The following is a 72089-nucleotide window of genomic DNA, read 5'->3' on the forward strand; positions in this document are numbered from 1 at the left end:
CTCTCCTTGGTGTATTAATCTTTTGGCCCTACCATTACACTACTATAGCTTAGAATATTTTCACTAGTGTATTCCTCTACATTAGAAAATACTCTACGGTGACTTCTTAATTGTCATCTAAGTCCTCCAAAGTTGGTTGAGGATCCCATGCATACTCTTCTTTCTCTAGCACCTCATTATTAGATTAACTGGCGTTATGTGAGGTGGTACTAGTTGTGGATCCATGCATACTTTCCTTTCTACACTACTACATGTTAGCCTAATACCGGCGCTTATACCGACGTCATTCAACGGGGTCTAAAAAAGCCCCGTCATCGGTATAAATGCCGGTATACGCGCCGGAACCACGCCGTCGGTATAAGCACCGGGTAACAATACCGGCACTTATACCGGTTTCTATACCGACGCTCACTGGCGCTGATACCGATGGCTATTCCGTTGTCTATACCAGGGTGTATACCGGGAGGTATACTGGGGTGTATACCGGGTGCTATACCGACGTCAATACCGGCAAATATACCAATGAATATACCGGTGTACATACCGAGGAATATACCGACGCTGTACCAGAATTTTTTTTTTGGGCAGAATAGTGTTGCCTGGCTGCCTGCAATGAACAGGACCAACAACAGCAAACAGACAGCACCATTCTGTCTAAAATAGAGCACAAAAACAACCGTGGTCGTTTTTTTATTTTCCAGATCGATAAACAAGAAATTAAATTAAACATTAATACTCAAGAATGTTTTGATCATATACCATTAGTTTGAAGGTCATCTTACATCATGGTAATGCCTCCCAATTGACGGTCTCTCCTTCTTCTTCAAGCATCTCAAATAAGGCCACAAGGCCATGTTTGTGAGCGTACTTCTCCTCTCGCCTACTTGGTGAGCGATTCATGGCCAACTCCTACACAAACGATTAACAATTATAACTTTTGGAAATCAACATTTAGCCCACATACATACATTTACATAAATAAAATTGCTGCAAATACTTACGAATTCATGGCGCATGGTTTCGTAACCACCACTCCCAAGATGAGAAGCCCCTACTGTTTGGAGTCTTGCCCTTGCCGCCTCTCTTTGTTGTTGAAACCTCTCCGGTGTCTCTGTGAGCTCCTGAGCAATGGCTGCCCACTCCCTGTCATCTAGCCAAACAGGTTTCTCTTTCCCCTCTCTAAATGCGTCCCTCGCCTCTGACCTACGATGTCCCATCAAAATGCGAGCTGTATACTGTATCCACTCATTAGAGACGACATTCATAGGGTCAGATGGTTGAAACTCTTGCTTTATCTTTGTATTTATATAATTTTTCTTCCCCTTATCTTGCTGATCCCATTTAGTCATGACAGAGTCGTGAAACTGTATAGTGCACAATTGTCGAATGCGTGTCTTCATTGCCTTCCCTGCACTATTCATTATTGGTGCCCCATCCCTAATTGTGTATATCTTGCTGTTGTCATGGTCATGTGCACCCCAGGGAGTGGAAGGTGACCCTATGGGTGTGCTATCAACAGATGAGAGCGAAGGACGACGCTCACGTGGTGGTGGTGTCACAGCATCTGCTGTGGCACTACCACCACAACAACCTCCCCCTGAAGACCTACTACGTGAGCGCCATCTATGTGAAGAGGTGGTAGATCGAGCTGTAAGAGGAGTGGAAGGCTGTGTGGTATGAGGTGTGGGAGCTGCTGTCGTACCCACGGGTGCGGGAACTGGCGTCGGGAAGCCAGATGGTGAGGCAGATGTCCCTGCTCCAGAACCCCAATAACTCTGAGCTATGGCTCTCTGCTCTGGAGTCATGGACGAAAGAAAACCATATAACTGCTGGGGACTCATGCCCTGCGGTGTAGGATTAAATGAGAAATCAGGACTGTAGTCGTAGGGCGGTCACCCATGGCCTGTTGGACAAAAAACCATATGACAAACTTGTGCGAAATGAAAATTACACGGTAAACAATGAAAGAACCATATGACAAACATTAACAATGATAAACAACATTGGTAAAACTATATCAACTTGCTCCTACAGTAGTGATTATGATGGTAAACATTAACAATGGTAAACAATGAAAGGACCTTCAATGTCATAAAATCATTACAAATATGTCATAACTATTTGCATAATCATTAAGATACATCATTTTAAAAATCATTATCTATTCTATCATCCTCATTAAGATCGGTAGCCCCAAAGAGATCTATGTCTATGTACATTTCAGCATCCTCATCATTAAAAGTCCCTTGATGAAGGATGTCTTCATCATCTATGTCTTCTTCTTCAACATGTTTTTCAGCTTCCTTGGTTTGCACCTCTTCATTTGGATCTTGCTGTAGTTGCTCCTCTTCATTGTTGATATCGGCTTGTTCTTGCTGCTCTCCACCACCCTGTGCATCCACATCACCTTGTTGTAGCTCAAATTCTTCAAAAATTTGCTTACTGCGGGGGGCGACTTGAACCACAAATAGCCAGCGTGGATCTTTTGGATCCGCTTTAAAGACAATCTGCTCACAATGCTCTGGACGCACAAAAGTATCTTGCTGATCGGTCCATACCTTTGTGGAGTCCACTTGGATGAGGCCACTCTTGTCTCTACGTACAGTTGCATGTGGCCCATTCGTGATTACCTTGAACCACTTCACATCAAAGATAAACAACTCAAAACTTCTGAAGCCAACCTTTAATATATCTTGAATGGTTCCAAAGTAATCAAGCATTCCAGGAATTGTGTTATCATCACTTGCACTTGCACGACTTTCTTGAACAAACCGTGCTGTGACACCACAATCAAAGGTTGCTCTTCTTTGGTCTATTCGTTCTACTCGAAAATGACGTCCATGTGACCAAAACGCTCCATATTTGTGATACTACAAATAGCACATAAAGATTGTTGATGGAGAATCAAACACTGAGACATGTAGAGAAAAAAAAGAGAGACATGTAGAACTTAAACACTTACATGATGCCAATCGCATCCTTTTGTAAGCTCCTCCTCCTCCTCTGTTATAGTTAAACCAGCACGTTTGGCTTCTAAAATTGTAGCTTCTAGCCATCTACCTGTGGGAAAGTCCGGAAGAGCTTGCATACCTTCTGGATATGGGAGATTTCTTGTAGTGCGATTCCTTCTGAAACTTAAACGATCTTGTACTCGCTGTCACTTGAGAGCTTCATATGTCTCAATCCACTTCTCCATTACATGAGAGTTCAAGATGCAAAATTTGTTGATTTTTTCCCTCAAATTGTTATCCATCTTTCTCTTAATGCCTTGGCCTTGAGGTTCCTCACCAATGACTCGCCTGTTAGACTCTTGAGACCATAGTCGAGGTATCTCTGGATCTGAGGAACTTAAATATTCAGTGATGTAAACAAGGGACTCTTGTATCAGCCACCCTACTGACATACTACCCTCTGGGCGAGCCATTTGGCGAACAAATCCCTTTAATGTCTTCATAAACCTCTCCAAAAAGAACATCCATCTTGAATGGACTGTTCCAGCAACTACAACCTCATCTACAACATGAACTAGCAGATGCATCTGGATTGTTAATAAACTTGTAGGGAAAAACTTCTCTACCATGCAGACTACCTCTATGGAGTTTAAACGCGCTGTCTCCAAAGTGTCTCTCTTTATCTCTTTTGAAGAAATCCAGCGCACCAATGTGCCAATCTTATAGATAGTAGCTCTAATGTCTTCAGTGAGGCAATCTTTTATTGCTATGGGTAGCACAAATTGTAGAAACTTGTGCCAATCATGACTCTTGAGGCCACTAAGATCATCATCCTTTGTAAATGCACTTTTCAAGCAATGCATACAACCTGTAGGAGTCCTAAACTCTGAAATTGTCCTCTTGACTTGTTGTTCCTCCATCTTACTAAAAACCCATGGGGCTCTTGGAAGTAGCACCTTTCCATTGGGTCTAGTGCGAGCCCACAACTCTTGCATGCAACCAATCTCTTCCAAGTCATCCCTTTGGCCTTTAGTCTCCTTTTTTCCTGTCATGGTCTTCCACAGAATGTCAGCTACATTCTTGAAAATATGCATCGGGTCAAGCAAATGGTATATAAGGAGATCACCCCAATAGGGGAGTTGGTGAAAGATAGAGAGCCTCTTCATCCCAGGACATGCCAAGTTGCCACATTCCTCCCATTTGATCTTCCAATCGCTTGCCTTCACAATGCACTTGGAGGAGGTCTTCCTAGATTACCATCTCGCAATTCATGATTTTCTCTGGAAGATACCTAACATGTCCTTGGTAGACATTCTTTTGTAATGCTTTTGAGTATCTTGAATCAAGTCGAGGACCACATACAGGACATGCATTGTAACCCGATATAGACAAACCTGAGCATTCTCCATAGCTAGGCCAATCATGCATTGTCCACATGAGAATACCTTGCACAGTTGTAAGTCTTTGGCCACTCTGCTGCTTTGACATGTCCTTCACTTCAATTCCGTTCCACAAGGTGCGTAACTCATCAATAAGTGGTGCCAAATATACATCCATGTTCTTCACCTTGTACTTTCCTGGAACTATTAATGAGAGCAACAAATGACCTTTTTTTATTGCTAACCATGGCGGAAGATTATAATTCACAAGGCAAACAGGCCATGTGCTCCATGAAGAGCTCCTTAAACCAAAAGGGTTTACACCATCCATTGCTAGGCCAAGACGGAGGTTTCGAGGTTCTTCCTTAAAAGCTGGCCATTTCTCTTCAATGTGTCTCCATGCGGGTGAATCAGCAGGCACACGCATCACTTCATCTGTGGATCGAGTTGTGGCATGCCATGTCATCAAGCTTGCTATAGATTTGCACCTGAACATGCTTTTTATTCTTGGGATGAAGTGCCTGAGAACCTGTAAGGTTTCTCCCTTTAAAAATGGGAGAAACACTTAAGATAGTCCGCTAAGTCTTATCTTGGGAAAATTTTCCTATTCATTGACACCTTGACCCTGTAGAGATTCAAGGATACGATTCATAGGTATGACCTAGCTCTATCCCACAGGGGGAGCGTGATTTTCTAAACATCAAATCACCCATAGGGCAATTGATCAAAAATTAGGCAACTACTAGACTTGATTTCTAGAGACAATGCTTTTTTTCTCATCTTATGCAAGGCACAGCCGCTGACCTAGTCTTCTAGAATAGAGTTGCCCAAGAACCTAACTATCTAACGTAGGGCTTTCACTTAATCTGTTGGAAAGCTACCCGACTAATCGGGTCCACCCGTCCGTAGGATGGTGCCGTCAGGGCATTCCATCCTCCCACTTTCCACCCTACTCACGCATCAATTTGTTCTCTAATTAATACTACCACACTGTTTGACATACATAAACATATTCCTTAATTAGGGCCCTTCTTCACAAGGTTCGTTAAAACAGCCTTCTTACACAATATAATCATACCAAAGACAAGATGCAATTATATAAAAAGTTTATACATGAATCCATTTCCATACAAGCCAATCCGGCTCTCTTATTCTTATTCTGCCGATGATCTAGAATTCGGCCTTCCAGCCTCTACATGCTGGGCAAAACCCTACGGGACCATACACCTCATCGTCGGCCGCTGGCGAGGACTCAAGCCGGCCTGTCGCCCTCTCAGGCTCCATCGCTCGATCCTCCCGCCCCTCAGAGGGATGTCTACACACTAGGGTGGGCTTATTTACCGCACTAGCCTGGGCCCTCAGAACTAGGCAGCCTCATAATCTCTCGCCTCAATCGGCGATCCTTATTCTCCCAAAGGTATGAGGGATACCTTGGGCCATTCCTGGGCTTTGCTAATGACGCCGCCCGGCTACACAAGTACGGAACGGAGTTAGCGTTGAAGCCAAAAAAAATCTTGAATTCCAAAGATAACAACTTCAATGCAATTTTCTAAGTATAGCGTTCACAATTCATGAAGATAGCAATTTCAAGCAATTTATCGAATGCAACATCACATAATTCGTAATTTCATATAATTTTTATGTCCTCATTTTAAAAGAAAAAGACACCATTCATTAATACTAATTTAAGGAAAAATCTCTTCTTTTGAAAATTAACCAAGCTAACATGGCCACCGTTTCCTTGAGGGGCTTGAAAAGGGAGGACTGGGGCCGCATTGGGCGCATCTCCCTCCATCTCGTTGTTACGTGCCCCTCTTGAGGTAATATTTTGTCGTCTCTGGGATGAGGCCATCTTAGGCGTCGGCTTGTAGAGCTCGCTGCTGCGATCGAAACGCTTCAGTCGGATCTGAATTCCGAGCTCGTTTGCTCATCGTACGAGCAAAAGAATATGGCGCACGAACCCTTGCTTGAGTCAAAAATCCCTTACTAAAGTCTACGCAAATGGGGGGGGGGATTGTGAGATGTCCTTAAGGGCAAAGACAAAAACGTGGAGAGGGCTGGGAGGGGTGGCTGCAAGCCTCTCTGTAAGTCTATTCACACGGGGGGGGAGGGGGGGGGGGGGGAGAAGAGTTAAGGACACTGGCCTCTAGCAAGAGGGGAATGGAGGAAAATTGGCTTATCTGAAAAGAGCCAAATGAGGGGGTGTGAGAGGGGTGGCTGCAAGGGCGGCTGTACTTGCAGCAAGTACGCTACGGCGGTACGGACGGTGGCACAACAAGGCATACGCTACACAGAAATGCGTGCCGTCTGTGGAGCACCCCGGGGGTTTATATAGCAGAGGGGTGAGGGTACGGGCGTTGCGCAAAGCAAGGACGAAAGGACGGTGTACCTGCGAAGGCTGTGGATCAGTGGCCTGCATGGGTCTACGGGAAAGGTACGGTGTCGGTTGTCCGGGAAAGGAGTGGTACGCATGTACCTTATCTGGTCTGGGTGTCCGCCTAAGGGTACGCATGGACCATATAGTGGGCGGCCGTCCTTTGGTTCTTGGGCGGCCATTGTACGGGCACCCTAGTAAGTGTGTACGGACCAAATTTTGGGGCGGGGTACCCAATTTTGGGACGCCCGCCTCGATTTGCGTGTCGGACCACCCCGGGGGGCGAAATTTTTTTTTGTCCGGGAGGTTCTCCTGGTCGCAGGGGTTCAGACCGTTCGTCAATCGGATGTGCGGTCGTGCATTTATTAAGGTTTAAAGGTCGCCGTTTTTTAACTAAAATGATTAAAATTAGCGTATAGGCTTGATCCGGTGTCCGTTTTGGATGCTGCAAAATCCTATATTAGGGTAAAATTGCGCGCAGATTCCAAATTTGGACTCAGAATTTGAAGATTCCAAGTAGAAATGACTCAAATAATAAAATAATTGATATTTATACCATAAAAACTCATAATTACATGGACATTTCTTTATTAGTGAAGATGGGTACGTTACATCCTTCTCCCCTTAAAGAAATCGAGATGTCCTCATCTCGTCATGAATTGGGGATAATCCTTTAAGAGTGTAGCTTCATCTTCCCAAGTTGCATCCTCTTCAGGGTAATCTTTCCACTGAACTAGATGTTCTACAAGAGTTCTATTTCGGAGTTTCCTTTCCCTAGAATCTATGATGCTACTGGGCTGTAATTCAAGGACTCCTTGAGTAGGGATTACAACTTGTTTATCATCAAGAATATGATCGAGACTGGGGACATATGGTTTTAATAAACTCACATGAAATACATTATGGACTTTGATATGGGCTGGGAGTTGGAGTTTATAGGCACTTTTACCTAGACACTTGATAACTGTATAAGGACCACAATACCTAGGGCTGAGCTTCTTATATTTCCCAAGTGATAGAGAACTTCGTTTGGGTCGCACTCGTAGAAGAACTTTGTCTCCTTCCTTGAAGATCCTTTCAGACCTCTTGTTGTCAGCATAATGCTTTTGTCGATCTTGGGCAGCTTTAATATCCTTTTGGATAGCCTTGGTTTGTTCCTCCATTTCTTCGAGCATTTTCCTGGATGCCTCAACTCTTATGGTCGGATCAGAGAAATTTAGAGGAGACAAGCATTCTTGCCCATAGAGTGCCTTGAATGGTGACATTCCTATGCTTTGATGATAAGACGCATTGTAGGCGAATTCTACCAGAGGAAGGTATTGAATCCACCTTCTGGGTTCCCGTCCACAGTATGCTCTGAGAATGTCTTCAATTACTTGATTGATTCTCTCAGTCTGGCCATCGGTCTCTGGATGATAGGCTGTGCTAAAGCAAAGTTGAGTTCCCAGAGCTTGAAATAAAGACTGCCAGAATTTTGAGGTGAAGTCAGAATCCCGATCACTTACTATCCTTTTTGGGAGACCATGAAGTTTGAGGACTTCCTTGATGAATATTCGAGCAACATCAGAAGCTTTGAAGGTCTTCTTTGCTGGTATAAGGTGAGCTACTTTGGTAAGTAAGTCCACTACTACTAGAATGGAGTCATATCCTCCTTGAACAGTGGGGAGACTTGTGACAAAATCCATACTAATGCACTCCCACTTCATTTGGGGAATATCTAAGGGTTGAAGCTTTCCAGGCATCTTGACCCTTTCAGCCTTGATCCTTTGGCATGAGAGACATTGTTTCAAGTACCGAAGCACATCATTTTTCAAGCCTGCCCAATGAAAGCTCCTTCTTACCGCATTTAATGTTTTTGCATAACTTGGGTGTTCTACAGCAGGGCTATCATGAGCTTCATGGAGGATTAGTTTCTTTAAAGCAAGATCCTTAGGGATACATAGCCTGTGATTGAAGTAGAGGCTTCCTTCATGAGTGGAGTATCCCTTGATTAGATTCTTCTCTTTCTCTGAATGTCCCCCTTCTTCTACTAACTTTATCATCCTTTGATAATCTGGGTCATGAGATGAGACTTCTTCCACCTTGACCACTATGGGATTATTTGGCATTGAAATTGCATTCAAGAAAGATTTGCGGCTAAGTGCATCAACTACCACATTATCTTTCCCAGGGCGGAATTTGATGTCGAAATCATATTCTTGTAGAATTTCAATCCATCTCCTTTGCCGCATGTTGAGGTTAGGCTGGGTGAAGATCCACTTTAGACTTTTGTGGTCAGTTACAAGCTGGAATTTACCTCCCAAGAGATAATGTCTCCATAATTTGAGGCAATGAACAACTGCTAAGAGTTCCAAATCATGGGTGGCATAGTTTGCTTCATATTGCTTCAGCTTGCGGGAAGTATAAGCGACTGGTCTGCCTTCTTGGCCTAAGACACCACCAAGTGCTAGACTACTAGCATCGGTAACCACTTCAAATTCTTTGGAGAAATCAGGAAGCTTTAAGATTGGGGCAGAAGTAATAATGACTTTCAGCTGATCAAAGCTGTTTTGATGGATTGGCAGCCACACTATTTTGCAATCCTTCTTAAGAAGATCTGTCAAGGGTGCAGCTACCAAGGCATAATCTTTGATAAAAATCCTATACCAACCCGTGATTCCCAAGAACCCACGAACTTCATGAACTGATTTCGGGGGTGGCCATTCTAGAATATCCTTGACCTTGGCAGGGTCTACTGAGATGCCATCTTTGGAGACGATGAATCCAAGATACTCAATTTGATGAGTAAAGAAGGTACATTTTCTCTTCTTGGCATAGAGTTTGTGTCTGCGCAGCAATTGCAGAACTCTACGCACATGCTCCTCATGCTCTTCCATTGATTTGGAGTAGATTAGGATGTCATCAAAGAAAACAAGCACAAACTCATCCAAGTACGGGCGGAATATATCTTGCATTAGGCGGTTGAAGGTTGCAGGAGCATTGGTTAACCCGAATGACATTACAGTAAACTCATAGTGGCCATAACGGGTATTGAAGGCTGTTTTGGGTATATCTGCTTCCTTGACTTTGATCTGATAGTAACCAGACCTCAAATCTATTTTTGAGAAGACTTTGGCCCCATGAAGCCTGCCAAGAAGTTCATTGATGCGAGGGATAGGATACTTATTCTTGACAGTGACTTGATTTAGCCCTCGATAATCTATGCAGAGGCGGAGAGTCCCGTCCTTCTTTTTTTGGAAAAGAACAGGTGCTCCCCAAGGAGAGCTATTGGGGTGTACAAATCCTTGTTCAATGAGTTGGGAAAGTTGCTCCTTAAGTTCAATGGCTTCAGGAAGGGACATTTTATAGGGAGTTTTTGAGACGGGTTGAGCTCCAGGGATCACCTCGATTTCATGGTCGACTTCTCGAGGAGGCGGTAACCCTGTAAGCTCGTGAGGGAAGATGTCAGAGAATTCTTGGAGCTAAGAGGGTTCTGTCTCCATACTAGGTTCAATGACTTTGTTGAGTTTGACTAAGAAAACTTGCTGACCCTTACGTGTCCCCTTGAGAAGATGTTTTGCCTTGACTACCCTAGATTTAGGTTTCCCTGTGATCCCCTGAACAGATATTACTTGGCCATGATCATTTTCAAAAGTGATACTCCCCTGGTTACAATGAATGCTAGCTTTGTTTGCAGTTAACCAATCCATCCCAAGGATTCCATCATAAATTCCTAGTGGCAAGACTCTAAAGTGGCCATGAGTTTGCTCATTACCCAGCTCAAAATCAAGGTTTCCTATAGAGTGGCGAGATACTACTTCTTTCCCACTGGCTAACTCTACAATCATTTTTCTAGCTGTTTTTTGACTCAAGTTCAATTTTTGCAAGCACCTAGGAGAAAGGAATGAATGGGTACTGCCACAATCAATCAAAAGCTGAAATGGCTTTCCGTGATGTGAGTGGCGGGGGTTTGGATTACACCAAATTGTTTTTTCGGACCTTGGTGTTCTACTGCCGCATGGACGATGGCGCGCTCTTCTTCAACCGTTTCCAAGGTCTGTTCTTCACTTATAACACAGGCAGTTCTAGCAACTGTTCCTCCGCGGCCTCTGCCACGGCCACTGCCTCTTGCACCTTGGTGGGTAGGGGTTCCACGGCCTTGATTTCCTCTGTTACCTTGGGAAAATGATGTTGCCATCTTGGGACAGTTGGCTCTAAAGTGTCCCGGCTCATTGCACTCAAAACACAGAGGGCCTTCTCTGGAAGAAGCAGCATACAAGCGGGGGGCAAAAGAGTTGCCTTGTCGCCCTCTGTTGTAGTAGGGGAAATTTTGTTGAGGCTTCTTGTAGGGTTGATCTCTAAGGTTTGCCTCAGGGTAAGATCTCTTTTGATTCTTCGGTTTGTTAGCCTTCATTTCTTTCACAAGGGGCTTTGCTCGTATGAGAGCATCTTGTAATGTGCTTGGCCTCATTGCTTCAAGGTGGGAATCTAGGGGTTCATTTAGCCCTTGGCAGAAACGAGCCACTTGCTGGGAAGTAGTCATAGCTGGGGCATACTTCCGAAGGGTAATAAATTTGGAATAGTAGTCTTCCAGAGTTAAGCTGCACTGTCTAAGACTAAAAAACTCATTCATCTTTATGGACTCATGGGATGGAGGAAGATATCTTTCCTTCACTGCCTGCTTGATATCTTCCCATGTTTGAGAGTGCTCGGTGACTTCCTTGTCACGGCACCACTGTTTCCACCAGAGTTTAGCATCTCCAGTGAGGCGAAACCGTGCGAGCATAGACTGATTTGCTACTGCAGTACCGGCAGCAGAGATATAATCGTCCATCGCCTCAATCCAGACTTCAGCATCCTTCTCAACCTTTGAACCTTCTCCTTTAAAGGAGGGAGGTTGCATTTACTTGAGCAGGAGCTTCTTTTCCTGGGTATCGGTATAAAGCGCATTGGGAAGTGGAGGGTGGTCGTCCTGGCCATCATTGTAAAAACAATTTTAAGATTCATATTTGCACAACGCTTAATTTTTGAAGAGTAAAACATTGAAATTATTTTATTTCCAAATATTTACAAGGACAAGTTTTATTACAAAGTTCTGAGACTATAATCAGTCTTATTTGCTATGAAGGGAAATTCCTAGGCTTGACTATGACATAAGGGTAGAGCGGTCCACATAGGTGAAATATGGGGGTTCCGCTGTAGTTTCTAAGACTCTAAAAACTGATGGTAAGGGTGGTAAACTCTGGATTGGGGTAGATCCCAACACCGCTACTCTATCAGCAGGTAAGACCTGCATCACTTTGCAGGTAAGACCTGCATCACTTTGTCATACACCCAACGATCCTGAGGTATGCGGACCCCATCTATAGTCACCGAGGTGTCGGCCCTGGGGTGGGGGTACCGACAAACCAAAATAAGCGGATCATCTTCAGCTTCTCAATCCAACGAATCCGCTTAAGGTCGGTGGTGAGATTCCCAGTCTGATCTGCTCGGATGAAGAAGTATCTCGGCCCACGACTCCAGAAATCTCTGCCCCATCCTCTCTGAATACGAGAGAAATGAGGGAGGGATATCTTCTCTAATATCTGCACCATGGTGTCGCGGAACTCGAAGTTCGAGGAGTAACTAGCAGTCTTGAAGATGGAAAACTAGAAATTTGGAGTAGGCATCTTCCTCTTCCTACAATCATTCAGACATCAATTTAACTTATTTGTTTAAGTAGGATATCTTTACTAATTAGCACTACGTTAGGTAAAACATTTATTACAAAACAGTCCTTAAACCGCAATTCCTAGGAGCCAAACTTGCTCTGATACCAATTGTAAGGTTCCTCCCTTTAAAAATGGGAGAAACACTTAAGATAGTCCGCTAAGTCTTATCTTGGGAAAAATTTCCTATTCATTGACACCTTGACCCTGTAGAGATTCAAGGATACGATTCATAGGTATGACCTAGCTCTATCCCGCAGGGGGAGCGTGATTTTCTAAACATCAAATCACCCATAGGGCAATTGATCAAAAATTGGGCAACTACTAGACTTGATTTCTAGAGACAACGCTTTTTTCCTCATCTTATGCAAGGCACAGCCGCTGACCTAGTCTTCTAGAATAGAGTTGCCCAAGAACCTAACTATCTAACATAGGGCTTTCACTTAATCTGTTGGAAAGCTACCCGACTAATCGGGTCCACCCGTCCGTAGGATGGTGCCGTCAGGGCATTCCATCCTCCCACTTTCCACCCTACTCACGCATCAATTTGTTCTCTAATTAATACTACCACACTGTTTGACATACATAAACATATTCCTTAATTAGGGCCCTTCTTCACAAGGTTCGTTAAAACAGCCTTCTTACACAATATAATCATACCAAAGACAAGATGCAATTATATAAAAAGTTTATACATGAATCCATTTCCATACAAGCCAATCTGGCTCTCTTATTCTTATTCTGCCGATGATCTAGAATTCGGCCTTCCAGCCTCTACATGCTGGGCAAAACCCTACGGGACCATACACCTCATCGTCGGCCGCTGGCGAGGACTCAAGCCGGCCTGTCGCCCTCTCAGGCTCCATCGCTCGATCCTCCCGCCCCTCAGAGGGATGTCTACACACTAGGGTGGGCTTATTTACCGCACTAGCCTGGGCCCTCAGAACTAGGCAGCCTCATAATCTCTCGCCTCAATCGGCGATCCTTATTCTCCCAAAGGTATGAGGGATACCTTGGGCCATTCCCGGGCTTTGCTAATGACGCCGCCCGGCTACACAAGTACGGAACGGAGTTACCGTTAAAGCTAAAAAAAATCTTGAATTCCAAAGATAACAACTTCAATGCAATTTTCTAAGTATAGCGTTCACAATTCATGAAGATAGCAATTTCAAGCAATTTATCGAATGCAACATCACATAATTCGTAATTTCATATAATTTTTATGTCCTCATTTTAAAAGAAAAAGACACCATTCATTAATACTAATTTAAGGAAAAATCTCTTCTTTTGAAAATTAACCAAGCTAACCTAGCCACCGTTTCCTTGAGGGGCTTGAAAAGGGAGGACTGGGGCCGCATTGGGCGCATCTCCCTCCATCTCGTTGTTACGTGCCCCTCTTGAGGTAATATTTTGTCATCTCCGGGATGAGGCCATCTTAGGCGTCGCCTTGTAGAGCTCGCTGCTGCGATCGAAACGCTTCAGTCGGATCTGAATTCCGAGCTCGTTTGCTCACCGTACGAGCAAAAGAATATGGCGCACGAACCCTTGCTTGAGTCAAAAATCCCTTACTAAAGTCTACGCAAATGGGGGGGGGGAATTGTGAGATGTCCTTAAGGGCAAAGACAAAAACGTGGAGAGGGCTGGGAGGGGTGGCTGCAAGCCTCTCTGTAAGTCTATTCACACAGGGGGGGGAGGGAGAAGAGTTAAGGACACTGGCCTCTAGCAAGAGGGGAATGGAGGAAAATTGGCTTATCTGAAAAGAGCCAAATGAGGGGGTGTGAGAGGGTGGCTGCAAGGGCGGCTGTACTTGCAGCAAGTACGCTACGGCGGTACGGACGGTGGCACAACAGGGCATACGCTACACAGAAATGCGTGCCGTCTGTGGAGCACCCCGGGGGTTTATATAGCAGAGGGGTGAGGGTACGGGCATTGCACAAAGCAAGGACGAAAGGACGGTGTATCTGCAAAGGCTGTGGATCAGTGGCCTGCATGGGTCTACGGGAAAGGTACGGTGTCGGTTGTCCGGGAAAGGAGTGGTACGCATGTACCTTATCTGGTCTGGGTGTCCGCCTGGGTGTCCGCCTAAGGGTACGCGTGGACCATATAGTGGGCGGCCGTCCTTTGGTTCTTGGGCGGCCATTGTACGGGCACCCTAGTAAGTGTGTACGGACCAAATTTTGGGGCGGGGTACCCAAATTTGGGACGCCCGCCTCGATTTGCGTGCCGGACCGCCCCGGGGGGCGAAAATTTTTTTTTTCCCCTGGTCGCAGGGGTTCAGACCGTTCGTTAATCGAACGTGCGGTCGTGCATTTATTAAGGTTTAAAGGTCGCCGTTTTTTAACTAAAATGATTAAAATTAGCGTATAGGCTTGATCCGGTGTCCGTTTTGGATGCTGTAAAATCCTATATTAGGGTAAAATCGCACGCAGATTCCAAATTTGGACTCAGAATTTGAAGATTCCAAGTAAAAATGACTCAAATAATAAAATAATTGATATTTATACCATAAAAACTCATAATTACATGGACATTTCTTTATTAGTGAAGATGGGTACGTTACAGAACCTTTACCGGGACAGCTTCCCCCTGAACATCTTCTCTATATCTGTTAGAGCCACAATGGGGACATTCTTGCAAATGCTCATATTCATGGCGGAAGAGGCAACAATCATTGCGACAAGCATGAATATTATTGTAATCCATGCCTATGGATTTCAATAACTTCTTGGCATCTACACGAGATGGAGGCATCTCGTTGCAAGGGGGCAATATCTGGTCTTTCAAAAGCCTGCAAGTATGGCAATATCTGATCGTTACTATTAAGATTTTCTCAAATACAAGTTGATAATTTATCATTTCAACAGTACGTGTAATCTCCAAAAAAAGTCCTTACTTGAATAGTTCAGTGACACTTGTATTAGACCATCCAAAAATTGACTGCAAATTTAGCATCGTAAGAGATGCACACAATACAGATATGTTGGCACCATTGTATAATGGAAGGCGTGCAAGTTTACGCATGGCCTCTTCCTCTGGTTCATAATTTGACCGTTGAGAATGTCGTGGTTGATGATCTTCATGTTCATGATCCTCGAAGAGAGCTTCTTGTTGCTCGATGAAGGCATCCAACATTTCTTCCATTGGACCTTCTTCCATTTCCTAACCTTCTTCCATTCCCTCGGGTGCTGTTAATTGAGCTCCATCTGTCACTCCCTCCTGCGATATCCTCATCCTTTGTTGGGGACAAGAATTCACAGGCGCAATGTTATCAAGATGCGGCTGCACACTTGCTTGGTTGTACGATTGAAACCGTAAATTTTGCAAGCGCTCCATTGGAAATATGCCAGCGTCATGAACATGCTGGTTGCAAATCCTTCGTTTTCGAAAGATTTGGTACTTACATCGCATGCATGGACACGCTATTCTCTCTTCAAGATTGAGAGGCTCCATCTAGCAGGATAACATGTATATGCAGCTCATTAAATACAAATCATTATGCATTACACAAAGCATTATGTAAACCATAAAATAGGGCTTCTTTTCCCCAGCCGCTGAGGGAGACTTTAAAAATATTAAAAAAAGCGTCAAACGGGCTTCTTTTCCCCAGCCGTTGAGGGAGACTTTAAAAATATTAAAAAAAGCGTCAAACGGGCTTCTTTTCCCCAGCCGTTGAGGGAGATTTTAAAAATAACTTATACATTAGCTTATCTTCTCTCCATACAAAATTAAGAAGGTAATTAGAACAAGGATAGAGAGAGAAGCTATCTCTATTCATAAATAGCTATTTATAAAGGCCTTATGCAAAAATATGCATAGATTCTGTAAATAGAACCTACACATTGAGCTCTATGCATAGAAGCCTATACCTAAAGCTGAACGCATAGAGTCTTATGCATAAAGCCTATGCATAATGATCTATACATAAGCTTATGTGTAATGCTCTATACGTAAGTCTTATGCAAGCTTTATGAATAAGGTTTATGCAATCGTATGCATAGTAAGGCTTGCAAGCCTTAAGTATAAGCTTGCATAATAAGGCTGCAAGACTTTTTTCTTTTTTTTTGGAAAAACGATCCTTCTATTAGTTAATGAGAAAACGCCATATGGCTACAAAGCTCACCTCGCAAGGAGGGATAAAAACACAATGAACACCTGAGCTCCCCCCCGTGGTGGCTGGCCGCTCTCTGGGGGGGGCTACCTAGTAATACATGATGGAGGTGAGAAAAGCCAAACTGGCGGTCTATAGTGCCAAGTGACATCCTCGTCCCTCGCGGCGGTGAGGAAAGGACCAGGCTGCCAAGTGCGGAGGAAAGCCTTGCGGCGCCCTCTCATGCGATCCGAGTCGCCCTGGAGTTTCCCCCAGTGTCCTCAAGGTGTGAATGATGTCCACCCAGAGGGCCTGTATGACCTCCGCCGATGGGGTCGCCTGGTGGTCAATGGCCTCCCTGCATCGGGCTCTCCATATGTGCCAAGCCGTCATGCTGCTGATCATCTCCCATCTCTGCCCGACCCCCTCCTGAGAGGCTGCCGAAGAGAAGTCTGGTGTCGGAACCACCGCCATCGCCCTGTCAGAGACCTGGATGGTCACACTGCCAGGGACGTTCTCATATCCAAGTGCAGGGCCGTTGTCCGTGGCCCAAGCCACCGCACCCCACGTCACCAACATCTCACCTGGTGAGCCTGCAAAAACCATCCTGAGAGCGCGCTGCCAGACCTGCTGTGCCTGTGGGCAATCCCATAAGCAGTGCCGCTGTGACTCCTGTGCATGGCCGCACCGAGGGCAGGACGCTGGGTGTCTGCCAAAAGCTAGCCAAGCCCCCACAGCCAATCCTCTATGCGCTGTGAGCCAGAGAAAAAGCGTCACCTTCCGGGGCTGGAAATTGGCCCAAAGGCGCTGCCAGAAGTCCCTAAGAAAGGCAGGAGAGAGCCCCTGTCGCCGCCAATGCTCGGCCGCTGCCGGGGTGCTCGCTATCCTGTGTCTTTGAATCCGCCGCCCCAGCCTCGTTGTGTACTGAAAGAAGGGGATGGCAGGGCTGGTAGGGGCCGAGTAGGGATCTCGCCAAAACCACTCACCTGGATCCCACTGGAGGCGAATAAGAGGCCTGCTGTCCCACGCCCATAATCTCCAAGAGCAGTCCTCCCCTATCGAGGCCGCTGAGGGGTCTACATACCACTGCCTCTGATGAAAGCCGACCACCCGTACCCTCTGAAGAATACAACCCTGGAGCCCATCCAAATCCAGTCGTGTCCTCTGGAGCTGGCCACCCTCTCCCACCTCGAAAGTGAGTGGGGAGACGCTCTCCGCTGTGCCGCAGACCGCTAGAAGGATCTCATGCCGAGTAAAGACACCCATCCACTGTGGAGGTGGAGGGTCTTGTACTGGGGTCCGCCACTCCCGGGGGATGGCTGCCTCAATGTCCTGTCTCATCAACTCTCTGCCCCTCATCCCACTGAGCCTCCTCTCCTGAACCTCTGGAGGCAACTGCTGAAAACATATCCAGTCGTCTAGGGACTGGGCCGGGCCGAAGCTCAACGGGCCCCACGACACGTGAGACCGCGAGCCAACCATATGGCCACTGGGAAGTCGAATCAAGGGGTTCCAGATCAATGGCTGCCGCAAGCGTTCCTCATCGGTGCCCGGGGGAGTCTGGAAAAGGGACGGCCTCAGATGCGCCCAGGCCCTCAGAAGGCTGGCTGCAAAACGCTCCTCGAAGCCAAGGCCCACTCCTCTGGATCGCTGCTCCGTAAAGATCCACCTGATGCTGGGGGTCCAGGGGCCGCTAAGAGAAGGAGTGCGGCTGAGCATCCTGGAAACAAGAAACTCCTTCCACGGCTCAGCGCGCCTGGCAGGAGACCACGAACTACCAACTTGCCAAGCAAAGCACGACTTTGGCAAATAGGATCTACAATGCCCAGGCCGCCTCTCTCCCTCGGCTGAGTGATCACAGCCCATGCCACCTTGGCCCTGGCGGGTCGCCCGTCGCCTCCGGACCAAAGAAAGTTCCTGATGAGCCTCTGCACCTGGCCAATGCACGCCCGAGAGAAGGCCTAGCAAGAAGTGATGTACCATATGGTAGCGAGCAGAACCTGGTTGGCCACAACTACTCGGCCAGCCAGAGATAAACGAGCGGTACTCCAATACAGAAGCTTCTTCCGAATACTCAGAAGAAGGGGGGCTATCTGCTGCTCCGGAGATATATCAATTCCCACATACAATCCCAAATAACGCACTGTAGTGCCGGGAGGCAGCCAGTGAAAACCATCAACTGGCCTCCAAGTCGGGGGGGGCATAGCTCTATGCATAGAAGCCTATACCTAAAGCTGAACGCATAGAGTCTTATGCATAAAGCCTATGCATAATGATCTATACATAAGCTTATGTGTAATGCTCTATACGTAAGTCTTATGCAAACTTTATGAATAAGGTTTATGCAATCGTATGCATAGTAAGGCTTGCAAGCCTTAAGTATAAGCTTGCATAATAAGGCTGCAAGACTTATGCATAAGCTCTATGCATAAGCCATATGCATAAGTCTTATGCATAAGCTCTATGCATAAGTCTTATGCATACGCTCTATGCAAGACTTATGCATAAGCTCTATGCATAAGCCATATGCATAAGTCTTATATCCCAGCTCTATGCCCTAAACCCTAAACCCTATGCTAACCCTTAATCCCATCACCCAATGGTGTAAAAAACATGATCTTGTTTTACATGGATAAGAGATCTTACCTTGATAACATATATAAACTCTATGAATAAAGAGAATACCTTATGCATAGAAAAACAGAGCATAAGAAATATATGTTATATGTATAAGAGAGTATAAACATTCAAAAAGCTTATGCTCTCCATCCATGCAAGGCACTCTACATCAAAAAAAGCTTTATGCATAAAAACATAACGCATGTGAAGCCTTATGCATAAAGCTCATCCATAAGATTTATACATAAAACATTATGTATTAAGCTTTATGCATAGATCTTAATTCATGCATTCAGCTAGATTCATATAGCTCTATGCATAAACCCTATGTATAGAGCTTGCATAAGCTTACAAGCCCTATGTATAGAGCTTTCATAATCTTACAACCTCTATGTATAAAGCCTATACATAGAGCATATGCATTGAGCTTTTACAAGAAGGCTATGCATAGAGCTTTCAACAAGAAGGCTATGCAAGCTCTATGTACAATGTCCATGCAAGCTTTCAAGAAACCTATGCATAGAGATTTTATAAGCTTGCAAACTCTATGCATAAAGCCTATGCATAGAGCTTATGCATAGAGATTTCACAAGCTCGCAAGCTCTATGAATAGAGCTTATGCATAAAGCTTGCAAGAAGGCTATGCATAGAGATTGCAAGCTTATGATAGGTTTTATGCATAGATCTTGAATTAATCCTATGTATAAGCTTACAAGAACTCTAAACTAACCCTAAACCATAAAACAGGGATGCAATAATACGTAGAAAAAAACATAAACAAGGAAAATCGAAAGAGGATCTACCTCTTTTTTGCGAAGCTGAAGGAGAGGATTGGTGAAAGATTGATGAAAGAGCTGCAAAACAAAATATTAAACAAAATAATTAGTAAATTAAACACAAGAATAAGAACTAATACAAAACCCTAAAATCTCTATGCATGCATTAGGAGATCTATGCATACATAGAGAGCTCTCAACATGCATAGAGAGCCAAAAAAACACAAAACCCTAAACGTCCTATATCCTAAATTAAAAAGCAAAAGCAAGAACATATTAGTAAAAGTGGAGAAGGAGAAGAGGAGAAAAGGAGGAGAGAGGAGAAAAGAGGAGAAGGAGAGAATAGAGACGTTGCATACCTTCTCTGCAATGCTGCGAAAAACAGAGAAAATACGCTCTCGGCTGTAAAAAAGTTACAAGCATCGGTATATGCTTCGGAATATGCGTCGGTATATGCTTCGGAATATGCGTCGGTATGTGCTTCAGAATAAGTGTCGGTATGTGCTTCGGTATACGCGTCGGTATACGAAATTTTCAAAGTACCCTGCCCGACTTGTCTCCTCCAACATTACGACGGGCATACCGACGTTCGACATTTGCGTCGGTATTTTAACGTCGGTATGCCCTCAAGCTCTAGTAGTGCTAGCACCTCATCAGATCATTAGATTAACTATCATTATGTAAGGTGCTAGTGGTTGTGGTGGGTGGTAAAAAAGCTCAAAGTATAGGTACTTTAGGTACTCTATACATTCACCTGATCTGGATTTGCACATTTGAAAAATTTTCCCCTAGCACAAGCCCTTGTCCAAGTGGTGCAAGTAAAGCTAGTTCTGGCCATGTGGAGGGCAACTGAGGCACTTGAGGTACTTACATATGTTGTTTTAAATGCGGGTACCAACACATAAATAAATCATGGTTTTCAAGTTGCATACAGTGTGCACAATACATCAATGAGCAAGGTCTCAATTGAGAGCACTCAATGCTTGTATGATTCTAGTGACATATGGAACAACACACCAACTCTCGTTAAGGGTTAAGTGCTAGTCTGTGGGTTCCTCCTTAACCTCTTTTAGCTTTTATTAAAAAAGGGTTTATCATGCCCCCATTTTTTAATCTTGCAAAATGGGAATAGGGATTTTCCCAAACTCTCTGATATGATCTTCATGGACTCATGCTCCTCTTTCTTTATGTTATATAATTGAGCAACAAGGCTCCAATTGTCTTTGTTTCATACGAAACTGGGTATGAACACACTCTTAGGTCATTTGAAGGTAATCATGTCTTCTAGCTTAAGCGATCACAATACCATTTGAAGGTAATCATGTCTTCTAGCTTAAGCGATCACAATACCATTGATGTGCTTTCCCTTCTATTGTAAAAGAAAATGCAAATATATAGGTCTGTTCACTAATCACTCCACAAGTTTCACACATCAATTCGAATATTCCCAGTCGCTGTATGAAATCACCTGTTTATATATGTTCAATGCCCGCCTCTTAGCATATATCTCACATTGATGTATGGGCACATTTGTATGGCCCCCATTATGTGTAAGAGCCACTGTTGCACATATCTTTAGTGGGAACCCCAACCGTAGATGTTGGAAGGGGTCGTAGTTATGACTATTGATGGTTAGGAGAGTTGATGAGGGGTACAAACATTAGCTGGAGTTTGGGAAATATTCCTTCGAATATTCCCTTTGATACTAATTCCATCATTAGTGGGCGGTGGTTGGTTGGGATGCGTTATAAATACGGGGGCGGTGAGCCACATCAATGTAGTGTAGCCGCCCACGTCTTGGACGCGTCCCCACCGCACTACTTGCAACACTATAAATGGACATAATTGGCACAAGCTAATGCATCCAATGCTTGTGAGCATATATTCCCTAGTAGACTCTCACTACGCCCGCCATCCCAATTCTATCTAGATCGGCATCTATGCTCTACACTAGAGCCCACGGGTCGATAAATAGCACCATCTTATTGTACTTATCTCTTGTTTGGTATAATCAAAATTTTAAAATTCTCTCCATTCTCTTAATTGCATTGTCTAGTGTACTTTCTCTTGCTGTATGTTTTTTTGTGGTGCCATATATCTTACATGGTATTAGATCTATAGGTGCTCTTACCAAAAAAAGTACACAAAGTCTAGTCTTTCTTTGCATAGAAGTATTCTAGAGTGATGTCTACTTAAGGGTTTGGTGTTGCCTCGGTGTTGCTACTACTACTATTCCAGAGTTGCACATCTGTCCACCTGCCTTCACTGAAGGAAAGTTAGATCGACAAACTACACTCCTTAGAAGCTCAAAGCAACACCATCATTGATTATTATGAGCTACTAGAGACCGTTCTAGAAACGGAACAAGAACGAGTGGAAACCATTGACCCTAGTGATAACACAAGAATGATTTCACCAGATGTTACTCTTCTTTAAGCATGGAAGCGGTGTAATGCAGATGCACTTTGAGACATTGTTACTAGTGTAAGTGATTATGTTCTTACTCTAATTCAACACACAACCAAGGCATTTGTGGCTTGAACCATACTCATAAATCAGTATGAGACCTAAAACCAGACTAGGATTCAAAACGTGAAGAATCAGCTTGCTATTGAAAAGTTTGTTGAAGGAGAGGCTATAGAAGAATTTATATGTCGAAAAGCTTTAGGGAATATTCCTTGGCATATTCCCTCGAATACTAATTTCATCATTAGTGGTCGGTGGTCGGTTGGGACATGTTATGAATACATGGACAGTGACCCACATTAATACAGCATAGTCGCCCACGTCTTGGACCCATCCACCGCCCTACCTGCAACACTATAAATACACACAAGCTAAGGCATCCAATTCTTATGAGCATATATTCCCTATACTCTCAATATGCCCTCCATCTTAGATCGCCATCTAAGATCTATACTAGAGTGCATATATCTCTTGTTTGGTATAATCAAAATTTTGTAATTATCTTCATTCTCTCTATTGCATTGTCTAGTGTACTTTCTCTTGATGTATCTTTTTTCGCTACTATGACATATTCTTGCATCGCCATCACCTAAAAACTTTGACATTAATCTTGCCACATGGTGGGGCTTGACTTTTTGTGGTGCTTTATATTTTCTTTAAACAGTCCACATCACAATAAGGTACACTCCATGCCAAAGATAACATGTTTTTAACAACAAAAAACCTTATGTATTACTATGATTAGGTTCTACACTAATAAAAGTGAACATTTTGGCAGCTCATATCCCTTAAGATAAAACATTTATTTTTTCATTAGGATTTTCTTAGTTTCTTGACTCTTGTCCGGATATCCGTGGGGGTGAGGCCCTGAGTGAGGGACCCTGCCCCTGCTACTTCCGCTGTTAGCACCCCCGAATCCGTTACGCAGAGGGGGCAGGGATCTTTCAATACTCACCCCCTTTCCTCCTCGTCTTTTTTCATATTTGTTTCCCACATGGAAATTCTTCAACTGGTCTCCACCTCCCTTTTCTCAAGCTCACCTCTCCCAAGCCTTTTTAAGCTTGCCTCCCTATGCCAATTCATGCTTGCTCCCCTCCAAGTGTCTGACCTCACACTTGTCCCTTTCGTTTTTATTTGGCACCTTATCCCCTTGCTTGCCTCCCACATATCATCTTGCTCCTTAAGTTGTTTTGGCACAATTTAGGTGCTCCTCTCCATCCCTTCTTTATACTTTCCTCACACTTGTCCCTTTCATTTTTATTTGGCACCTTATTCCCTTGTTTGCCTCCCACATATCATCTTGCTCCTTAAGTTGTTTTGGCACAATTTAGGTGCTCCTCTCCATCCCTTCTTTATACTTTCCTCTACCATCCTTAGTCTTTTTTTTCCCATAGCTTCCACCTTTTTCTCTCGGTACGCATTGCTTCCCCCTTTAGTTATCTAGTGTATCCTTCCTTATGAAATATTTTACATTATTTTACCACTTAAGGTCTGTTCTCGCTAAGGTTCCATGCTCACTGGCTTTGCATCACTTGATAGTGATGGTTCTATGCCATTCTTCTCCTCGATAGTCGTCGCACTCGCATGCCATTTCTTCTCCTTCAATGAGTGTGCTAACCTATTGCTTTGTACTTTACCAAGTTCATCTCACTGCTACCTACTTACCTCCACCTGGGTCGTATTCCTACCACCTAACTCTTGTCCTTGTAACCCTATCCACTTCCACCTTGTGTAGCCTTTCCTCCTTTAGGACTACTCAACCCTACTAAGAAAACTGAACTTCTAACCCATTGTTTTTCCTTGAAACAAAAAATAAATAATGTCCATCTCTCCTACTCTCCCCCCCAGTCCCCATATACTTGGCTCCTCACTTGATGACTCACCCCCATCTTCTCCCGAGATAACTCAATCCCCTCTTCTCTCATGTCTACTCACCCCCTTCTCATAATAACTTTCCCCCCTCTCCTCTCCTATGACTCACCCCCCTTCTCCACGTGTCCACTTGCCCCCCAATCCACTTAAAAACGCACCCCCTCTCCTCTCCTATGACTCACCCCCTCTCTCCACTTGATGACTTTCCCGCCCTCCCTCTCTTGCTAATTCTTTCAACTCACCCCCCTCTCCTGAAAAAACTCACCCCAATCCACTTAATGACTAACCCCCATGCTCTCTTATTGACTCACCCCCTCTTCTAAAATGACTTGTCCCCCCTCTGCACTTAACACTAGTTCTGTAATTGGACACTAAAGTGTCCTGAGGACACTAAAGTGTCCTGAAAGTTAGCATTTTTCTTGAATTTTTGTGGGCAATCTATTAAGAGTTTTGAAATGCTTAATATCCACAGATGTTCCTCAAGACCCAAAAAAAATTGAGATTTTTTAAATTGCACTTTTCTTAGCTTTTGCAAGGCAATATTTTAATTTTCTTAGACGCATGCTGATAAAACGCATGATTTTTGCTGTTTTCAAAATAGTAGTAATTTGTACATAACTTTTAGAAGGGACATAGTTTGATCATGAAACTTGGCTTGATGGAAAGCCCATGATGTAAACTAAATCTTGGAATCATCAAACGATAATTATTGGATAAATTTTTGACTCGCTAATATTGAAATGATGTTTTTTTATACAGGTGGAGCATGAATTTTTCTCCTTCCATATGCAAGCTAATAATGTAAAACTTGAGGTGCACCCATGTTATATAGGGTAAATACTACTTTGTTTTGAATTTTCCAAAACTTTAGAGCCACTTTTTGGGCCTCTTCTCATACATGGCCTTTTGCGCAACCTGTTTTTAATACGTAAAATGTCTAATTATGAGCCTAATTTTGATTTTCATCGAAGGGAAAAGCTGTGTAAGTGCATTATTTGTTGTAACTATAGGTGTAGACTACTTGTGCAAGCATAGTTATGATTAGTTTTTGAAAAAAGATGATCAAATTTTGTATTTTTATTTTTTATAGTTTTTTAAGAACTAGGCGATAAGAACCTACTTAAGTGGAGGCTAAGTTAGTGTCATACACATCAAATTATGGCTTATTTATCTCATCTCAAGCATGAAAACCAATAATCAACATTCTCATTGATAGGGCTACAATTTTTTTTAGTGGCGTGATTGAGTTTTGATAATACGCGTTCTTTTTGCTGATTTTATACAACTTTTTTGGAAAAAATTCTAGGAAAGGAAAATGATTTTTTTGGTGAACTTCTACCTCCTTGGACTGATGTATGCTATCAAAATATCTTGGGAAAAATGCTATTAATATCATTGGATTTTTTTTTTGAGAGAATGATGCTTGCATATTTGGAAAAATCCTGAAAAATCCTGAAAAATGTTCATTTTCAAGACATATGCTACTTTGTTGCTTATGTACTTCCAAATAAAAAGGCATTTTATATGTTTAGCATTTTTTACATGAGCATAGGGTTATGTTCTACATGCCCAATGAAGCATTTTGGTTTTTAAAGCCTACATTAGGAGTTTGATTTTTTTTTCGCAACCCCCAAAAAAGGACACTCAAGTGTCCTGTTTTGGTACCAAACTAGTGTTAATTACTTTCCCCATTGTCTACTTGATGATTCACCCCCACTCTCCACCGATTCACCCCCTATCTTTCTACTCGCCTCCTTCTTCTAACCGACTGACCCCCCTTCTCCCTCCACTTGCTACCTCCCTCTGACTGACTTCCCCATATCCCTTCCTCTCCATCGACATTCCCTCTCCCCCCTCAACTGACCCCCATATCCCCCTCCACTCACCTCCTCCCTCTCATCCACTTGCCCTCTCCCCCCTTTGTGTAACTCAGCTTTCCCCTCTTCATCTCACTTGCCTCCCTCTCACATCTTTGACCTTCCCCCCTTACCTCGGATTGACTTTCCTCTCCCCCCTTTTGATTGACTCGCCTTCCCTCCTCCCTCCTACTCACCTCCCTTCCCTCACCTTCTCGACTCACCTCATCTCCACCACTTACTTTCCTCCCCTTCTTACCTTCCTCACCATCCCTTTGACTTGCCAACTTCCCTCCCCCTATCCGACTTGCCCTCTTTCACACTCCCTCCCTTTGTCTGACACTCCTCCCCTACAATTTAATTTAATTTAATTTGAACATAGTGCCAATTAAGCATTTGATGGAAAAAGAACCTCAACCTTGATTAGTAGATGAAGAAACTGAAAACCTAACACAGAGTATGAAATATGATAATGGCTATAAAAGGTCCAAAAAATCCATAAAGTGACCATGCACAACACTATTTCCTACTCACCCTCATTATCCATAAAGTGACCATGCACAACACTATTTCCTACTCACCCTCATTATCCACTGGTTGGGGAATTTGTGGAAGATCCATCAATAGTGTATCAAACATGTTTTTTTTTTTTTGCAATGCATGGACAATGGCAAAATGGATTCCTTTACACACCTCCCCATAGCCCAATGCTAGCAAGTTAATGATGGCATCATCTGCCTAGGCACTATAAATGTTTGTAAAAGCCACATGCCAAGAAGAGTGTTATATACTTAGTATATTTAATATATCAATATGGAAAAGAAGGATCTTTCTAACAATTTGATTACTCTTACCTGATAACATTCTCAAATCTCTCTACACCTCCTCACGCATAAGAATTCACCACCCCACAATGGTGCATTCTTGGACACCCTTTAATTTACTCTCTATTAAAATAGTACCCTTGGCCAGAAATAAGAAGCGTCAGCATCCTCTCACCACCATCTCGGTTGATGTCTAGCATTATGTACCCCTCTCAATAGGCATCATTTATTTGAGCACATAAATTCTATGTATACGATAGTACACCTTCTCTATGGCTTTCTTCATACCTTGTCCATTTCCTCTCCCTTTCCCTTCATTAGAGAATCTTATTCTTGGGAGTCATCAAGAGATGGATAATGTCTTTATTATTGTCCACATAAACTCATATTAGCTACATGTAAAGGAGGTTTACATGGAATGCAAGTACCTTATTCAAATAGGCATACTTCTCAACCAACACTAGGGATGAAGAGAAAAATGTTTGGAGCTTATCCTTTGATATAGGTGCTTCAATATTTACATTCCAATCAAACGTGTATAGCATCTAGAGGAATCCACCATCAACATTTGTGGGATTGGCACTGGGTGCCATCTGTATGCCTAATCCCTAAACTGCATGTGTAAGATTCCTCCCTCCAGCTTTTGAGGTGTAAAGGTGTAAGAACCTCCCCTTCTGTTCTTGTAATTATTCCCCTCTCTAAAATAAAAGAAAGATCTTGTTTTACCCTATTTTGGCCTAAAGAGAGAACATATCTAGAGAGAGATAATCCAAAATTAAGATATCTTTGGATATAAAAATCCTCCTAGTGTCTAAAATGGATTCCCCTGAAACAAAAATTCAAAATGAACTTTCCAAGGTGCATTTGGAATTAATTGAAAATGTGTATAAAGGACCTTAGCCTATGGGTCTACACTTTCAGAAATTTTTGGATTATGGTCCAATTAAGGTTCCGATGGGCCAATAGGATTAATTCAAGTGTTGGGATGAGATAAATCTAAAGAATAAAAGAAAATATCCAAAAATGAGTAAATGCTCACATAAGATGAAAAGTTGACTGAGTACAAGGTTTATTAGTTAAACATTAAGAGATAAATTTACTAAAAAAAATGAGATATTTTGGAATAATAATGCATTTTTGACACCTTGGTAAGGAGAGGGGGACTCTTGAGGTAGGGGCCTATTTCACACATGTGAAAGGGTTTTTAATTCAAAAAAATTATGATATTTTTATCTCTCCTCTCTCGTGGATCAAACCAAATAGAAAAGGGAGCCAAACTGGTTCAAATCTTGTCCAAATTGAGTAAAACTGAACCTAGAAAATTCTAGAACCTAGTTGTACTTGGTTAGTGGCCTCCCTCACCTATAAATAGATCCTTAGTCTTTTGTAAAAAAATATGTGAACTATACCATGCTAGTATTATATTAAAATTATGATATTTTCTATTATCCCTTAAAAAATCTCTACTTTTGGAGAGCTTGGAGCTTCTATCTCTCTTCAACAACTCTTGGAACTTTCTTTTCAAACCACTAAACCAATTGATTGGTTGGGGGCTTCACTTCTAGATAAAGAAGCAAGCCAAACCTAGAGGTAAGAAGGAATTTCATGGTTTTTGTTAATATTCTCAAATGATTTCACTTCTCAACCCCTCTCAAGCTTGAGAAGTTTCTAATTGGTTGTTTTTAATGCAAGTCAAGCTTTCTCTAAGAACTTTAATGATTAATCACAAAAAAAGTTACTCTTTATGCTTATTTTGAATGCTTTTTATGTATATCTCTCTCTCCCAAAAGAATAGTCATTCCTATGGCTAATTCTTTACAAAAAGAATGCTTCTCATTGATAAATTCTTAATTCAAAACCAAACTCTAAGCTTGTTAAGCTAGAGGTTAAGAAAATAGTATTTTTATGCTAAAATAAAATTATGGTAAATTTATGATTTAATTCCATAATTTGGATTTAAGTTTAATTAAGGATAGTTCTTCTATCATAATTGTATTACAAACTCTTATTATTTTCTAGAAAAATTAAAAATTATCAGTAATAGCAGCGAAGCTAAGGCAAAAATTTTAGAAATTAACACATATCTTATTTTTATGCATAATGCTAAAAGAGGACTTCCTACCATATTCTAGGATTGGACATCCTATGCAAAAAGAATGATTTTCATCATATTCGTGAGAAATTATTTTTTGATAATTATTCTTAATTAATTGATTAAGAGAGAAGAGTAAGTTTTGGTAAATTTATTTTTATGCAAAAAGAGAAATTTCCATGATATTTGAGAATCAAGTAATTAAATGAAAAAAGAGAATTTATTGGTAAATATATTTTTATATAAAAAAAGAAATTTCCATGAGAATTGAGATCCAAGAAATTAAATGGAAAAAGAGAAATTTTTACCATAGTTCAAATTATGAGTATTTATCAAAAGTGGAATTTTAAGCATTATTAATTTTATTGGAAAATATGGGTAGAATTGATTTTTGTAAATCCCATGAATCTTTTACTCAAAAGAAGAATATTGAATATATTTCACTTGAGGAATTTGAGAAAGAATACGAAAATATCCATTGAGTAAAAGTACCGTTACCTAGGCCAAGCAATTGGCAGAAATTTGAAAAAGTACCTTTAACTAGGCCAAGCAATTGGCAGAAATTTAGAAAAGTCCCATCATCGGTATCAAAAGTAGAAAATGTTACTAAATATGAATAGATTTGAATACGATGTGATAAGATGTGATAAGATGTGAATATAATGTGATAAGATGTAAATATGATGTGATAAGATGTAAATGCGATATGATAAGATGTGAGTGGATGTGATAAGATGTGAATGTAATGTGATGTAAATGGATGTGGATGTGGATGCGATGTAATGTAAATGGATGTGGATGTGGATGTGGATGTGAAGAGATGTCGGTGGGATGTGATGTAAATGGATGTGGATGTGGATGTGATGAGATGTCGGTGGGATGTGATGTAAATGGATGTGGATGTGGATGTGATGAGATGTGGGTGGGATGTGATGTGATGTAAATGGATGTGGATGTGGATGTGAAGAGATGTGGATGACATGTGATGTGTTGTGATGTAATGGATATGGATGTGAATGTGATGAGATGAGATTGAGATGTGATGATATGTGAAAGGATGTGATGTGATGTAAATGGATGAGAATGAGATGTGGATGTGATGTAATGTGGGTGGAATGAATATGATGTGATGTGGATGTAATGAATGTGATGGATGTGAATGGGTGTGATGGATGTAAATGGGTGTGATGGATGTGAGTGGATGTGATGAGATGTGATGTGAATGGATGTGAATTTGATGTGATGATATCTAAATGGATGTGATGCGATGTGAATATGGTATGATGAGATGTAAATCGATGTGAGTATGATGTGATGTGACGTGAATGGATGAGATGTCATGTGGATGGATGTGAGTGATGAGATGTCATGTGGATAGATGTGATGTGATGAGATGTGGATCTGAATGAATATAAATGAATGTGATGTAATGTGAATGGATGGATGAGATGTAAGGTGGGTGAATGTGATGTGATGTGGATCTAGGTAGATGTGAATGGATGAGATGTGAGAGGATAGAAGTGATGAGATGTAATATGATGTGATTGGATGAGAATGGATGAAGGACGATGGGAATACATATGATTGGATATGGAATAAGCAATGTGAATTGATGTAGAAGAATGTGGAATAACGAGAAATGATGTGGAACAATGTGGAAAGATGAGAGTTCGTTTAGAAACTGTATTTATGAAACTTGCTTTTAAATGACTGTTTTATGTCAAGAATGCTGGGAAAGCATTTGGAGACCATCTTGTGAATGAGGTTGTGGAGACCTAATTGATAAAGTTGCAACAACTGATGGAGAGTCAACGAAGGACGTCTCGCGTAGCAAGGTCTATCAAGGTCTTGAGACCAGCCTCAGTTTGATTTAAATGGTGAGCTTTCGATACAGTGGATGAGGGACCACTGAAGCGGCCTATGAGTGAAGCGCTAGGTGACCTGTGAAGGAGCCTAGAGGGTGCTCACCATACGATGCTCGGGCTCTGGATCACCAAAGATACCCATGCATGCATCGAGGAAGAAAAGGGAACAAGGTGTTAGAGTTGTTTTCTGAACTCGTGCATGGATCTGGTTGATTGTCCTTGCTGGTCCTCAATGGATGAGTCCATGTCTCTTTTATATGGATCTGTTGGTTGATCTTGCTGATCTTCAACAAAGAGTCCATCTGGATTTTCTTATGTGATTATATTGTCATGTACTATGAGCTAGGAACTATTGAAAAGGCCCCTAAGTGAACAGGTGGTGAGCGTTCTAGTTTTGCCAATGATGCCATAGGTACACCAATGAAGGAATGATTGGAAATTAGAATTCAAGATGGATATTTTGGAGGATTATGATCAGTGATACTATGGTTTCATTAAAAGATTGTTTAAAGACAGCTGAATCTGTGAAATAGACAAGTTCATATTGGGTGTGTAAGTGGTGTGACTATCTTGAAGTTTGCTTGAAGCGCCGGCTAGGGGGCCTGGGAACTCTTTTCCCTCATACACAGGGCAAAACATAATCAAATTTCTAAATAGATCCTATCACTATAGTGGTTGGGCGGTTGGCTAACCCATCGAATTAGATGGGGTTAGGCTGGACTGATGGATCCCTAAAATGAGACTCAATTCTGTTAAGTTACAATAGTTGAAGTAGATCCCGCATAACCCTTGTCCTATGGAAAAGAACCAACGAATGTGCCTCTTGATGAGGAAAAAATCGTTGGACTCTATGATCCAAGTGCAAGTCTTTTCCTTGATCTAACCATGAGACTTACGGGTTCAATCGGATCAGTTTGGTTAGTATGATGACCTTGACTATGTTAGAATAAAATTATCATGGAGGAATCGCTTATGTCTACTAGGCGAGGGAAGTCTTTCCAGGTTTGGTTTTGGAAGAACCGAGGGATTAGTATCTTGTCCGGATATCCGTGGAGTCAAGGCCCAAAGTGAGAGGCTCTGCCTTGCGCAAGAAGTGCTACTTCCGCTGCTAGCACCCTTGAATTCATTGCGCGGAGGGTGCAGGGATCTTTTAGCTTGTATCAAAGCAAATTGGCTAAAGTAGATCAACCGAGAAGCAAGAAATGTCAAAAATTTATGAAGTACCACAATTGTATGGAATCCCTGACTTGCTTGAGGCCTAGATATGATGGTATTTACCTTATAACTCCAAGGACCGTGATTACCTGTATATACTATGAGAATAACTGCAGCTCTTTATTACTGGCAATATATACAAGTAAATCTAAGACCTTAAAGTTATAAGCAAAATGCTATCCAGAGGATGAATTGGAATGTTGGTTGATATGATTTTAGAATTCTGGTTGAGAATTGATAGCTGATTTGGATTCTGATTAAAAGATGATGATTCCTGAATTCTGGCTCAAGGAAGATAAGTTGAACAAAGCCACAATGAGGATGAATGGGATGAATACAAGTGATAATATTAGTAACTGGAATGACGATTATGACTTCAACAAATCACTATGAGATTAGTGGATTGTGCTGACAGATTGTTGTTGTTAACCTTTGACCGAATGGATCTAATTAAGGGATGACAAATTGAGAACCTGCATAACTGAAATTATTGTGGAGGAATGTTTAGATGAAATTTTCGGTATGATGGACCATTATTGTGTTAAGGATATGTTTTGAATGAATTGTTCTCTGATAATGAGTTTTGTGTGTTCTTCTTGTAGAAGGGATCTTTATCATCCCAGAAATCTGCATGGGTTGACCAGACTATAAGGAACCCCAGAATTTAGTTGGATGTAAAGGCGGAATTGAATTATTAATAAAGTGATCTTTTCACCTAAGCGTCTTGGTTAATTTGGGAAAAAGGGACTTAACAAGAATTTTCGTATTGATAGGATCATGGAACGAGGTCGTTGTGGTGGGAATGTTAATCCCCAACTCGATTAGGAAGAGCTCGACCCAGATGTTCGTAAATCTCTTCATAGATCGCAACCTAGACCTTTCAAGGGTGAAGGGAAAAACTTGGGTGAAGGTGTGGAGAAGTGGATCGAAGAAATGAAATAATACTTCGATGTCACTGGGTACAATGAGAAGAGTGAAATGGCTCTTGCAAGGCTGAAGATAGTAGAAACAGCTAGAGTGGCATGGAGAAACCACTGCGAGATGAACCGTCTGAAGAATCAGAACACCCAGACATGGAATGATCTCAAGATTTACGTAAGGAAGAGATTCTGTCCTCCTGGCTTTTTGGAAACCAAGATGAATGAATTCTTAGAACTAACCCAGGGGAGAAGAACTATTGAAGTGTATCACCAAGCGTTCGCTCTCCTCCTCAAGTACTCGCCACTGTTGGATGAAGAACAGTTGATGGCCAGGTTCATTCGAGGACTGAACGAACCTTTGAATGTCCTAGTGAAGAATGCCAAGCCAGTTTCCATGGCCGAAGCAGTGTGGATGGCGAAGGATTTCACCAAGGCCTGTGATGTCAAGGTCCTGCCAAAGCAAGCACCATCATCTTTCAAAAGATTTCTACCTCCGGAAGGTGATTCCAACTTCGCACCGACTAAGAGACAACAAGGTCAATCTTAGGATATGGGAAGTTCCAAAATGGAAGAAAGGTCCTTTTCCCAGAACTCAATCCCCTGGTTTTCAACTTCAAAAGTTTCATCCTTGAACAAAGCAGTGAGATGCTATAGCTATCAAGGGTTTGGACATCGTAGTATGGATTTCCCAACTCTTTTTGGATCAAGATTTGTAGGGCAGGGAAGTCAGGGACCAAGATTCCAAACTCCAGCTCCTAGGCCTTCCAAAGTGATTAGGTTCCTTTCCGTCAAAATCAGAGAAATTCCAGAGGTAGACCCTCTAACCAACCCTCAGTTTCAATCCAAAGTAATGCAAGACCTCCCCTCAAGAATAGGGGAAGTCAAAGAGAGATGTTCCCAAATCGGCCGTCCACTTCCAAGGCAGTAACACTGGAAGCGATTGAAGAAGAAGAAGATGAAAGAGATTATACTCCACCTGTGAGATGAGAACATCTCGCGTTTTTTAAGTGGGGTAGGATGTAAGATTCCTCCCTCTCGATTTTGAGGTGTAAAGGTGTAAGAACCTCCCCTTCTGTTCTTGTAATTATTCCCCTCTCTGAAATAAAAGAAAGATCTTGATTTACCCTGTTTTGGCCTAGAGAGAGATAATCCAAAATTAAGATATCTTCAGATATAAAAATCCTCCTAGTGTCTAAAATGGATTTTCTTGAAACAGAAATTCAAAATGAACTTTCCAAGGTGCATTTGGAATTAATTGAAAATGTGTATAAAGGACCTTAGCCTAAGGGTCTACATTTTAAGAAACTTTTGGATTATGGTCCAAGTAAGGTTCCTATGGAGGGCCAATAGGATTAATCCAAGTGTTGGAATGAGATAAATCCAAAGAATAAAATAAAATATCCAAAATGAGTAAATGCTCACATAAGATGAAGAGTTGACTGAGTACAAGGTTTATTAGTTAAACATTAAGAGATATTACTAAAAAAATGAGATATTTTAGAATAATGATGCATTTTTGACACCTTGGTAAGTAGAGGGGGACTCTTGAGGTAGGGGCCTATTTCACACATGTGGAAGGGTTTTTAATTCAAAAACATTGTGATATTTGTATCTCTCCTCTCTCCTGGATATCAAACCAAATACAAAAGGGAGCCAAACTAGTCCAAATCTTGTCCAAATTGAGTAAAACTGAACCTGGAAAATTCTAGAACCCAGTTGGACTTAGTTAGTGGCCTCCCTCACCTATAAATAGATCCTTAGTCTTTTGTAAAAAAATCTGTGAACTATACCATGCTAATATTACATTAAAATAATGATATTTTCTATTATCCCTTTAAAATCCTCTACTTTTGGAGAGCTTGGAGCTTCTCTCTCTCTTCAACAACTCTTGGAGCTTTCTTCTCAACTCACCAAACCAATTGATTGGTTGGGGGCTTCACTTCTAGATAAAGAAGCAAGCCAAACCTAGAGGTAAGAAGGAATTTCTTGGTTTTTGTTAATATTCTCAAATGATTTCACTTCTCAACCCCTCTCAAGCTTGAGAAGTTTCTAATTAGTTATTTTTAATGCAAACCAAGCTTTTTGTAAGAACTTTAATGATTAATCACAAAAATATTAATCTTTATGCTTATTTTGAATGCTTTTTATGTATATCTCTCTCTCCCAAAAGAATAGTCATTCCTATGGCTAATTCTTTACAAAAAGAATGCTTCTCACTGATAAATTCTTAATTCAAAACCAAAATCTAAGCTTGTTAAGGTAGAGGTTAAGAAAAAAGTATTTTTATGCTAATAAAATTATGGTAAATTTATGATTTAATTCCATAATTTGGATTTAAGTTTAATAAAGGATAGTACTTCTATCATAGCTGTATTACAAAGTCTTATTCTTTTCTAGAAAATTTGAAAATTATCTGTAATAGCAGAGCGAGGCTATGGCAAAAATTTTAGAAATTAACACATATCTTATTTTTATGCATAATGCTAAAAGAGGACTTCCTACCATATTCTAGGATTGGACATCCTATGCAAAAAGAATGATTTTCATCATATTCATGATAATTTTTTAATATAATTATGCTTAATTAATTGATTAAGAGAAAAGAGTAAGTTTTGGTAAATTTATTTTTATGCAAAAAGAGAAATTTCCATGATATTTGAGAATCAAGTAATTAAATGAAAAAAGAGAAATTTTTGGTAAATTTATTTTTATGCAAAAAGAGGAATTTCCATGATATTTGAGAGTCACGTAATTAAATGGAAAAAGAGAAAATTTTGATAAATTTTTTTTATATAAAAAGAGGAATTCCCATGATAATTGAGATCCAAGAAATTAAATGGAAAAAGAGGAATTTTTAGCATAATTCAAATTATGAGTATTTATCAGTGGAATTTTGAGCATTATAAATTTTATTGGAAAATATAGGTAGAATTGATTTTTTTATAAATCCCGTGAATATTTTAATCAAAAGAAGAATATTGAATATATTTCACTTGAGAAATTTGAGAAAGAATATAAAAATATCCATCGAGAAAAGGTACCTTTAACTAGGCCAAGCAATTGGCAGAAATTTAGAAAAGTCCCATCATCGGTATCGAAAGTAGAAAATGTTACTAAATATGAATAGATGTGATAAGATGTGAATGCGATGTGATAAGATGTGAGTGGATGTGTTAAGATGTAAATGCAATGTGATAGGATGTGATAAGATGTGAGTAGATGTGATAAAATGTGAATGCGATGTGATAAGATGTGAGTGGATGTGTTAAGATGTAAATGCAATGTGATAGGATGTGATAAGATGTGAGTAGATGTGATAAAATGTGAATGTGATGTGATGTAAATGGATGTGGATGTGGATGTGAAGAGATGTGGATGGGATATGATATAAATGGATTTGGATGTGGATGTGAAGAGATGTGAGTGGGATGTGATGTGATATAAATGGATGTGGATGTGGATGTGGATGTGAAGAGATGTGGATGGGATGTGATGTAAATGGATGTGGATGTGGATGTGAAGAGATATGGGTGGGATGTGATGTAAATGGATGTGGATGTGGATGTGATGAGATGTGGGTGAGATGTGATGTGATGTAAATGGATGTGGATGTGGATGTGAAGAGATGTGGATGGGATGTGATGTGATGTGATGTAAATGGATGTGGATGTGAATGTGATGAGATGAGATTGAGATGTGATGATATGTGAAAGGATGTGATGTGATGTAAATGGATGAGAATGAGAAAGGATGTGATGTGATGTAAATGGATGAGAATGAGATGTGGATGTGATGTAATGTGGGGTGATGTAATGTGGGTGGAATGAATGTGATGTGATGTGGATGCAATGAATGTGATGGATGTGAATAGGTGTGATGGATGTGAATGCGTGTGATGGATGTGATGAGATGTGATGTGAATGGATGTGAATGTGATGTAATGATATCTAAATGGATGTGATGCGATGTGAATATGATATGATGAGATGTAAATGGATGTGAGTATGATGTGATGTGACGTGAATGGATGAGATGTGATGTGGATGGATATGATGTGATGAGATGTGGATCTGACTAAATATAAATGAATGTGATGTAATGTGAATGGATGGATGAGATGTAAGGTGGATGAATGTGATGTGATGTGGATCTAGGTAGATGTGATGTGAATGGATGTGATGTGGATATGGGTAGATGTGAATGGATGAGATGCGATGAGATGTAATATGATGTGATTGGATGAAGGATGATGGGAATACATATGATTGGGTGTGGAATAAGCAATGTGAATTGATGTAGAAGAATGTTGAATAATGAGAAATGATGTGGAACAATGTGGAAAGATGAGAGTTCGTTAGAAACTGTATTTATGAAACCTATTTTTAAATGACTATTTTATGTCAAGAATGTTGGGAAAGCATTTTGACCATCTTGTGAATGAGGTTGTGGAGACCTAATTGATAAAGTTGCAATAGCTGACGGAGAGTCAACGGAGGATGTCTCGCATACCTAGGTCGATCAAGGTGTTGACCAGCCTTAGTTCGATTTAAATGGTGAGCTTCTGATACGATGGATGAGGGACCAAGGAAGCGGCCTATGAGTGAAGCGTTTGAAGGAGCCTAGAGGGTGCTGACCATACGGCGCTCTAGGTCGCCCGAAGATACCAACTCGTGCATCGAGGAAGAATATGGAATAAGGTGTTAGAGTTGTTTTCTGAACTCGGGCATGGATCTGGTTGATTGTCCTTGTCGGTCCTCAATGGATGAGTCCATGGCTCTTTTATATGGATCTCTTGGTTGATCTTGCTGATCTTCAACGTAGAGTCATCTGGATTTTCTTATATGATTATATTACGGGATACTACGAGCTAGGAACTATTGAAAAGGCCCCTGAGTGAACAGGTGGAGAGCGTTTTGGTTGCCAATGATGTCATAGGTACACCGATGAAGGAATGATTGGAAATTAGAATTCAAGTTGGATATTTCGGAGGAATATGATCAGTGATACTATGGTTTCATTAAAAGATTGTTTTAAAGACAGCTGAATCTGTGAAAAATGCAATTTCATATTGGGTGTGTAAGCGGTGTGACTATCTTGAAGTTTGCTTGAAGCATCGGCTAGGGAGCCTACGAACTCTTTTCCCTGGTACCCGGGGCAAAACATAACCAAATTTCTAAATGGAACCTATCACTACACTGGTTGGGCAGTTGGCTAACCTATGGGATTAGATGGGGTTAGGCTGGATTGATGGATCCCTAAAATGAGACTCAATTTTGTTAAGTTACGATAGTTGAAGTTAATCCGGGATAACCCTTGTTCTATGGAAAAGAACCAACGGCTGTGCCCCTTCATGAGGAAAAAAGCGTTGGACTCTATGGTCCAAGTGCAAGTCTTTTCCTTCATCTATGAGACTTACGGGTTCAGGTGGATCAGTTTGGTTAGTGATGACCTTGACTACGTTAGAATAAAATTATCCTAGAGGAATCACCTATGTTTGCGAGGGAAGGTTTTTCGGGTTCGGTTTTGGAAGAACCAAGGGATTAGTCTCTTGTCTAGATATCCGTGGGTGAGGTCCCGAGTGAGAGGCTCTACCCTGCACAAGAACTGCTACTTCTGCTGCTAGCACCCCTGAATTCATTGTGCGGAGTGTGCAGGGATCTTTCAGCATCTCCACAATTCTTATTGCTTTGGAGTATGCACACACATAATCATCTTGTGGCATTATGATCTTTGTTGAGATGAGATATCTTAATCTGAAGTGCCTTAGTGACCTCTTGCCACATAAAGCCTATAATGTTTAAAATCTATAATATAAAAGAAAACAAATACACACACCCACAAAAAAGATAGCCGTAGACCCTAAGTACCTTCCATACTAGTTTTGCTGGAATAACAACAATATGTGGAGTGTACCATGTGTCATTACTTTTATTCTCCAAGGCAATCTCGATCTCCACCCACTTTTTCTTTCTTCTTCACTCAACCCACTAAAAGTGAAGCTTTGTGAGCTTGGCCAAACTTTTGGAAACGAAAACCCTCATAGTAGCTGAATGAAGCCTCAATGTGTCCCCTTGTGAAGCCTATAAACCAAATACAACATAAATGACATTAGTCGATAAATGATAGGCCATTTAGAGAACCTATAACATGTATGAAACATAGACCAATTAGAGAATAAGTAGATTAACTATATATTAATCATCGATAGCCTTTAAATCTAACAATAAATTTCCTTCATCTTGATGCTCTAATTTAAGAATTAGACACTTAACATGGATATGTCATGATATATAGTGGTGGGTGTAAGAAGGTGCATTCATATAATCACCAATATAAGTAGTCATCAATCAAACTATTACCTTACCACAAAAAGAAAAATATACTATCACTTATTTTCCTATATGCATGCATATACCAATATTTTAACCTATTGTTCCCATCCATACAAGAAACTTCTTTCCCCTAACCTCAATCCACTCATCATCAAGTTCATCGTCAAACTTATCCGAGATTTCATTCTAGGTTGTTCCCCATTCTTCACAATCCCCTGGACTAATATATAGAAAATCTTCACATGGCCTCTTCATGGACACAAGGAACGGAGAACTCAAGAACATATACCCTTTGGAGTCAAAACTTGAGCATAGAGATCCCACTTTGATGTGAAGTAGTTTAAATGGTCTCACTTGGGATGAGTCGACAAACAGCTATGCGGGGTGAGGACCTATGCCACACTTCATGTAGAACTTCACAAGATTGTTCTGCAATAACCCAACTTGAATCTTCTTCCTAATGAATAGAACATGAGTCCCGTTTTTAGGTTTTTTTTCCCCTTGTGTACCGTCAGAGGGAGACTCCATCACTTGAACATGAGTTTTGACTCTGTGTACATGACCCCCTTCCATCTCCGCTTCAACTTTAGTTTCACACATGAGTTGTGCCTTCATGTGTCATTACTTTTATTTTCTAAGGCCATCTCAATCTCCACCCACTTTTTCTCTCTTCTTTGCTCAACCCACTTGATAGTGAAGCTTTGTCACCTTGGCCAAAATTTTGGAAAAGAAAAACCTCATGGCTAAATGAGGCCTAAATGTGTATCTTTGTGAGTGTATAAACCAAATACAACGTAAACAACATTAAATGATAAATGATAGGCCGTTTAGAGAACCTATAACATACATGCAACATAGACCAACTATATAATAAGTAGCTTAATTGTATATTAATCGTTCATAGCCTTTAATCATTCATAGCCTTTAAAGCTAGCAATAACTCTTCTTCATCTTGATGCTGCAATTGAAGAAATAGACACTAACATGGATGTGTCTTGATACATAGTGGATGTAAGTTGCATTCATCAACTATCACCAACATAAGTAATCATCAATCAAACTATCACCTTACCAAAAGAAAAATATATTATCACTTACCTTCCTAGATGTCTGCATATACTAGGCTTTCAACCTATTGTTCTCATCCCATGCAAGAAATGCCTTTCTCCTAAAGGTCAATCCACTCATCATTAAGGTCATCGTCAAACTTATCCAAGATTGCATTTCATGTTGTTTCCCATTCTTACCTCTAGAGTAATATATAGAAAATCTTTGCCTAGCCTTTGTATAGACACAAGGAATGGAGCCCTTTGGAATATATACCCTTTGAGGTTAAAACTTGAGCATAGAGACACCACTTGACATGATATAAGTTAAATGGCGTCATTTGGGATGAGTTGGCAAAGAGGTATGGGGGGAAGGATTTGTGCCACACTTCATGCAGAAGAGTACTATTCAATAACACTCTTCACAAGAGGTATGGGGGGAGAATCTATGCCATGCTTCATGTAGAACTTCACAAGAGTGTCATGCAATAACCCGACTTGAATCTCCTTCCCAACAACTAGAAGATGAGTCCATTTTTAAGGTTTTTTTCCTTCTTGCGTACCCTCACATAGAGAAAGATTAGTATAATGTGGGTATAAGGTAAAATTACAAATCTAACGGTTGGATTTTTATAGATTTACTTTGGAAAATTTATTATGACTGTTAGAGGCCCATTATATCAATTGTAATTTAATTCTAGAAAATTAAATATTGAATCTTTCAATCTAAAAACTCAAGGGATCAATACTCTTGCTGCCATGAATTTATTTAAAAAAAAATTGGCTTAATTTGAGTATGGGAAGGTCCATTTTCAATCCTCCCAAGTGAAAATTCCCATATTGTGTCCACTCTCCCCTTTTCAACTCTAAAACCAATCCTAGTTAGGTTTGGAAATCTAGGCTTGGTAAACTTCACAGCTTTGGTTTCATTCCATGTGTGAGGCTTGGGTAGGCACAAATCTTATATATGCATGCCACTTTATGTCCACATGAGCTTCGAGAGGATCCACATAAGCGATCCACATAAGCAGCTTGCCACCTCAGCTTGCCACCTCCACCCTCCATGTCAACATGGTCAACCTAGTTGACTCCCCACCTCATCATCCTAGTCATCATTAATGCCACATCATCTTGCCACCTTTGCATGCCACCTCGCCTTTGGTGACATGGCATGCCACATCATGGAATTGCCACATCAACCATAATAGTGCCACATGTCAAGAGATTGCCACGTGTCATGCACGCATGTGACACGTGGCACCTCCTTCCCACCTCCCCTCTTTTTTCAAAAATATATTTTTGAGAAAGTTAATTTAGTAATTTAGAGAAATAGAATATAAAATTTTAAATAATAAAATATATATAACTTATTAAATAATAGAATTTAAAATCACTAATTTTAAAGGATTATATTTTGGGATTAGATCAATAATAATATTATTAAATTTCATATTATTAATTTAATTTTTTTTAATTTAATATTTCTTGAAAAAAATTTATGTAGAATAAATCTTTGAATAAAATTTTAAAAAAAATACTTTATTAAAAAAAGTAGTTATATAATTATAAAATAAAAGATATATTTATATATCTAGTAATGATAAATATTTGGACTTATTAATAAATATTATTAATAATATTGATTTTTAAGTGGATAATAGTTTATCTTTAATTATCTTTATGTTTATCTTAATTATCCAAACAATCTTAGATAGGAAATCCAATGAGATTTGAAGTGGATAACCTATTTTTCCTATATAATCACACATCTCTAGTACTATCCCACACTTATCTCTAGTACTATCCCATCATTGAGCCTTTATAATATTTTCTCTCTTAGCTTCCTTGAGAATGGGTTCTCAAAGTCGTAGGAGTCGGAAACCTGATAGGACTAGACTTCCCCCCGTCCACCAAGTTCAAGAGGAGGAGAGGAGAAGGGTAGCTCGTGAGAGAAAGAGAGAGTGGAGAGCACGTCAACGAGAAACACCTTCCGTTGGCGATGATCCAAGCCTTGCTCCTCCTCTTCCACTTCCTCTCCCTTCGCCCTCTTCCCCCCCACTACCCCTTAGTTTAGATAATCCACATGAACCCGCCCTTCCTGGGTCCCCTTCTCTTCTACAAGAACCCACCCCCCCTCCTTTGGGCGCCCTTCGTGTAGATAGGAAAGAACTATCAAAGTCAGGGGCACATCGTCGTGCCCATGCAATCTTCCATTCTCCTATTTCAAAGACCTCACGCCTTCATCACAGGCATGTGTGCTTGATGCTTTGATTGATCTGCCCAACATGGCCAACTGCAGGGCGCTTTCCGACATTGGAGATCGAAGAGAGAGGAGAGCTGGCATGGCGGTGCTACAAAGTGTTCGTCATTCCTATATAGTTAACAAGAAGAGGAACTCTGTGGACGCTTTGGCTGCTCGACGGGCTATTGTGGCAGCCATAAGTAGCTCCCAAATGAAGGGTGAGGTTAGTGCCACATCTCACATCCTTTCCATAGTACCACACGCACTTAGAGTTGGGTCTATTAGACGACAAAGTTTAGATGCCAATGAGGTTGGTGCTTTGTGGGGGTTGTGTAGCTAGGCATGATCGCCTACTAGATGAAACCACTAGAACCTTGATAGAAAGCTTTTGGGAGGAGAATTGTCGTGCCTCACCAGTTTTCAAGAAAGCTTTGCGTAAGAGTGACAAGAGGAGTGTTCATTGAGCACGGTGCTTGCTTTGTTGAAATGACCCAAATTGAGTTGTATTCTCAGTTTGTGGCTTCGTATCCAGAGCTTAAAATTGGGCAAAGGTCATTTGAGGGGTGTAAGCCTTGGTTTGTGAGGTACTCATGTCAGCGTGACACATGTTGTCACTACCATGTTGAGTTCAAACTTTTTTATGATGTGTTCCGTTCTCTTAGTGGGCATAGAGAGTTGCCTCGTAGTCCTCGTGATTTCATCCACTCTCTTTTGTGTGCACGCACAGAGGATGCCCAGTTCCATAGGATGCCTTGTGTGGAGAGCAATTGCACATCATGTGGTTCACTTGCACATCTACAAATGGTAGATCTTGATGCAAGTGACCAAGAGATAGTGGCATGGCAACGTTATACACCAGCACTAAGAGACTTCAAAAACCCGCACTGGGCACTAATTACCAATCCGAACATGCTCTGATTGTGACTAAACTTTGCAATCATGTGGGGGTGGGTTCCCCCCACATGCTTGCAAAGTTTGGTCCCCATCGGAGCATGTTTGGGTACGATGGCATGGAGATTTTCAACAAACAATATGATAGCCAAAGTGTTAAAAAATATAATAAAATCAAGAACATCAACTAAAATGTAATTATACTCAATAATGAAAAAACTCATAATGATATAAACATCAAATAAGTACACCAGAATGAAAATGAGCTACCCCAGCTAGTCTGAGGTTAGTCATTGCCCATAAATCTAAGTACAATGTAAATGAGCTAACCCAGCTAGTCTGAGTTTAGTCACTATCAATGGCAACCCAATTAAAATCGTCATCTCTAACTGCTGGTCGACGTGCGCGTCGAGGCTGCTGTGCACGTCGAGGAGGCTGTGCCGGCTGCGGGGGTCGTCGAATGTCTGCAGGGAGGTCTGCCTCAAAGGTAGGATCGTGAGCTGGTGTCGGTGTACTCGGGAGCTCACGAGTCCCAAAAGCTGCTATAGCCCTCTCTCTCTCTCTCTCTACGTCATGCTAATGCAAGACGTCTCTGTCTGTAAACCCAAAATCTATAATCTGCAATGGTACGTGTCTGCCACTTTGCTCGTGTAAGCTCCTCTGCTGTAAGGACACGCTGCTCATGAGAAGCAGCACTGCTGCTAGCACCATCACTCGGGGTGCCACTAGGACCAGCACCACCCACGCGCTCATATGCTATGATCTAGCACTCATGTAGGACTCTCTGGTATGCATCAAACTCATGTGAGCTCCACTCAATCTCTGGAGGCACCTCAGGCTCCTGATCTCTATCATCGAAGGCGTCGAGTCCCAAGTCAATAGCTGATGTAAAATCAATAGGCGTGCCAGTCCCCTAGCATCTACTCGAATGAGGCCTGGGTGAAGATCATCAATGCCCAAAACTCTGTATGTCACTAGGTCGACACGTGCACGGCAAGAGGGGCATGCTGAGAACCGTACTAGCTCCTGGGTGATGCAAGACAAATGGAAAAAATGTCCACATCCCAGGGCATATCTACCAATATTATCAATGTCCTCGATACATAAAGCGCAGCACGCATCACGTAGAGGGTGGTGCATCTTGAGGGAGAGGTCGTCGAAAAACCTCTGTAAAACAGACCGTGGATATAAAGGTAGGTAAGGCACTGTCACGTCCGAGGATCTGCGAAACTCTCGAACATGCAGCATCAACTGCTCTGCCCTATGCTGGGCAGTCCGCTCCATAATCTCGTGATGCTGTGCCTCAGCTCTAGAGCTCTCTACCTCAGTCCGAGCCTACGCAAAAAAGTAAAGTATAAAAATAATTGATTAGTCTCTCTCATTAGGTATTACTTAAAGAAATTTATAACTTAGGACCTTAATTATAACTCTTTTACGTGCAAGAGAAACCTACCTGCTCGATGTCGGACTCTCTCAGATGCTGTGCCTCTACAGTAGCTGCCTTTGTCGTCTGTAATGCAGCTCTAAGGTGGTCAATCTCCGCTCTCGTCTCTACCAACTCCTGAGTGAGTCTCTCAGTGGTACGTGTGGGACCCTACGTGACACAATCAACCATGCCGCTCATGTAAAAATATAGAAAAGTACATATAAACATGTAAATAAATGACTAAAAAAACTTAAGAAGTAATAAATATGTAAATACCTCGACATCTGTCATCGGTATCGATCGTGAGAAGAGGCGCACCACGTGCTGGATGCTCTCCGTGGTACTCCGTACGTCGATGCCGACCTGGGTGCCAAGAGCCTCTACTGTCGACATAGGCACAAATGAAGGATCTGTAGTAGGAGCTACACGAAGGGCTGGTGGAGGCCGCCTACCCTGGTCCTGGAGACGGCCTCGGCCAGCACCACCACCCGGCCGATGGCTAGTGTAATCCACCTCCTCCCCTAAGACAAACTCCGCATATAATTGCTTTGCGAAGTATATGGGAATGTGGCGGTTGTTCGACATCCTCCCATATGCGGCAACATCGACTATAGATATGTGCCGCCATACGAGGATGCGAACACCGCGAAATAGTAAGGGGCTTGCCCGCCCCCCAGGCCTCATCCCACGACTATCGAGGAAAAGATCTAAGCAGGCTCCATCCCTAATCGGAGCAAGATCACAGACCTGACGATATGTCAGGCCATGTGACACAGGAGCAGTGCGATGGTGGGCTATCCACTCATCTACATAAACAATATCGTGAAGGCTACGAAGGGACGAAAGCATCGCCTCCAAGTCTGCCACGATATGTAATGTAGACGGTGTGTCTCTAGCACTCCTATGGATAGCTGCCCATATGCGGCAACATATCGACTATAGATATGCGGCAACATATCGACTATAGATATGTGCTGCCATACGAGGATGCGAACACCGTGAAATAGTAAGGGGCTTGCCCGCCGCCCTAGGCCTCATCCCACGACTATCGAGGAAAAGATCTAAGTAGGCTCCATCCCTAATCGGAGCAAGATCACAGACCTGACCATATGTCAGGCCATGTGACACAGGAGCAGTGCGATGGTGGGCTATCCACTCATCTACATAAACAATATCGTGAAGGCTACGAAGGGACGAAAGAATCGCCTCCAAGTCTGCCACGATATGTAATGTAGACGGTGTGTCTCTAGCACTCATACGGATAGCCGCTAACTCGCAGTCTATCTCCGCGGATGAGGTCCACAATAGATGAGCGGCCCTCCTCGTGGTCCTTCTTGTGTGACTCCATGCTAAAACCTAAGCCTAACACAAAGGTCCAATGTGAAGGGTCTAATGTGAAGGGTCTAAAGCTTAGTGCTAAGTAGCACTAATGAAGCTATAAAACAATGCTAATGGGCCCACTAATGCTAATCCAAATCAAGAGAGCAAGGAGAGTGAAAAATGTAAAAATATAGAAAAGTACATATAAACATGTAAATAAATGACTAAAAAAACTTAAGAAGTAATAAATATGTAAATACCTCAACATCTGTCATCAGTATCGATCGTGAGAACCGGCACACCACGTGCTGGATGCTCTCCGTGGTACTCCGTACGTCGATGCCGACCTGGGTGCCAAGAGCCTCTACTGTCGACATAGGCACAAATGAAGGATCTGTAGATAGTAGGAGCTACACGAAGGGTTGGTGGAGGCCGCCTACCCTGGTCCTAGAGACGGCCTCGGCCAGCACCACCACCCGGCTGATGGCTAGTGTAATCCACCTCCTCCCCTAAGACAAACTTCGCATATAACTGCTTTGCAAAGTATATGGGAATGTGGCAGTTGTTCGGCATCCTCCCATATGCGGCAACATATCGACTATAGATATGTGCCGACATACGAGGATGCGAACACCGCAAAATAGTAAGGGGCTTGCCTGCCCCAGGCCTCATCCCATGACTATCGAGGAAAAGATCTAAGTAGGCTCTAATCGGAGCAAGATCACAGACCTTACGATATGTTAGGCCATGTGACACATAAGCAGTGCGATGGTGGGCTATCCACTCATCTACATAAACAATATCGTTAAGGCTATGAAGGGACGAAAGCATCGCCTCCAAGTCTGCCACGTAGACGGTGTGTCTCTAGCACTCCTACGGATAGCCGCTAACTCGCGGTCTATCTCCGCGATGAGGTCCACAATAGATGAGCGGCCCTCCTCGTGGCCCTCCTCGTGTGACTCCATGCTAAAACCTTAGCCTAACACAAAGGTTCAATGTGAAGGGTCCAATGTGAAGGGTCTAATGTTTAGTGCTAAGTAGCACTAATGAAGCTATAAAACAATGCTAATGGGCCCACTAATGCTAATCCAAATCAAGAGAGCAAGGAGAGTGAAAACGACTTCTGACAATGAGGCAAAAAAAAAAGTTTTCCGGTTTTATAACCTCGATTGAGGTTCGGTAGCATCATGCAATTTAGGGTTTACAAGATTAACGCTCTGGATTTTAGGGTTAGTGAAACATACGGCCAAGATACACACTTAATCTTAGGGTTGGTGAAGGACTGAGATTTGATATTACTATCTCGTTCGAGGTACATGGATGGCTATGATTTAAAGTCATTACCACGACCAAGATATGTCGACGGTCGAGATTCATTATATACCTCGATCGAGATATTTAAACGGCTGAGATCACATCTTCCAACGTACCTAAATGGACGGTAGAGATTGCGTCTCTGTAACTCAAACGAGATATTTGGACGGTGGAGATTGCATCTACGTATCTCGAACGAGATATTTGGATGGTGGAGATTTTATCTCTGTATCTCGAATGAGCTATTTGGACGGTGGAGATTGGATCTCAATATGTCGTTCGAGATACGTGGATGGTGGAGATTGTATCCCTTTACCTCGAACAATGAATGGTCGTGATTTGATTTTAATTTCTCGTTCGAGATACGTGGACGATGGAGATGTGCTAGTCAAATATGCCCAGGGGGATACAACGTGGCCCTGATGTGGATCCGAGTGGCATAGATATCTCGATCGAGATAATGTGGTGGCGGTGACATGTAATGGTGACATGGATGATGACTGGAAACCCGGACCTGCTAGCCTGGCATTAATTGGCATCTCGATCGAGATATGTCGATTAGGCTTGGGAGGCACGTGTCGTGTTTTAATTCACGGCGCTATCACGATCGAGGTACTCTGCCCGAGATGCATGGATGTCCCAATTTTAGAGAGAGTGAATGAAAGTGAGTACCCTCATCTTGCAACCTCCTGAAAACTAGGCCACACAAATCCTGCTTGAAGTATTTTTCTATTGGTGATCTCCTCGGCAAAGTGACCCCCACATACCTCATCATGGCAAGATTTTAAAATACGAACTATCTCTTTGGAGGATGGCACCCTTCTCAAGACTAAATCTTTTCCTTTATAGTAAAGGTCCTCCCCTATGAATTGATAAGATATGTCTTTCTTTGACAGCCTAAGTTTTTGAACCTTGGATAAGTGCTTGTTGGGAGACTCACCTGTCTGGAGGAAATAGGTTATGTCTTGAAGCTCCTGTTGTCCTTTCAATTTTGATTGTTGAAATTTGATTGCTCCCACTACCACCACAAAGTGGTCATTGGCTAAAGCATCTACTTTCTTATTTTCATCCTAGATACATGATGCACTTGTATACCTTCAATTTTTTGCATTGGACTTTTAATTTGCTTGACCCATGTAAATAGATTAGCATTTTTGCTAGACCAAACTCCTTGTAGGCTGCTTCACCACTAACATGGCATCTACTTTGACAATCAACCTCTTAATACCATGCTTCAAGCACCATTCCAGCCCAAACGGTAGAGTGGCATATTCTACTTCATTATTGGAATGGATCCCAGGGAGAGTTTTACTTGTCTAATGACCTCCTCACCTTGTGGGTTGTAGATGACCTCCTCACCTTGTGGGTTGTAGATGATGACTCCTCGTGCTTCTTGATCACTTCGTCTCCTATAGGTTCCATCAAAATGCATAAGGAAGGCACCTTCCAGATCTTCTTGAATTTTGGGCTCTGTCTCCTCATCGTTGCACTTAATGGTGATCTTCTTTTCATGGGACCTGTAGGTGAGAAAGTCTGCCAAACTTTGCCTAGTGCTATCCTCCACTATAAAAGTGTAGTCATACTCCTGAAGCTCCAAAATCCATTTTTCTATCATTGGGGAAGTGGTCATGTGTTGTACAACATATGAAATGTCTGCTCCACTGTTAGAATTATAAACTACTTGGGCAAGAGATAAAACCTGAGCTTTCTTAGTGTAAATATGAGGGCTGAAACCATTTTTTCTACTTCTTTGTAGCCTTTCTCTGCATGTGTCATAATCTTGCTAAAAAAGTAGATTGGCCTCATGTAGGAGCTCTTTGGGTTCTTTTGCATCAAGACTACCCCAATAGCATCGGTCCCCACACTTGGAGAAACATAAAACACTTCATTCCATATTGGTGGCATTAGGGTTGGCAATGAGCTAAGAACCTTCTTTATTTCTTGAAATTGAATTTCACACTCCTCATTCCAAGTGAAGGTGCCTTTATGTGCTTACTTCTGCAATGGTGAAACAATTTTGTGAGAGAAGATGGATGAACCGAGACATATACATGGTTTTCTGAATGAATGTGACTAGCTCCCTTGCATTTTTGGGTGAAGGTAGAGCTAAAAGATCTTCAATATTGGCTAAATCTGCTTCAATTCCTCTAGGCTTCACTTTACCTTGAGCTATGTGGCACTTGTCAGGATTCAATTCTCCACCCAATCGGTACAACCTTTGTAACCCTTCTTTGACTCTTTGGAAATGCAATTCCTTGCTACTATATATGTAGAAAGCATCTATGTAGACCCTAATAGAGGTCCCAAAGAAGGGCTGAAAAACATAATTCATGAATCTCTGGAAGGTGGGAGGTTACTTTGTGAGACCAAAAGGCATTACTTTGTAAGGAAAGTCTCCCCATGGAGTGGTGAAGGTGGTTTTCCATTGATCCTCCTCTGCTATCGTATTTTGGAATTAGCGAGAGTAACCATCACATACTATGTACCTTTCATGTGGCGGCCTGCTACTTCATTCAAGATTTCATCTTGGAATGGGAGGGGGAAGTGGTCCCTCTTTGTGGCACCATGAAGGGCTTGTAATCTACACAGATCCTCCATTTTCCATTCTTCTTAGGGGTGGCAACTATAGGGGAGACCCAATCTGAGTTTTCCACTGGGTAAATAAAACCTGCTTTTAAGAGCCTCTTTACCTCCATTAGTAAAGCCTCCCTTTGGATAACTCCTAACCTTCTTAATTTTTGAGCCACAAGCCTAGCATCAAGATTTAGTTCTATATGATATTTTATGATTTCCACTCCTTTTACCTGGGTGTAGTTAGTGATGAAGAGGTTGGTGTACTTCTTTAGCATGGTGATGTAAGCCGCTTCCTCCTCTGGTGTCAAATCCTTTTCTAGCATCTTCTTTATTTGCTTGTCCTCAACGTATAGAGAATCACCATACTTTTCTTGGTCTCCCTTTGTTGTGGTGGCCTCCTTCCCTTGAAAGATGAGTCACTCTGTTTTTGAGTAATCATATGAGCTTTCTTCATCCAAGATAGTTTCATACCATAGGTCCACTTTCCTTATTTTTTTCATGTCATAGGTGATATTTTTCCTATTGGCACCATTCTCTCCCTCTGGCTTGAGAACTAGTAGACCTGTATCCCTTTATTTTGGTCTGCCCCAACAGCCATGAGCCAAGGACTACCTGAAAAAATGGGATAGCCCTTCCCCTTTGATGGGATCACATACATGTCTACCTCTAACTCAACACCACAAAAAATCACCTTTACACCCTTGATAACTCCTAGGCACTTGATGCATACATTATTAGCTAGTTTAGCTTTATAGGGAGATGGAGCATTGACTTCTAGCCCTAATCTATGCATGGTTTTCTCTGTCATGACACAGTTGGGCACCCCCAGCCACATACACCTTAGGAATCTTATATCCCTTAATCCAAGCATCCACTAGAGGAACAACATCTTCATGAGGACTAAATTTAGTTAACTTGACTGATTTTGTCTGTTTTCTTCTAGTGCTAACTATATTTGACCATTGCCTTCTCAGATTAGGTGCTATTTGTAAGATTTGTGGCCATGTGATATTGGGATGTTGAGTGCTCACATCAAAGATAAGATTATAGGGCTCGGAACCTTATCCTAGTAATAAGTCCTCCATATTGATCTTCCTTCTTGGTCTCCGAACTTTCTTGCTTGTTCCTTCAAGGTCCTTGCCTCCCTTCCTCTTGGTCTCTGATTCTTCATCTTTGGCCTCTTCTTGAACTCTTGAACTTTTGATTGGCATGGTGCGAGGTGAAAAAAAAGAAAAGAACCACTGCCTCTATAGCCCTTCACCTCCCAAACTTGGAAAATAACAACACAACGGAGGCACCACCAGCCACCGGCTGGAACACTTCTCACTCTTCACCACCCAACCCATGCCAGACAGACAGCACCAAACAGGGGCACCATAGACCAAGATAAACACCCAGCATTTATATTCCTAGTCAACACATCATACAAGCTTCTCCCGACACAGAAGCCTTACTCACACAACTCACAAACACTCAGGCCTGTCTCACTGCCGCCGAGGATACACCACATCCCCAATCATCGCAAACCTCTCGCCTGCCTGCTGTGCCAATCACACCAGAAAGAACCCGGCCACTTCTCTCTTCAGAGGGTGCCCCACCAGCTAACCCTCAACTCTCTGCAGCCCATCACTTCTGTATGTGTCACCAGCAGCAGCTTCCCAAACATCTCTCTCTCTCTCTCTCTCTGTGCTGATCCTCTGCCAGCCTCACAAAACAACCCAAGCACCACCTGCCCCTTGAACCCCTTCTCTTTGACGTGCTATCAGCCCCACCAGCCTCTGCACGATCACTTGTCCACAGCCCTGTCTCTTAGGCGACCTCCTCACAGCCGCCAACCTTCTACCATACCCACAGCCACACGCTGTCCACCTGCTTTCACTTCCACATCCAGTTCATTATCATCACCTCCAAGGCCTCGCAGTAGCTCTGGGCCAGGCCACCCACTTACACGTCCCCTCTACTGTCATCAGCCAAACGGCGACCCTTTTATGTGTTCTCTCCTGCTATCACCAGCCCTCTAGGCTTCTCTTCTTACGCTGTCAGCCCGTCAGCCCAGTCGACCAATAGCTCCAGCTCATTCTTTGGCACCTTCTGTGCTACCCACCGCAGCGCCTTCCCTCGGACCTGTCTCCTTTGCAGCTGCGTTGCATAGCCTGGGCCCTTGCGCCTTCTTCTCTCTATGACCAGGGCGCCTCCCCAGTCGCCAACCACACGACCATATGTAACGCCAGCCCTCACTTCTCTCCTTGCACTTGCAGCTACTCAGCCCAGGGCGACTCACCCGTGCCTCTGCTTAGTCACCTGCACTGTCACCTCAAGGGCGACCTCTGCTCTCCGCACGTTTGCTAGCCCCTCGACCACCCTCACCAGCTCTCGCGCATTCAGCGCCTCTTCAAAGGCTGCACTTCACCAGGGGAGCCCCAGCCTCTAGTTGCAGCCCGGCGACTCCTCCACATCGTTCTTCTCTGCAAATCAATCAGAGCCCCGACCTTCACACGAGGCGGCCCTACCTTTTCAACCCGCCGACTCCCATGCTTCGCCAGCTTCTGGACTTCTCTTTCACGTGCTGGCCAACGATGTAAAGCTCCCACGTGGCTATTCTTTTTTATGGCCACGTTTATTATCATCATTTTTTTATTTCTTCTAAGGCCTAGAAGATGGCCATCATCACTTCCTTTTCACACCAAAGCTCAAGGCAACACCGGCCCCTTTATCTTTTATTGCCCATGCTTTCCACACACCTTCGAGATGCAACTTTCCAATGCCCACTTTATACTTGGGACGCGTACACATCCAGAGCCATCGAACGGTTGATACCACTGGCAGCTGACCTTACTCCGGACAGGCCTAACAAACCCAAATCAAAACCATCCACGCTGAACACCTGGCAACGCATTCCCAAACAAATCTCTTCACACATGCCTTGCATCCATATGTACACAGCCCAAAATACCTCTCAGAAAAACGCCTGACACATGGCATCAATCTCTTCTATCATTTCTTCTCCTTCAAGAAAGTCTCCAAGTTCTAACATATTCATTGTCCTCTCTTCTCCTTGTGGTAGAGGTAGAATGTCAGCTAGTTGTTGAGAGTGTGGTTGTCATTGAAGAAGTTGGGGTACTTGGGGAGCTTGAGGAGGACTTGGCTATTGTCAAGGTTGCACGGGCCTTTGTGGGTGGGCAAATGTCCCCTAGGATCCTTCTTGGATATGGGAAATTATACATTCCATGCCCTCTTTAATTGTAATTGTTGTAACAAATATATTCTTGTGTTTGCCTTCTTTGTGCTCGAACTTCCCTTGGTGGTTGTCTCCTAGGTGCTTGGATTAGCTTTAGGGTCCTAGGTGGTTGTGTCCTAGGTGCTTGGATTAGCTTTAGGGTGAGATGATCCAGTTGCTCAGTTAGCTTTTGGAGAAGATCTTGTTGTTTAGTGCCTCCCACTTGTGTAGATAGTGCTCTAGGTAGAGGTGGATCTTGAGACTGACTCTCCCCCATCTCTCCTATTTCTCTTTCTATCTTAAACTTTTGGTTTTGATACCATTTGCAATCTTTACACTTTGCTGCCTCTAGTGCAATTTGAAAAGTTGGAGGGAACTTTGACTCTACTTTTTCCCTAAATGGATGGAAAAGACCCACTATGAGCCTATCCCTCTTGAGGAAATTAGGAACAACTTCATTCTCCCCTAAGGTAGCAACCCATCTAGCCCATAAAGTTTAGAACTTGGCTTCATATGAAGAGAAATAGTGAAGAGAGAGACTTGCCTATGTTGCAATAATTATTGCCATATTCCCTCCGGTGTGTCTCCTCTCCCATAATGGTTGATGAAAGCTAGAGCATTCCAATCTCATTTGATGGCGAGGGGAAGTGCTCCATACCATAGTCTTGCCTCCTCCTTTAAAACTAAGGGAAGGCCCTTAGATTTACTTCGTCTTGGTCTCACCCCGAGAGAGATGAGGTGCGCCATCTCCAAGTTGTCAAGAAATTTCGATGCATCTTCGCCTGGTTGCCCATGAAATGTAGGGAAAGAGCTTGCCATGGTAGTAGATTCTTAGAAGAAGGATGAAGAGGAGAGATGTGATTAAGAATATATTAAAGGGATTGACTTATAGGATAATAAATATGCAAACATCAAATGTAATGTCATAATCTAGAATTGGCAAAATAAAAGGATCTAGGGAAGCATTAATCTCTGCCAAGCGTTGTGGGCCAAAAAGTAAGGATATCCTTTGCTGAAAGAAGATCTTATTGCTAATAATGATATGAACAGAAAGAAGGGGCGATGAGGTTGGTAGGGTAGATTGGGCCTAATTGGCAAATTGGGATTCATGACTAAATTTCATTTGTGGTAGAGTTGTAAACTGAAGGTACTATGAGAACTCCTTAGTGTGGGCACCACTTTTATAAGGAAGGATTCTAGAGGCGTGGCCTCTAACACTCTCCTAGATCCCCAGCTCACAAAACACAAGGAGGAGGGAGGCAAGATGATGGAAATGTCTCCAGAAGAAAACTCTCTTAAACCTCACACCAAAATGCTCAAGGCCCTGGAATGCACTCTTAGGGGAGCCCCTCCTCAACCCTCTTAGTGACACACCAAGCCTAGTGAAGAAGAGAGTAGGGGCAAGCCCACAATTTTCCTTGCTCCTCCTTACTTCACATGCATGGGGCACATTAAGACTCTACCCAAGAGAAACTTTAAGCATGGAATACAAATATTTTATTCAAATAGGAGAGAGAGAGAGAGAGAGAGAGAGAGAGAGTCAGGATACGCACTTGATGATAGGAAAAGCCCATCATACAATCTTTGTGAGATCCCTGTCCCCACCATGCGACGGATTCGGGGTACTAGCAGCGAAAGTAGCACTTCATGCGCGGGGCAGGGACCCACACTCGGGGCCTCGTCCACGGATATCCGGACAAGAGACTAATCCGTCGGTTTTTCCAAAACCGAACCCGGAAAAACTTCCCTTACCCGGAAAGCACGGGCGATTCCACCAAGATAACTTTTACTCTAACGTAGTCAAGACCATTAGTGATCAAACTGATCCGACTGTACCTATAAAGATACTCGGTCAGATCAAGGAAGAAACTTGCACTTGGATCATTGGGATCAACGCTTTTTTTCCCATCAAGAGGCACAGCCGTTGATTCCTATCCATAGAACAATTACTATCCGGGATTTACTTTATCTATCGTGGTAACAGAAATTGAGTCTCGATTTACGGACCCATCAGTCCAGCGTAACCCCATCCGATCCCATGGGTTAGCCAACCGCCCAACCACTGTAGTGATGGGATCCAATTTGGAATTTGGTTAGGTTTTGTCCCGGGTACCAAGGGAAAGAGGAAGTTCATGCAAACATAAAACTAGCCACACCACTTACACACCCAATATGAAATTGCCTTTTTCTTAGCATCAGCTAACTTTAAAACAATCCTTTAATGAAACCATAGTACCACTGATCACAATCTTCTAATTTATCCGGTTGATTCATAATTTCCCATCATTCCTTCATCAGAGTATCTATGGCATCATTGGCAACTAGAACGCTCACCACCTGTCCACACAGGGGCCTTTTCAATAGTTCCTAGCCCATAATACTCGGCAATATAATCACTTATAAAAATCAAGATGGACTCTCGTTGAAGATCAGCAAGATCAACCAATAGATCCATATAAAGAGCCATGGACTCATCCATTGAAGACCAGCAAGGTCAATCAACCAGATCCATGCCCGGTTTCACAAAACAACTCTTACTCCTTGTTCCAATATCTTCCTCGACGCACGCGTGGGTATCCTAGGCGACCAAGAGCCCGAGCACCGTATGGTCAGCACCCTCTAGGATCCTTCGCAGGTGACCTAGCGCTTCACTCATAGGCCGCTTCCTTGGTCCCTCATCCACCGTACCGGAAGCTCACCATTTTTAATCGAACCGAGGCTGGTCAAGACCTCGGTCGACCTTGCTATGCGAGACGTCCTCCATTGACTCTCCGTCAGCAGTTGCAACTTTAACGGTTAGGTCTCCACGACCTTAATCACAAGACGGTCAAAATGCTTCCCCAGCATTCTTGACATAAAACAGCCATTTACAAACAGCATTTACAACAGTTTACAAATATAGTTTCTATATTAACTCTCATTTTTCCACATTATCCCTCATTAATCCACATTACTTATTCCACATTCCATTTATATATGTACTCATCCAATCACATCATTTTCCATCTCTTCACTTCAGATTCCTTCACATCACATATCATATATTCACATCCATATCCACATCCATACATCCACATCCACATCCACATTCACATCCATACATCCACATCTACATGCTTACCTCCATTTTCACATCCTCATTTATACATCCACATCCCGTATCCACATTCATACATACACATCCATATCCACATCCATACATCCACATCCACATGCATACATCCACTATCACGTCCTCATTCATACATCCACATCCACATACATACATACATCCACATCCACATTCCCATTCACATCTATACATCCACATCTACATCCACATATATACATACATCCACATCCACATTCCACATTCACATCTATACATCCACATCTACATCCACATTCACATACATCCACATCCACATTCCCATTCACATCTATACATCCACATCTACATCCACATACATACATACATCCACATCCACATTCCACATTCACATCTATGGATCCACATCTACATCCACATTCACATACATCCACATCCACATTCCCATTCACATCTATACATCCACATCTACATCCACATTCACATCTATGCATATACATCTTCATGCTTACATCCACATTCACATTCACATCTATACATCCACATCTACATCCACATTCACATCTATGCATATACACCTTCATGCATACATCTACATCCACATTCATATCTATGCATATACATCTTCATGCATACATCCATTTTCACATTCATACATCCACACTCCCATCTCCACATCCACACATCCACATACATACATCCATTTTCACATTCCCATTCATATAACCCCATATGCCTTCACATCTAATCTTTTACATCACATCCATTCTCGCCCTATCACAACCCATATACATCTTATCCTATCACATACACTTCTTACCTCATCCCATACACAACTTAATTCATCTTATCACCTCCTACCTTATTTCATAAGCATCTTATCACCTCTTATCTCATCTTATACACCTCTTATCACATCCTATCACATCTCATTTCTATTTATAGAATACAAGAGAATTCTTATATTTGATATAAGATTTCTTTACACATTTATTCATGCATAAATTCCATTTAAGGAGATTCATACTTTCGAAGTAAAAATCAATCTTTTATGCATCTTCCTATGCATAAATTCATTTTAAATGAAAATGACACTTTTGAATTAAAATTCAATCTTTTATGCATCTTCCTATGCATGAATTCAATTTAGATGAGAATGACACTTTTGAATCAATCTTTTATGCATCTTCCTATGCATAAATTCAATTTGGTAGGAATTACACTTTTAGAATAAAAGAATTTCTTTTGTGCATCTAAGTTATGCATAAAATCCCTTTATGATGAAAATCACACTTTTAGTATAAAAAGAATATCTTTTATGCATACCTCTATGCATGAAATCCAATATGATAAAAGTAACACTTTTACAATAAAATAATCAACTTTTATGCATACCTCTATGCATGAAATTTAAATATGATAAAAGTCACACTTTTATAATAAAATAATCAACTTTTATGCATACCTCTATGCATGAAATTCAATTGTGATAAAAGTCACACTTTTATAATAAGATAATCATCTTTTATGCAAACCTCTATGCATGAAATTCAATTGTGATAAAAGTCACACTTTTATAATAAGATAATCATCTTTTATGCATACCTCTATGCATGAATTTCAAATATGATAAAAGTAACACTTTTACAATAAAATAATAAACTTTTATGCATACCTCTATGCATGAAATTTAAATATGATAAAAGTCACACTTTTATAATAAAATAATCAATTTTTATGCATACCTCTATGCATGAAATTCAATTGTGATAAAAGTCACACTTTTATAATAAGATAATCATCTTTTATGCATACCTCTATGCATGAAATTCAAATATGATAAAAGTAACACTTTTATATTAAAATAATAATATTTTATGCATACCTCTATGCATGAAATCTAATTATGATAAAAGTAACACTTTTATGTTAAAATAATAATCTTTTATGCATACCTCTATGCATGAAAATCAATTATGCATAATATAAAAATTAATTTCTCTAAGATTACAATGAATATCTTTCAATTAATCTTGGATGATAATTCCTAGAATATGGTAGGAAGTCCTCTTTTCATGCTTTGAATGAAATTATTTTATGCGTAATTTTTATAAAAATTTTGCCATAGCTCCGCTGCTATGACTGATAAATCTCAAATTTTTTTAAGGGATCAAGCTTATCATTAAGAATTAATTAGAATGATCCCTAATTGGATCAATAATCCATAATGGATTGAATCATCAATATTCATGAAATACATAAACTAAAAGCATAGAAAAATACCATTAATTTGACCTCAAGTATAGATTAATCTTGGATTAAGGAAAAGCTTTATGAAAAGCTTCATTTGGATTGAGAATGGGTCATGAGTATGACCATTTCTTGAGTGAGAGAGAGAATTTTCATAAAAACCATTTGAATTAAGCATAAATAGAAATTTATGTAATTCTTAACTAATCATTAATCAATTAACTTCAATAGCATTCATCAAATTATGTAACTCTTCACTACCATTCATCAATTAACTTCAATAACATTCAAAAACCATTCTAATTAAGCTTCTCAAGCTTGAGAGGGGTTGAGAAGAGAGAAACATTGAGAAATTATAGAAAATGATCAAAATTCACTAATTACCTTACAATTTACTTGATTCTTTGTTCACGGTAGAGGTCCCCAACCAATCAATTGGTTAAGTATGTTGATGGAGCCACCAATGGGGATTGAAGAAAGAGGGAAGTTCCAAAAACTAATGAATTATTAATGAATTCACAGTTCTTGGCTTAGGTGGAGTAGAGTAATGATGCATAAACACTATATATTTTTCAACAAGGGGTAGGCTTCTATTTATAGGAAAAATTGAGCTCCTAATCAAACAAACTGATTCTAGAATTTTCCAAATCAGTTTGGTCAATTTTTGATCATTTTTAGGTCAGTTAAGCTAACTTTTTGGAACAAGACTTGAATGAGGAGAGAGGAGAGATGAAATATCTCAATTTTTATGAGTTTAAAACTCATTCAAGCATGTGAAATATGCACCTCCTTTAAAGAACTCCCCTTCCTTACATATATGTCAAAATGGAATCATTATACCCAAATATCTCATATTTTTAATATTGCTCATAGTTTTTTACTAATAAACCTTGTACATTTTCAACTCTTCATCTTATGTGAAATATGCACCTCCTTTAAAGAACTCCTCTTCCTTACATATGTGTCATAGTTTTTTTTACTAATAAACCTTGTACATTTTCAACTCTTCATCTTATGTGAAATATGCACCTCCTTTAAAGAACTCCCCTTCCTTACATATGTGTCAAAATGGAATCATTATACCCAAAATATCTCATATTTTTAATATTGCTCATAGTTTTTTACTAATAAACCTTGTACATTTTCAACTCTTCATCTTATGTGAGCATTTACTCATTTTTGGATACCCAAAATATCTCATATTTTTAATATTTCTCATAGTTTTTTACTAATAAACCTTGTACATTTTTAACTCTTCATCTTATGTGAGCATTTACTCATTTTTGGATACCCAAAATATCTCATATTTTTAATATTGCTCATAGTTTTTTACTAATAAACCTTGTACATTTTCAACTCTTCATCTTATGTGAGCATTTACTCATTTTTGGGTATCTTCTTTTACAAATTGGGTTTATCTCCTCCCTACACATGGATTGATGCTATTGGCCCAACCTTAATTGGACCATAATCCAAAAATTTCTAAAAATCTAGACCCTTAGGCTAAGGTCCTTTATACACATTTCCAATTAATTCCAATTGCACATTGAAAAATTCTTTTTGAATTTCTGTTTCAGGGGAATTCATCTTAATTATAAGAGATATTTTTCTATCCAAAAATATTCAAAATTTGAATATTCTCTCTCTAGAATATTTTCTCTCTCTAGGTTAAAATAGTTAGAAACAAGGTCTTTATATTTATGAAGAGGGATTGATTACAGGGAAAGATACTAGACATCAAAAAGGGGGTGGGGGAGGAATCTTACATTCTACCCCACTTAAAAAATGCGAGATGTCCTCATCTCGCAACTTGGGATAATTTCGCAAGATGCACGAATAAAGATTAACCACCAAGAAAAGTCTCAAAGAGAGTAAGATTCAAGACAAGAATAAGATTTAAACTTTATTCATTCTTGGAATATATACAGTAAAGATAGAAGAACTCTTTACACTTCCATAAGCCCGTCCATCATATGATCACAAAAGCAGCACTCACAAGCTGCGCATGTATAAGGTAACTCATCTATGGGAATAATTCTATTGGTTATTGCCGCACCTATCTTAGTGGTATGAGGTGATCTAACAAAAGGACCTCTGAGAGGTAAGCCAAAAACAGGGTAAAGGCATATCTTCTCATGAGGAAGAAAACACGCCAGTAAGAAGACCCACTCAGAAAATCTAAGATGTCTTGATCTCATGACGCAGTAGTATCAGGGACCCAAACCCAAAGCTTCAATAACCATGGCTAAGCGGACATTGTTACGAAAGTGCTGCTAACCCCAGGGTGTTACCCTAGTTATGTCTTGATAGGTCCGCCATTTGGTCTGAGCTACAGAAGTTCCCAAGTGAGGGAAAAGTGAGCGCTCATACTGTTCTATAAAATCCTTCTTCACAGACTCACTTGCGTCTTGAAGGTGAGGAATCATTATGGATAAAACTAATTCTTGTTGCCAAGCCATGAAGGAGATTAAGAAAGAAAGGAGATCGATGGGAGTAAGATTACTGTGAACGACAAGTAAAAGTTACGACTTATATAAAGGAAGGAGCTAGCATAACTTAGAAGCCAACGGTAACTTGCCACTGAAGTTTTACCGTCTTTCCATGATTTGGGTTTGGCACATTTTTCTATAGAAGGCATTCAGAACTTTGAGATGAGGAGATAAAAGAAGTTCGTAAGCTCAATCACCTACTTTCTTTGGTCCACAATATCTGGGAGATAACTTCTTATACTTTCCAAGAGATAAAGAACTTCTTTTGGGCCGTACTCGAATGAAGACCAAAACCTTGATATCCAAAACATCGATTCTCACTTGTGAACTCATTGTTTTGAATCCTTAAAACAGGTGGGACTCTTGAGAAGTATTCAGGGAAAAGGTTCTTTCTTTTTTAAACAGAATCTTTCTTTTATTTTAGAGAGAGAATAATTATAAGATCAGAAAGGGAGATTCTTACTCTTGTATACCTCGAAGGTTGGGGGAGAATCTTACATTCTACCCCACTTGAAAAGTGCGAGATGTCCTCATCTCGCAAGGTAGAGGACAACTCTTTTTCTTAAGATCCAATTTTTTCCTGGGTTCCTTATATTCTGGTCAACCCAACAGAATACTGGGATAAATATCCCTTATATAGAACTCATAACAATTCATTCAGATCATATCATTCATATCTTTAACATGATAATGGTCCATTAAACCGAAAAATTTCCTTCTGAACATTCCTCCACGGAAATTTCAGTCAAGCAAGTTCTCAATTTGTCATCCCTTAACTTAATCTACCGTCTCAAGTGTTAATAGTAGCAATTTGACAGCATAATCCACTAATCTCATAGTGATTTGCTGAAATCATTATCATCATTCTAGTTATGAATATCATCACAGGGACTCGTCCCATTCATCCTCATTGTGGTTTCGCTCAGCTTATTACATTTCAACTAAATTTCAGAATTCATCATTTTCCAATCAGAATCTAAATCAATTTCATCAGTTCTCAAACAGAATTAAAAATCATATCAACCACATTCGAATTCATCATCTGGATAGCATTAACGCTTATAATTTCAAGTCTTAGATTTACTTGTATATACTGTCAGTAAAGAGCTGTAGTATACTCTCGGTATATACGGGTAGTCACGGCCCTTGGAATTATAAGGTAAATACCATCATGTCTAGGCCTCAAGCAAGTCAGGGATTCTATATAATTGCGGTACTTCCATCTGAAGACCCAATTACCAAATTACGAATTCTAGTTTGAATATCAAATTGTATGACTTATATCACACAATTACAACCTTTTTGTGTTTCTTGATAAATTTTTGACATATTTGTCTTCTCAGTTGATCTTTATTAACCAAATGCTCTGATACCAACTGTGAGATCCCTGTCCCCACCATGCGACGGATTCGGGGTACTAGCAGCAAAAGTAGCACTTCATGCACGGGGCAGGGACCCACACTCGGGGCCTCGTCCACGGATATCCGGACAAGAGACTAATCCGTCGGTTTTTCCAAAACCGAACCCGGAAAAACTTCCCTTACCCGGAAAGCACGGGCGATTCCACCAAGATAACTTTTACTCTAATGTAGTCAAGACCATTAGTGATCAAACTGATCCGACTGTACCTATAAAGATACTCGGTCAGATCAAGGAAGAAACTTGCACTTGGATCATTGGGATCAACGCTTTTTTTCCCATCAAGAGGCACAGCCGTTGATTCCTATCCATAGAACAATTACTATCCGGGATTTACTTTATCTATCGTGGTAACAGAAATTGAGTCTCAATTTACGGACCCATCAGTCCAGCCTAACCCCATCCGATCCCATGGGTTAGCCAACCGCCCAACCACTGTAGTGATGGGATCCAATTTGGAATTTGGTTAGGTTTTGTCCCGGGTACCAAGGAAAAGAGTTCCAAGGCCCCCTAGCCGGAAGTTCATGCAAACATAAAACTAGCCACACCACTTACACACCCAATATGAAATTGCCTTTTTCTTAGCATCAGCCAACTTTAAAACAATCCTTTAATGAAACCATAGTACCACTGATCACAATCTTCCAATTTATCCGGTTGATTCATAATTTCCCATTATTCCTTCATCAGAGTATCTATGGCATCATTGGCAACTAGAACGCTCACCACCTGTCCACACAGGGGCCTTTTCAATAGTTCCTAGCCCATAATACTCGGCAATATAATCACTTATAAAAATCAAGATGGACTCTCGTTGAAGATCAGCAAGATCAACCAATAGATCCTATAAAGAGCCATGGACTCATCCATTGAAGACCAGCAAGGTCAATCAACCAGATCTATGTCCGGTTTCACAAAACAACTCTTACTCCTTGTTCCAATATCTTTCTCGACGCACGCGTGGGTATCCTAGGTGACCCAGAGCCCGAGCACCGTATGGTCAGCACCCTCTAGGATCCTTCGCAGGTGACCTAGCGCTTCACTCATAGGCCGCTTCCTTGGTCCCTCATCCACCGTACTGGAAGCTCACCATTTTTAATCGAACCGAGGCTGGTCAAGACCTCGGTCGACCTTGCTACGCGAGACGTCCTCCATTGACTCTCCGTCAGCAGTTGCAACTTTAACGGTTAGGTCTCCCCACGACCTTAATCACAAGACGGTCAAAATGCTTTCCCAGCATTCTTGACATAAAACAGCCATTTACAAACAGCATTTACAACAGTTTACAAATACAATTTCTATATTAACTCTCATTTTTCCACATTATCTCTCATTAATCCACATTACTTATTCCACATTCCATTTATATATGTACTCATCCAATCACATCATTTTTCATCTCTTCACTTCAGATTCCTTCACATCACATATCATATATTCACATCCATATCCACATCCATACATCCACATCCACATCCACATTCACATCCATACATCCACATCTACATGCTTACCTCCATTTTCACATCCTCATTTATACATCCACATCCCGTATCCACATTCATATATACACATCCATATCCACATCCATACATCCACATCCACATGCATACATCCACTATCACGACCTCATTCATACATCCACATCCACATACATACATACATCCACATCCACATTCCCATTCACATCTATACATCCACAACTACATCCCCATACATACATACATCCACATCCACATTCCACATTCACATCTATACATCCACATCTACATCCACATTCACATACATCCACATCCACATTCCCATTCACATCTATACATCCACATCTACATCCACATACATACATACATCCACATCCACATTCACATTCCACATACATACATACATACATCCACATCCACATTCCACATTCACATCTATGGATCCACATCTACATCCACATTCACATACATCCACATCCACATTCCCATTCACATCTATACATCCACATCTACATCCACATTCACATCTATGCATATACATCTTCATGCTTACATCCACATTCACATTCACATCTATACATCCACATCTACATCCACATTCACATCTATGCATATACACCTTCATGCATACATCTACATCCACATTCATATCTATGCATATACATCTTCATGCATACATCCACCATCTTCACATTCATACATCCACACTCCCATCTCCACATCCACACATCCACATACATACATCCATTTCCACAGTCCCATTCATATTACCCCATATGCCTTCACATCTAATCTTTTACATCACATCCATTCTCGCCCTATCACAACCCATATACATCTTATCCTATCACATACACTTCTTACCTCATCCCATACACATCTTAATTCATCTTATCACCTCCTACCTTATTTCATAAGCATCTTATCACCTCTTATCTCATCTTATATACCTCTTATCACATCCTATCACATCTCATTTCTATTTATAGAATACAAGAGAATTCTTATATTTGATATAAGATTTCTTTACACATTTATTCATGCATAAATTCCATTTAAGGAGATTCATACTTTCGAAGTAAAAATCAATCTTTTATGCATCTTCCTATGCATAAATTCATTTTAAATGAAAATGACACTTTTGAATTAAAATTCAATCTTTTATGCATCTTCCTATGCATGAATTCAATTTAGATGAGAATGACACTTTTGAATCAATCTTTTATGCATCTTCCTATGCATAAATTCAATTTGGTAGGAATTACACTTTTAGAATAAAAGAATTTCTCTTATGCATCTAAGTTATGCATAAAATCTCTTTATGATGAAAATCACACTTTTAGTATAAAAAGAATATCTTTTATGCATACCTCTATGCATGAAATCCAATATAATAAAAGTAACACTTTTACAATAAAATAATCAACTTTTATGCATACCTCTATGCATGAAATTTAAATATGATAAAAGTCACACTTTTATAATAAAATAATCAACTTTTATGCATACCTCTATGCATGAAATTCAATTGTGATAAAAGTCACACTTTTATAATAAGATAATCATCTTTTATGCATACCTCTATGCATGAAATTCAAATATGATAAAAGTAACACTTTTACAATAAAATAATAAACTTTTATGCATACCTCTATGCATGAAATTTAAATATGATAAAAGTCACACTTTTATAATAAAATAATCAATTTTTATGCATACCTCTATGCATGAAATTCAATTGTGATAAAAGTCACACTTTTATAATAAGATAATCATCTTTTATGCATACCTCTATGCATGAAATTCAAATATGATAAAAGTAACACTTTTATATTAAAATAATAATATTTTATGCATACCTCTATGCATGAAATCTAATTATGATAAAAGTAACACTTTTATGTTAAAATAATAATCTTTTATGCATACCTCTATGCATGAAAATCAATTATGCATAATATAAAAATTAATTTCTCTAAGATTACAATGAATATCTTTCAATTAATCTTGGATGATAATTCCTAGAATATGGTAGGAAGTCCTCTTTTCATGCTTTGAATGAAATTATTTTATGCGTAATTTTTATAAAAATTTTGCCATAGCTCCGCTGCTATGACTGATAAATCTCAAATTTTTTTAAGGGATAAAGCTTATCATTAAGAATTAATTAGAATGATCCCTAATTGGATCAATAATCCATAATGGATTGAATCATCAATATTCATGAAATACATAAACTAAAAGCATAGAAAAATGCCATTAATTTGACCTCAAGTATAGATTAATCTTGGATTAAGGAAAAGCTTTATGAAAAGCTTCATTTGGATTGAGAATGGGTCATGAGTATGACCATTTCTTAAGTGAGAGAGAGAATTTTCATAAAAACCATTTGAATTAAGCATAAATAGAAATTTATGTAATTCTTAACTATCATTAATCAATTAACTTCAATAGCATTCATCAAATTATGTAACTCTTCACTACCATTCATCAATTAATTTCAATAACATTCAAAAACCATTCTAATTAAGCTTCTCAAGCTTGAGAGGGGTTGAGAAGAGAGAAACATTGAGAAATTATAGAAAATGATCAAAATTCACTAATTACCTTACAATTTTCTTGATTCTTTGTTCACGGTAGAGGTCCCCAACCAATCAATTGGTTAAGTATGTTGATGGAGCCACCAATGGGGATTGAAGAAAGAGGGAAGTTCCAAAAACTAATGAATTATTAATGAATTCACAGTTCTTGGCTTAGGTGGAGTAGAGTAATGATGCATAAACACTATATATTTTTCAACAAGGGGTAGGCTTCTATTTATAGGAAAAATTGAGCTCCTAATCAAACAAACTGATTCTAGAATTTTCCAAATCAGTTTGGTCAATTTTTGATCATTTTTAGGTCAGTTAAGCTAACTTTTTGGAACAAGACTTGAATGAGGAGAGAGGAGAGATGAAATATCTCAATTTTTATGAGTTTAAAACTCATTCAAGCATGTGAAATATGCACCTCCTTTAAAGAACTCCCCTTTCTTACATATGTGTCAAAATGGAATCATTATACCCAAATATCTCATATTTTTAATATTGCTCATAGTTTTTTACTAATAAACCTTGTACATTTTCAACTCTTCATCTTATGTGAAATATGCACCTCCTTTAAAGAACTCCTCTTTCTTACATATGTGTCATAGTTTTTTTTACTAATAAACCTTGTACATTTTCAACTCTTCATCTTATGTGAAATATGCACCTCCTTTAAAGAACTCCCCTTCCTTACATATGTGTCAAAATGGAATCATTATACCCAAAATATCTCATATTTTTAATATTGCTCATAGTTTTTTACTAATAAACCTTGTACATTGTCAACTCTTCATCTTATGTGAGCATTTACTCATTTTTGGATACCCAAAATATCTCATATTTTTAATATTGCTCATAGTTTTTTACTAATAAACCTTGTACATTTTCAACTCTTCATCTTATGTGAGCATTTACTCATTTTTGAATACCCAAAATATCTCATATTTTTAATATTGCTCATAGTTTTTTACTAATAAACCTTGTACATTTTCAACTCTTCATCTTATGTGAGCATTTACTCATTTTTGGGTATCTTCTTTTACAAATTGGATTTATCTCCTCCCTACACATGGATTGATGCTATTGGCTCATAGGAACCTTAATTGGACCATAATCCAAAAATTTCTAAAAATCTAGACCCTTAGGCTAAGGTCCTTTATACACATTTCCAATTAATTCCAATTGCACATTGGAAAATTCTTTTTAAATTTCTGTTTCAGGGGAATTCATCTTAATTATAAGAGATATTTTTCTATCCAAAAATATTCAAAATTTGAATATTCTCTCTCTAGAATATTTTCTCTCTCTAGGTTAAAATAATTAGAAACAAGGTCTTTATATTTCTGAAGAGGGATTGATTACAGGGAAAGATACTAGACATCAAAAAGGGGGTGGGGGAGGAATCTTACAATCTTGTTAATATGAAAAGTAGGGATACAAGCATAAGGATAAGAAGGCTTGAGGATGGAGAGGATGACTAGAGTGATAGCCTAAGGATGATGGATAGAGATGAAGGGTAATGGCTCCTATATGTATGGAGAATGACTATTCTCTCTTATGTTGGTGCCAAGACTATGACCCTTTTTATAGGCCTCCACGAGTACAAAGATATTTCATATCATCAAATATTACAAGGTTTGGTGTCGTCTTAGCCTACCATGTGGTGGGATATTTTGGATATATGAGGATACAGAGATACTTTGGATATCCAAGGTGAGTTGGGGTTACATGAGCAAAAATATCTCAAAGTAGTTGAGCCTCTCCAAGGATATGTAGATGGTGTGTAGAGGCTTAGTGAATCCTCATGGATGTTTCTAAAGATGGTAGGTTTCTCCACGAAAGAAAATCTTGAGATAATACCAAGCTTTGATATTTTGTTTCTTTATTACAAAAAAGAGACTCTGCATGACTTATTTCATAAATGAAAGGTTGGAAATTGTTGATGAAGCGGAGACCACCTTTGAATATCGCTTTTGGAGCCTTGTATCCTTGTGGCAAAGTGCACATCCTCACATGCCTTTATTAGCTTACATATTTTTCAAAAGGTAGGCCTAGTGTGGGCCTAAGACTAGTGACGCTACTTTCAAGAATATATATATATATATATATATATATTATCTAAATATGTTTTTAACTTTTGTAGGTTGATGATAAATTGTTTCTGTATGCCGAGGGCGAGTAAAGATGGATCACACATGCAAGAGGGCGGTCTCCTTTAACAATTACATGGAGGGTGGCATGTGTGTGCGGGATGGATTAGGGTGGCCCACGTGGGCCCAGGTGGAGAGGCTATGCATGAGGGTGTGAGGAGGGAGCTTCCAGCATGCTCAATGTCCATCTTAGCTTTATAGGATTCATACATAGCAAAGGCACCAGTTGCAAGCGCTCCAAGCTCCCCCATGTACATGGTGAAACCAGCTGATCCAACAATTGCAGCCCCTGCCACCTTGGCTTCAATCTTGTGCCTTCGAGCATGTGTGTGGGAGACATGTAAACACATGGGCATTGGTGGGCCCATGTGGGACCCACGAGAGGTGGTGTCGGGGAAAAAAAGGATGGGAGAGTGGAGATTGATATAACGAGGGAGAAAAAAATGATATTATATAGCATATATATGTATATATATATATGGTGTAGCACTTCTTTTGTATCTATTAGGTGTGAAGTCTAATAAATACAATATGGTGGTGCAAATAATATATATAGTAGTATAATAGCATAGCTAGGATAGGGCATAGTAGGTTGGGGGGGCAAAGGAGACTTTTAGGAAAAGGATATCTTAGGCATAAATATATATGAGGAAATAGACTTAGGATTTATTTACTTGTGCAAGTATATATATACATATATATATAAAGATGAGAGAAAAAATATGGCAAATAGTAGGTGGTAGAAATATGCATACCTATAGTGTAGTTATAGATATAGTACCTAAGGGATTTTGAAAAGGTAGAAGGGAGATGGGGGGCAAGATTTTGTGCATTTTTCCCAAGTCCTATGAGAAAAAATTAATGCATGGCTAATTTCAATTTACCCTATCTCTCACCGTGTCAATGCTAGGCTTCTCCAAGTTATTTGCTGCTCTCTTGATATTTTCTCTCCTATTATAGAGTAAAAGCTTAATCCGCAGTTCATCCACTCCTGGGAGAAGCAAAAAAAATTCCGACTTAAGCATATCAATAACGTATTTCTTACAAAGTTCATCTTGTGCTTTCCACTTTTTGAAGGAATTCACGAACTCGAGGTTTGCAAGTACATGCATACGGTTCATGAGTTGCCTTGTCCTCGTGTGCATTCATCACACGAGAGCACCATCCACATCCACATTATATGGTAGGGTGCGTGGATCGAATGGTGGAATATCCTAGGGGATGGCTTATAATGTGTAGATGAAGAGCCCCCTATTAGGGAGATGCATGGGGAGACCTAGTGCTGCTTTTGCCAAAGTAAAAGCAGCCTGCTCCCCCCTGCTAGCACGTCTTCTACCCCCCTTAGACTCCCTACTATGTTGTCGTGGGGTGGTGAAGATGGACGTGAGGGAGTGGAGGTGGGTCTAGTCGAGGAAGGTGGTGTATGCTCATCACAACCACATCGTGATGGGCTTGCACCACTCGGCCCCACGCCTATCAAAGGCGTGGTCTGCCTCGACTAAGCAAGTGGGGTAGATTGTCCCCACTGCGTGACTGGCCCGATTGTAAGCCCGCTTGCATACAAGATTAAAATATAAGACTTATAGAATGCATAAAAGACTAACTTTATGTATGTGAAAAGATTTGTTGGAACCATATCTCTGTCTGAGTAAACTAATACCAAGCTTGCTGCCCATATTATCGTTTATTTATAAGAGATGGCAAATTTGCCACATTAGGGTTTTGTGAGGACGGGTCGATCGACATTGCTACTACATACATGCATGAGGTAAAAAAACACGATTGCTCTAACAAAATCCATAATTAAAGCTTAGATAAAAAATACAATATGTGATATTAGAACATTTCTATGACCTCCTACAATATTGCTTGGACAAGCAGGGCGGACAATGCCCCTTTTGGATGATAGCTTCTTTGGACTTTCCACATGCTCCCCACTGTTAAAGCCAAAGGCAGATCCTCTTTTATAAGAGAAGGATAGTGAGAAGATCGAGGGATCCCCATCCACCATAAACACCTACTCGTGGATAACCACTCCTATCTACACATAAGCAACATTCTAGTTGGCATATAGCAATTCCCCATATCTCTATACATAAGTCCCGTTCCTAAACCGGCACCCAAGGGTGCAATAAACATGAGGTTGAATGAATAAGGCTGCTAGCCAACCAAGAGAAACCAACAACACAAGCTTAAACAAAAAATACATGTGATATTAGAACATTGTTAATACCTCCTATAATACTGCTTAGACAAGGAGGGTGGACAGTGCCCCTTTCGGATGATAGCTTCTGAGTACTTTCCACACGCTCCCCACTATTAAAGCCAAAGGCGACTCCTCTTTTACAAGAGAAGTATAGTGAGAAGATCGAGGGCTTCCCTTCCACTATAACCACCTACTCACAGATAACCACTCCTAACTTGACATAAGAAGCATTCTAGATGGCATATAGCAATGCCCCATTTCTCTATGCATAAGGCTATGCATACTCTATTTGTGCCTTAAGCATACCCTTATGCATACCCTATGCATAGCGTATGCATAACCTATGCATACGCTATGCATATGCTATGCATACACTATGCATACACTATGCATAGGCTATGCATAGGGCCATAGAATCTTGACCTAGACCATAGCATATGCATATGCTATGCATAGGCTAAACATACGCTATGCATAGCGTATGTATAGCCTATGCATACCCTGTGCATAGCCTATGCATAAGGGTCATAGTCTCTATGCATACCCTATGCGTATGCATAACGTATGCATAGCCTATACATAGGGCCATAGCCTATACATAGCCTATGCATATTGTATGCATAGGCTATGCATAACGTATGAATAGGCTATGCATAGGGGCCATAGGCTCTTAACCTAAACCTAATCCCGGAACCCAAGGGTGCAAAAACACAAAGAGAAGAAGCATAAATAGAGAGGGCTTACCTCTACTACCCAAATCCGTATGAACCGTTATGTGGCGGAAAGCCTTGGTGGTTGTTCACTTGATTAGACCTACAAACAATTACCATAATAAATCAAAACATTAGTTCATTAGTTCATAAGAACTATGCATAGGCTATGCATAAGCTATGCATAGCCTATGGATAAGAAGTATTGCATAAGCATATGCATAGGCTATGCATAAACCTATTGTGAAGACTAAGCATAAGCCCTATTGTTAAGGCTATACATAAAGCCCTATTGCAATAGGGCTATTGTTAAGGCTATACATAAAGCCCTATTGTTATAGGCCTATGCATAGCCTTATTACAATA

Source organism: Cibotium barometz, chromosome 23 (assembly GCF_041138505.1).
Source record: "Cibotium barometz isolate CiBa-2024 chromosome 23, ASM4113850v1, whole genome shotgun sequence".
NCBI lineage: Eukaryota > Viridiplantae > Streptophyta > Polypodiopsida > Cyatheales > Cibotiaceae > Cibotium > Cibotium barometz.